The 72,089-nt window shown below is 41.5% G+C and overlaps 1 protein-coding gene across 1 annotated transcript; it reads left to right on the top strand.

The window, feature by feature from the left end:
* The first annotated feature begins 30,228 nt into the window (after positions 1-30,228).
* Positions 30,229-51,705, top strand: TRIB2 (tribbles pseudokinase 2). Its single transcript, XM_086745593.1, has 4 exons — positions 30,229-30,294; positions 31,176-31,605; positions 35,631-35,923; positions 49,339-51,705. The coding sequence occupies exons 2-4, from the start codon at positions 31,336-31,338 to the stop codon at positions 49,805-49,807; spliced, it is 1,032 nt and encodes a 343-aa protein (XP_086601719.1). The 5' UTR covers positions 30,229-30,294; positions 31,176-31,335; the 3' UTR covers positions 49,808-51,705.
* Positions 51,706-72,089: the final 20,384 nt, after the last annotated feature.

Below are 72,089 nucleotides of genomic sequence, written 5' to 3'. Positions count from 1 at the left end.
CTTGCACTTGGAATTGAAAAGGTGTCTTGGAAAGGATTTTGCTTTTGTTTTGAGATTATACTTGCCTTCTTCTGGGCTTCTTTAAGAACATCATGGTGAAAAAGTTGAAGTTTTTATTGTGTTTTTAGATCATATTTGATAGCTCTTTGCCTTCTTTTGTCTACAGGGAAGACTCTCCTGACTGTCTCACAGACAGAGCATTAACTCCCACAGTTTCACAGCTAAAGGCTCAACATACCCACTGACTTCCTTCCTCCAAAGTACTACTGAAATAAAATAGAGGTGAACAAGGGCACCAAAGGGTAAGGAAGCAAGAAATCTACTGGCTACCCTTTCTGTTCCTAAACGTGTCTGAAAGCACACCTCCCTTAAACAGTTTTTTCTTCTACCTCGTGTGAGCAAGTTAGGTGGAGTAAACATGTCTGTGCAGTGATAATACAAAGTGAGCCATGTATCGTTTCATCCTGAGGGAAGCAGCATCTGGTGCATCACAGATTTGTCAGGAATTAGGTTGGGAGTCATAGTACTATGTTTTTAAATCTTGTTTGACTTAAAACTGTGTTTTGTAATCAGTGTAATAGCAAGGCACCACTGAGACACAGGGATTAGCTGTAGAGAAGAAAAACAGTAGTACACACAGCTCTTTTATCTATTTGAATGAGAAAGTGCCACTTTAACAGCTCAGGGAGCTGCATATAAAATCTCGGCATAGTAATCACATTGTCCAGCACTTGAACTTCTTGCAAAGCATTGTCCAAATCAGACAGAAGCAAACCCTGAGCAATTTAGGAGTGCAACAAAGGATTCAGTATGTAATAAATCACAAGAAACATGGATTATATTGGGTGGCTACAGCTATCACTGATGTCAACCATGTGAGTGGAAAGGAGCATTTAGCAATGAAAATGAAATGTTTAATAGAAGACATTTAATGAAAGAATGCTTGTTCTTTAATTAGGAAGAGTGGAAAGGAATTGGGGCAAATACTACATATGACTTTAGACTTTGCTTTTGTGTGATTTTTTTTTGAATCCTGGCTTATGAACACAGAATGATCGTGGAGACCTTCCGTCTGTGGAACATGAACTGGGATTTATCACCCCAGAGGAACTGCCACTGTAGAAATGCCTGTTTCAACACTGTTAAAAGCTGAACATATTTGGCAGCAGAGTAAAGCATTAGGAATTCTTTAAAACCCATCTTTTGATCCAAACTTGTGTTGTAAATAACACAGCAGCAGCTGCAAAAGATTCTCAATTTCCACCATTAATTTGATAGGCAGAGACTTTTCTTTCCGTAAGTACATTTAAAATTTACTAAGTTGATTCCACAAAGCTTATACATATCCATAAGAGCAAATAATGCTTTTTATTATTATTATTTTAGAGCATATTCTCCTACACTATTACACTAGCAAATCCTTCTTAAATAACAGAAGAATTTGTGTTACGGAATCAAGACTAAGTGTACACTTATTGGTTCCTTTCTACTGAGAGTCAAGTTGCATGCCATCAGCATTCCATGCAAAAAAAAGAGAAAGTGTTTAATTTGGAATTTCACAAATTAAGTATAAGAAGAGAACATGGCCCAAAACTCTCACTTTGTGGCACAGAAGCTCTGAGATGCTCTGTCTGAGAAAATGGCTAACAAGGCTAATTTTAGAAAGCTGCTTTAGGCTGCACCAGAGAGAAAGATCCAGAAATTCAACTTAAGTGGAAAACCTAAGACTGTACTCCCTGAGGTACGAGCCAGTGATCAGTTTAGCTGTGGTCAGTTCTGTTTCTATCCATGCTCAGCTCTGTCTCATTCTTCCAGTGCTAAGCAACTCAATACCTGGTTCATGACTCAGTCTACAAAGATATACAATGCAGACAAACTCTTTGCTATCTCCTAGAGGATTGCTCTTTCTTTCTAGCAAAGGCAGAGCCTTCACTTTTCCTCAGTAGCTTAGAGTTCAACTGAACAAGCAGAGTTCCTTTGCCCACAAGAAAGAACCCACACCATTGCTCACTAAGAGAAGACTATCACCACCCAACTGTAGATTGCAGTAGTGTGGCTGCATCGCAGACACCTCTCTCCTCATCAGTTTGATACTCCAGTGGGCCTATATCCATTAAAAATAATTTAGTAAAGTTACTTGCAGTGTGAAGACATGAACTTAGTTCTTATTCTAAAAACATTAAATAAACTGGAACAAGGAGTATAACCCAGGCTGTCTCCATTCTCTCAGGAATCCAGGCTGTTGACCATAGACTTGGAGGAGATGATTCCACTGAACATGAGAAGGTAACTTCTTTTTTTCACCTAAGCTGTCTTCCGTCTTTTCTTTTTCATGGTCAGGTAATGATCAAGTTACTTCATGGTCTGTTGACACCTCTAGGAATTGACCATTTCAGACATTAAACTTGCTCCTTCCCCTTTTCACAAGCCAACAGTTTTGCTTATAACTCAAATCTTTTTAACTATCAGGAACGTCAAGTTACTTCTTAAAGCCCAAGGGTCTGGGTGGAATGCCTGCAGACACTCTTCTGGCAAGGCTAAGTGCTTCCCATGCCCAGTAATGAGGACAGCCAGGTACAATAATATGCTGAAATCATACAGTAAATGTAATTGCTGCTAAGAAAGGTTTACCCTACTCCTGGCAGCAATCAGGGGTGAAATAGACCCTTTTTGTTTCTGCAGAAATCCGAAAACTGCCTACACAGAGAGAATGATGAGTCTCAATAGAGAATTGATGGGAATTGTGAATCTAGAAAGATATATAAGGAGGAGTTTGATTTTCTTCTTTTCTGAGACTCAGGGAACAAAGTAATCAGCAAATATTTGTTATATTTAAGACAAGAAATAACAAGATGTCTTCTGTTTCCTTTGATCTGTCACAAAAAACCTTGCCCTTTTTAATATTTGTCAACACACATACCTTATTCTAATTTTAGCTTCTATGATTTTACCCTGAACTCTCACTACTCAATAAAGCCAACTTTCACCTGTTATGTGACTATTTTGTAGTACACATACCTTGCTAGCTGTATCCAGAGTAACATTAAGGTAGTCGGGGTGGATGGTTTGTTCGTCAGTAGAAAAGGATAATATGTCTCTAATGTTTCAGGTCCAGTTTAACCGTTTGAAAACTTACGTGGATCAAATAGGTGTCTATAATCTAGATCTCAATGAACAAGCTCCATGTAACAAAAATCCCTTTCTATCAGGAGTAGACATAATGCATCACCTGTTCTGATTGTCATCAGTGGACAGAGATGAAGCCTACCTTAAAGCAGACTTGTAGATCCAGTCAGAGAAGCTAGTGTTGGTTTACCAACAACATTACTGTTGACAACCTGACATTCAAGAGCACTATATACAGCTGGACAGAAAAGTAAATGCAAAGAATATCCTATAGCCTACTTAAACGTGAGATACCGGAACACTTATCTCTCAACCTTTCTGATTCTCAGCTGGAGATCAGAGAGGTCACCCTTCCTACTTCCATTTCTTTCAAGGTAAATTCAATGAAACTATGCCAGTTTTCACCTGATGGAGATTTGTCTCACTGAATATGAGACTAATGGCTTCAGAAAACACTTCAGCCTTGACAGCTATGATAGTAAACACAGTTTCATGTTAGTTATGTATACCTCACGCACTTAGCTCTAACTTACTGTAAATAGAATGAAGAGTGCCTTGTCGCTGGAATAATTTATTACACATTAAATATGGCCCAAGGCAATAGTTTACAAGTTCCACAAAGGCCTTATATATTTCCTGCTGTTATAATTATGTAAAGGAAATACTGACAGTCTGAATTATGAAATATAGATTATTCATTCAGTAACAGTTCAAAGATATATTATGTGTGAGAGTAGTGAGCAAAGATGGGGGATTTCAAACATTATGTGTACTCTTATGGTAGGTACAGCATCTGTTTAAGCACCTCCTTACTGTGTAGCAAAGTTGCAGAATGTGAAAACCTTTGGTTACCCCAAGAAATGGCATGGCTGACACTACCAACTCGTATCCGCTTTAGAAACACTTTTTTTTTTTTTCTCTTTGCTCTGTTTCCTAGTCTCACTTTATCCTTTTTTTTTTATGTTTCATGAGACATAAAAATACCTTTACTTCACTGGGCATCTTTCATCCAAGCAGCTCAAAGAATACCACGTTAAGGCTCACAACACCTCTCTGAGGAAGGCAAAAGGTACCCAGTGATTTTTTTCACCTACCATAAAGTGTGTCTATCTCTGAAGTGGAGAGTAGTAATGCTTCTGAGAAGCGATGTATCTTGATATTACTCTTAAACAGCATATTACATTGATCTAGTCCTGCAAGATGCTGCACAACAGATCCCCAAGTCAAGAAAAATGCTCAATACTCGTGCTTAAATTGGATCTGTAGATTTGTTGGAGCTACTAATTCTTAAAATGTTGGGTGATTGAAAGTTTCATTTCTACACTTCAAAGAACCAAACATTTTAGGAAATAAGGACCAATGGCTTCTGAAGTCTCAATGAGACCTGAAGAAAATACCAGTTAACATAGATAGGTTTTTAGCTATGTACAGATTTTAAGAAGGATACTTCGCAATTCTGCAATGACTTCCATCAGAGTTCAACATGCCTTATAAAATTTATGAAGCACATTATCTCTGTTCTACAAATGAGAAAGCTATGCACAAACAGATGATGTGATTTCCAAAGGCTGATAGCAAACTAGCATGGTAAGAACAGGAACATCTTGTTGGCTTCCTGGCCCCTACCTTTCACATGTGGTTGTACTTCCTCTCCTGTACTTTTTTAGAGAGATTTATATGCTCCCTTTTGAATTTAGGCAAAGCTATCCATTTATCTTAACACTGGAAACTGATCTGGGATTGTTTTTTTTTCTAGAAAAGCCATCAGGGGGAAAACAAATATACTTTTAAAATTATAAACATGTAGATTCAAATATATTTTTCTCTTGATTATTCAGGAGTGGGGAGGTTGTGTTTTTTGTGTTTCTTTGCTTTTAAAAACAGATATTTAATGGAAGGCTTTCACAAAACCCATACCTTTGGTAGGAAATTTGCTAACTTTTCCAGATCCTCCCAAAACATTCCTTGCCAAATGGAATTATGAAACTTTCCTATGGTACTTTTGAGTGATGTATCATGATATCTATAAAGATGACCCGGGCAACTACAGGCCGGTCAGCCTCACCTCTGTTCCTGGCAAAGTCATGGACCAAATTCTCCTGGAAACCATGCTAAGGCACATGGAGAGCAAGGAGGTGGTTGGTGACAGCCAACATGGCTTCACCAAGGGCAGATCATGCCTGACCAATTTGGTGGCCTTCTATGACGGGATGACGGCATTGGTGGACAAGGGACGAGCAACTGACATCATCTACCTGGACTTGTGCAAAGCTTTTGACACTGTCCCGCACGACATCCTTCTCTCTAAACTGGAGAGACATGGTTTTGATGGACGGACAACTCAGTGAATAAGGAGTTGCCTGGATGGCCACACTCAGAGAGTGGTGGTCAATGGCTTAATGTCCATGTGGAGACCGGTCACGAGTGGCATCCCTCAGGGGTCCGTGTTGGGCCTGGCCCTGTTCAACATCTTTGTCAGCGACATGGACAGTGGGATAGAGAGCACCCTCAGCAAGTTCACTGATGACACCAAGCTGTGTGGTGCCATTGACACGCTGGAAGGGAGGGATGCCATCCAGAGGGACCTTGAGAGGCTGCAGAGGTGGGCCCGTGCCAACCTCATGAAGTTCAACCAGCCCAAGTGCGAGATCCTGCACCTGGGTTGTGGCAACCCCAGGCACAAATACAGGCTGGGCGGAGAATGGATCGAGAGCAGCCCTGAGGAGAAGGACTTGGGAGTGCTGTTGGATGAGAAGCTCAACAGGAGCAGGCATGCACATTTGCAGCCCAGAAGGCCAACTGCATCCTGGGCTGCATCAAGAGGAGCATGGCCAGCAGGTTGAGGGAGGTAATGCTCTGCCCTGATGAGACCCCACCTGGAGTACTGTGTCCAGTTCTGGAGCCCCCAACATAAGAAGCACATGGACCAGCTGGAGAAGGTCCAGAGGAGGGCCACGAAGATGATCAGAGGGCTGGAGCACCTTTCCTATGAGGACAGGCTGAGAGAGTTGGGGCTGTTCAGCCTGGAGAAGAGAAGGCTCCGGGAAGACCTTACCGCAGCTTTCCAGTAGCTAAAGAGGGCTGATAAGAAACATGGGCAGAAATTCTTTAGCAGGGCCTGTTGTGATAGGATGAGGGGTAATGATTTTAAAATAGAAGGAGGAAGATTCAGACTTGATATATGGAAAAAAATGTTTTACAATGAGGTGGTGGAACACTGGAACAGGTTGCCTAGAGAGGTGGTGGATGCCCCATCCCTGGAAACATTCAAGGCCAGGTTGGATGGGGCTCTGAACAACCTGATCTAGTCGGGGATGTCCCTGCTCCTTGCAGGGGGGTTGGACTAGATGACCTTTGAAGGTCCCTTCCAACTCTAACCATTCTCTGATTCTATGATTCTATGATGCATCATAAGACTTCTGTATTTCAGAGTATGAAAAAGAAATGGTTTGACAATCAATGACATGCCAACATTTTAACACAAAAACTACTTGTGCTGAGTGACATTCATTATCCAAATGCCAGATCAAATGCACTTTGTTCTATATATGGCATACATATCCTTAGTCATGCAGTCATGGATCTTCACCCTCGCTGTAACACTGTGTGAAAGGAAAACAGACTGAGGAGGCAATTCCAGCTCTTATACTGAGGGTAGGTTCGATTAAGTTTGACTGAACCAGAAGGACACTGCAGTCACTGGAAGGGGAGAGTGAGAGAAGGCATTCATGGCACCTGCAAAAAATACCAAAACAAGTGTGATTTGACTAAATGGCAGATTTAGGGAAGGGGGCTTGATTTGCTCATATAGCCTCTCTGATCTGCCTTGTGCTTAAGCATTATGATTAAGTATTTAATTATATTGATCATGTACTATTTTTTTTCAATGCTGCAGAATCCCTGTCTCGTTTAGCGGGTGGTATTCAGTAAACAAGGCAGCTGTTCAATATTCCTTTTTATTCACTTTGTTCACTGTGTGTGGTCTCATGCCTTATTTAGTTCACACAATCCCAAATCGGCCTTAGGTTTGGAATTATTCACCAAATAGTATGTGATTATGCAATTAAAGACTGTACCAAAACACACAAAAGGGTAGAATTAGGATTGCACGCAGTTGAATTTAAGTTAGTTGAATTCCCTACATTTTGAGTGCTTGATTTTTCCACCTTAATAATCTTCTTTCGGTAGTTTTATTTTTCCTAACCTTCTGAGAAAAAGTCTGCAGCAGACCTTTGTAAGCCTCAGTTACTAGAACTGCAAAGTTGTGAATGGTTTGCTATGTGGAGCTGAAAAGCCTTAATTCTCAGCATATCCCCAGAAAAGCCTCAGGACTTTCTCTGCTGAGCCATTGCCTGATGCAGCAGTGTCATTCTTTCCTATGCCATTCTCTTAACGGAGCCTCCTGAGAAACAAGCTCACCTTTGCTGAAGGAGTAAAAAAGGCTCATTGTAGATCCTACCTAATATAACACTGTGCCTTACTCAAGGAAACCCACAAGGGTCTGGGGAGAGATGACGCATCCTGTTCAACACGCCGCAGCCAGATGGTGGTACCTCAGGTATGATGGCATCCCTGATCACAAACTACAGACTCTGCTTGTGGGTTTCTGGGGACATCCCTTCTTTCTCACTCAGCAAACAAAGGGTATAAGCTGACCTTCTATAATATTAGAGATAAAAGACCTATCCTGCCACCTACTTCGTTTCCCCTGTGGTTTTCACATGTTTTCACTTTGTTCCCGTATACAAGGGATCTCAGTGTTAGCAAGGCTGTTTTTTCATGCTGCTTTTTTTTTCTCCTTCATTTAATCCAAGTCTAATTATACCCAAGTATGTCTAATTATATCCCCTAATAGCAGGCTAAATAATTTCCAACCCTTCTTGGCATTTACCCTGTTCAAATATTTAAAACTAGGGCCAGAATCTCCTCTCATTTCTACCAGGCTATGTCAGAGAGTAAAATTTAGCTTAGACCCGTGGAGCTGCAGACTTACAGTAGTGGCAATGTGGTGTGAGAAGAGGGCAGCAGTGTCTCATACTCCAGGATAATCCTAGGATACAATCGCTTCGGTAATTCAGGCCTAAATTGATTCAATTTGGCAATTTTCCATAACCGAAATTTCTGAGGCTTTGTGGGGTCTGGGAGAGAGGATGTGGAAGAGAGCAGGAGAATTAACTCATCAAAGGACAAACTAATTGTTTTGGATTTCAAAGGTAGAGACTTTGGTAAATGAATGTACAGAGGGCTCCAAGCCCACACATAGAAAGACTGGGTTGCAGGCACTACAAAGGGCTAACTGTTAATTAATCCTTATCACATATGTGTGGATTGTTAAACCACAATTACTCTCACACTAGAGTACGGTTGGAAACGTCACCCTTCTTCTTGCTTTACATGACCTGGTGCAAGACACAGATGAACATTCATCTGACTTGTGTGAAGTAGCCTGTGCTGGCTGCTGCTCGCACTTTTTTTCCCCTTTATCTTGGCTGTCTTCCTACACGTATTGCAAAATCCAGTGTCCTTCACTTACCACCGCTGCCTCCTCTTCCTCCTATTCCACCTCAAGCTATGAATAAAGAAAGGCAGCTGGGTTTTCTGCCACTTTATGCATTTCACAACTAAGTATATTCACCTCAAACCCACCCACTCGAGACCACCTAAACAGTGGCCTGGACCTGTTCCCACAGAAGGAAACCTAAGTAATACTGTTGACCAGTATCCAATACCAAGTATCCCATACCAAAACTGAAAAGCTAAACTAATACTAAAGAAGCCTTTCTGTTGAATAGGAGATGAAGTCCTTTTTTGAAGTAAACACCTAAAGTTCTTGTTTCCTACAGTTTCAGGGGAGGGTTATCCCACACATTTAGTAGGAAATTATACCTTTGGAATAGGATGTTGAGGAAAAAATCTATAAAAATAGTTTTAGTCAATATTCAAAGATTTCTAGATCTATAACAGAAGTTCCTTTGGTGGTTTCATAAAGATTGGTCTTCAAGCACCAATATAACAGACTTGTTGAACAATATAGTATGAAAATAAATGAAAAATACAGCATTTCCACTTTTGTCTTTAGCTCACACAGAAATGCCTTACAATATACAAGTACATTAGTATATGTGTAAGCTTAAATTAATTTTCAAACACAGCCTTTAAAGAATTGTGGACTTTGTATCTTTCCTTTTTTTTAAGTAATCCTGTAAGTGGGATATGTAAGAAGAATATTTTTTTTTATATATATTTGTTTCTGAATGACTGTTCTCTGCACACCTGGAGTCAATTGTTCTTTCACAGAGAATAATTTCCTTCTTTCAAATTACCTCTTCAAATCTCACTGTCTTCCAGGGGAAGGAGATTGCAGAGTTGACACTAGCAAACATTATTCTTCAGAAAGGCTTTTTTCTTCATTCTCCTTATCTCCAATTTCTGAAAACAATGCACCTCTGAAAGATATGGGAGCCCAAGTATGTAAATATATAGAAGTACACAATTATGACATCTGAATGTCATGGAATTTGCTACATGAGGAAAAAAAAATCCAACACATTTTTTAAAATCAGTTGCATTTACATTGAGACTGCAAAGACTACTGCATTCTCATACTAAGCGTATTGCTATTTCTTTATGTCACCACAACACAAAGCCCAGGGTATGTGGGCACGCTGGCAGCTCTGACTTGATTAGATGTCTTTTATGTTAACCTCACCTCTTATTTTCAAATCTAAACATTGATTTTTGAACACTTGCTATTTGTTTGTATTTGTGTTTCTCCATGTGTACTGAACTTTTATCTAGCATCATGGAGATCCTATCTATAAAATCCCATTATTCTCTTTCACTACTTAACATGCACCTAACATACACTTTTCAAGAACAAAGTCTGGAGTGATTCTTTGCTTGAAGATTTGCTCATCGTTCTGCAGCAATTCCAAACTCTGCAAAGGCTAAACTAGATACTTCAGTCTTTGAGTGAAACTTCCACAGGTCTGCAAACTAAGTTAGTGACAGCTGATGAACTCCTGCTATAACCAGTAGGTTTATATATGGATCATGATAAATCTTCCAACAACAGAATACTGTGTTCCAAAACTTTGGACCTTACATTAACTTTGCACTATTTTATTTTCCAAACAACTTCTTGTATTCATTCTGCTCATAATTTTTACAGTTGGCATGGTAACTGCCTAAAAATGTGCTAGAGGCATTACAGCTCTAAGCTTTTCTTGTAGCCTATGGTGCTTAATCAAAAAGTTTGCAATACATCCCAGTACTGTAAGTGGTAAAGCTAAAAATATTGCTCTCTTCAGAGCATAAACAACTGCAATATGCTTTCAAAAAGAGTTTGTGCTTACAATGAAATGGAAAAACACCAACACTTATCCCTTTATCCATTTCTGTACTTTAGCAGTGTGCAGCAATCTTAGAAGTCTTGAATATCTGGTATTGAGCAAATTTTTCCTTTACAGCCCTATATACTTTTAAGATAGAGGTAAGTACGTAGGTTGAAGGATGGTACTGAAACTAAGGCTATCATAAGAACAAATTGTATGAAAATGGAACATTCCTTGCTAGTGAGGTTCCTTGTATGAATAAGGTGCACAAAAAAGTTCCAGCCTTTGCTCCAATACACAGGGTAAACATCTCCTGGTAGGGGCAAAAGACATCCCTCACATGGCTTGTTTATGCCTGTAACGCAGGTGAAAATTTTACCTACGGGGAATGCATTCCTTTTTGGTACTGTTATATACGGGTCTGTAAAACCAGGGATCACACATTAGTTTCTTTCTAGAAGATTATGATAGTTCACATTTATGCACCCTGAATTGGCACTCATGCTCTCAGTGTGAGGCCCGATGAACCCTCCTACTTAAGCTAACGTGTTTTTAGAAGGCATGTGCCTGGTTTCTAGGGTTATGGCCCAGTTGTGCATTCCCTAGAACAGAGCAAAAGGGATAGAGCTATTTGCAAGGTGTGTTACCTCTCCTAAGATGCTGGTGTTTCTGTTCTCTCTTCTTTTCTTGACGATTTCCAAACAGGTATATTATGTCTACTCATGTGTAAGAGGCATGACTAGCAGTGCATTTGTGGCAGCAATGGCAATGGTGGTGCCAGCAACCAAAGCTGACTCTGAAATTGTTGTTTAGATTTGCTGGAAAATCCTACACTGTAAAGCCTTACAATCTTAATATCTGGCAGTCTCAGTGTTTGGATGCGAGTCAGAGGTGCTGAAGCTTCTGAGGATCAGGTTTCTCAGTGAGGTGGCATGGATGACTTGGGTAATCTGTATTTGAAAACCTTGCTTTGAAAGGTTTGGCCTCAGCACTCACTGTTGTACTCTAATGAGAACAAGAAAGGCTTTTCGACTGTCATGTACAGCTCTAATGAGAGTATATGTAAATTTTTTTTTCTAGTCTCAAGAAACAAACAATAATTGCAACAGAGGAAGGTTGTTTTCATGGTTCCAAATTTTTGGATGCAGTTACAGTTTCCTTCTCTGTACATGACCAACTTCTTGCAATACCTTTGATAAGACCTTTAGATGACCTTTAAAGATCCCTTCCAACCCAAATCATTCTTTGATTCTATGAAGACAGGGGCAGAAAAAGGGCCAGATCCACAAGAGTAAATAAGTTCCATCTTCCATAAGCTGAAGTAAAGCTACATACATGAGAGTGATGGTCTTGTAGAATATAAACACAGAAGCACTAAAAACCTCCAGTATGTTGAATATGTTTACTTTTGTTAAGGAAACATTGGGTGCTTGTTTGCAAGATAAACCTTCATTCAAATACGTAAAAAGCAGTGATTGTACTGGTGTGAGTATAGTCTGTTTATATAGGATTGTAGGAATAGGCTCTTAAATAGCATCTTTTTCTTTTTTAAAATAAGTTTCTTTTAGGAACAACTTTAAGGTATTACTAAGTATTACACTTTCACAAAAAGGCATAACTCTGTTCTTCATTAATGCTATAAAGTTACTGAAAAAAATATTATTTATTATTTCATAACTTTTTTTAACTTTTTAATCTAGTTTTCTAAGGATGAGGGGCCAAAGTAACCATGATGCACTTACCTGTCCATCAGTCTCAGTATCATTCTGTCTGCCTGGCTTCACAAATAGATTTTGAACCTCCTGGACAATTTTAGAGAAATAGAAATATCAAAGTTATCATATTGATAAAAGTGTTTTGAAAATTTGGAACTGGGTAGGACAGAGATACGGTGTTAGCTGTCCCCAGTGAGTGTGAGGATACAATGTGAGTTCACTCCTGATTACACATCCGAGCATCCACCCAACAAAACAGAAGTGTCCCAATCATTAAAAAATTTCGCTGTGGGTTTGTGCCTTAGTTGATGCTGTTGTTGTGCCTTAGTTGATGATCTGTTTCTCAGTTACAGTGTCTCACTGGTGTGGTTTCACTGGGCTGCAGCAAGTGCTGAGCTGGTGCTGCAATTTTAGTGGAACTCAGCTGAAAATTGTGCCTCAATTTCCTGTTTATGGGCACAAAATGTCCAATAATTTTGTAAAGATGCTAATTTTAGGTCCATTTTGATTGTCTACAACTTTGTCTACACTACATTTCTATCCCATGAGTGTGGTGGACACTGTTTCAGGAATCTGGGGCTCTCCTGCAATTGCTCGTGCTAGCAAAACCTCAATCTTTTCAATACTCAGGTGGGCTGCCACCCAGCCCTAAGAGGGCACAGGCACCACTCCAGCTTTGAGCTCTATCCGGGTGAAGGGTACGGCTGAATAGAGACTTCAGTTGATAGTTCTGTGATCACCACAGCTTGTTTTAACACCATTCAGTGGAAACTATAAAAAAGGCACTTGAAACATGCTTTATAAATAGGTATTTTAAAATCCAAGAGAATCTCTATGGAGACCTTTTCATTACATTGAGCTTCTGCTCCTACTGGGAAAGACAATATTTCAGTTTGGAGAGAAGTGGGGACCAACTAGGAGTTGTGTTTTTCCAGATTTTGTCCAATTCACTTCAAAACCCTGAGCATACAGTGAGGTACTTTTGACTCTTAAGATGTAGGAAGTTTTGCTTTAATTACTGGTCAGATTTTACCAGACAACAATTTAAATTATTTCAAGCCAATATTAGAAATTCTAAGTGTTACAGAAAATTAATTATAAACTTAGAAGAAGTGGGAATTGATTCTCAGGCCTTATATTGTTTTTAGATATTTTACCATTCCTTGCTCTGTGCAGCTATTCTTTCCTGAAAATGAGACATACTTTGCAATTGAATTGCTCTTTAAGCAGAGGAAGTTCCCAGTAGCAGCGTGTCTAACACAGAGGTTGAATTCAAAGCGGTGGCTCCTCTGACCCAAACAAAACAAGGCAGGGACCCCTTCTCCCTCAGACTCTAAGTGACCAACCCAATCCTGAATAATGAGAGTCTTGGGATAACAACACCTTAAAACCACTGGCTTTCATTTACATACGCACTTAAAATACACCTAAAATAAAACAAAACCCCTGGGATTTTCTAGATATTTAATTACTATGCTTGTGAATACATATTTTCCATTTTAAATATAATTTTTATATGTAATACATGGAATACTTTGTCAAGGAGATTGCAGGGGTTATTTTAACTTCTTCCTTACTTTGCAACTCTTCCATGGCAATACTCAACTCAATTTATTTGGCTTTTTCAATGGTTAAGACTTTCAGGAGCATGACTTCCTGTTAAATGCTACCTGTGCCACGTTAGCCGGGAAAGCCTCTCTCCTTCCACGGCTCTGATTCCTGCAAGAGAATCCGAGACACAAACAGCTCCAGACCCTGCAGTCATGTAACCAGGTCTACCCTTCACAACATCAATGTGAAGTTACATATGTGAGTAAAATATGTGGATACAGGCCAGGGTAATATCAAGGGACGTTTGCCAGATTCTAATTGAGCAATAAGACAGGGTGTAGACTCTGATCCCATGCTTTGGTATGTTGCTAGGCAAAGGGCAACAGCCCCGCACTATCACTCAACAAGGTGTGCTGTCATTGCACAATAACTCCGTACTGTGTGCCGGGATGATTATAGAGTGCTATTTTTGGTGTATAGAAGATATTTTATTTAGGTATATTTTATTCTGCTGACATGCAGAGGAAATAACTGCTTGGTAAATGTCAAATTACAGTAAGTGCATAGTCTATTCTTAGCTAGACAATAACATGAAAGGTGCTGTTGTTTATAGGCCACTATAGGTGTGCATGGTCTTACACAAAAAGGCTGGATGAAAAACTTAAAAAAAAGATGATGCTGTGCTCCTGCAACGAGCCATGAGCGTGCAGAATCCTACCGATATGTGACAAGGAGGAGAGAGGAGTCCAGAGCCTTGCTTCCTCCAACGCTGAAAGTATACCTATAGCAAAAATTACTCAAGACATTTTGTGAGGAAATCTAGGATATGTAAAAAGATAACACTGCTCCTTGGAAAATAATTTCTCATAGGAAATAGCATGAAATTGTTTTCAGCTTCACAGTTATCTTGTTTGTTTTGCTAATCCTCACAAAGATTAATAAAGAAATGATGAGACAACAGCACACTGTAAGCACAGGAAGCGACTATTGCCTAAAGCATCTGGATATGATTATGTAAACACGATGTAATAAGAAAGCTGAGAGATTTAACTTTCAAAATCGCTTTTATTCTCTCCTAAAAAAACCCACCCTCTCAGAATATTTACCTTATTCCCCAAGTATCCTGCAAGTTGTTAAAGCACTGCAATTTTCACTGCAAGTTCCTTGCTATTATTGGTCAATTTGCCCTAGATTTGATCTTTCATCCAAACTTTTCCCAGCATGTATTCTGGTACCTGACCCTTTAATTTGAGAGAGAGAGGTAATTATAATTTGAAGGGGCCATTTTGTATCTAACTGCTACATGTACTATTTTCTCCTACCTGCTGGTAAACACAATCAATATTTTGAATATTTATTACATAGTACAGTTTCTTTGTCACTGAAACAGTGACCTCTTCTTTAAGAGCAAGAAGTTGAACATTGTTCACTGTAAGCCAGGCTAGTCACCCTAGTTGACAACTGTGCTACTCACCAAAATTCCCAAGAGATAAATCTTCTAAGAGTACTGTTTTATCATATATATATATTAGTAATTTTAATATTAGTTCTACTAGTTTTTAGCTTTTTCTTCCCTCAGCAATTCCATTTTGTACAGAATGCCAGCTGTACAGATTAATTTTTTTTAGCTCTTTTGTTCAAAGTAAGGACTCCAGTTTTATTAGCAAATCACCTTAAATCTGTACTTTGTATAAAATATACACTAATCACATTTTAACTTTTTTGTGGTTCTCTCCCCATAGATAATAATTACAGAGCTTATCTACATAAGGCTCCTGAGAGATTCTGCAATACTACTATCTGGCAACTGATGCAGGGACATTTAATAATGTCTAAGTTTGATCCTTTTCTCCAATCAAGTGATTCGGGTAAACAGAGGCAATAAGAAGAGTTTTGCATCTCCTAAAGCTGACCCAGAAAACACAACACGCTGAAGGAAGCTGTCCAGAGCAATCAAACAGGAACTCTCACCCACCCTCACTCTGGCGCGTGGTCACTGGAGCTAGAGGAACATCAGGTATGTCTGGGTAACTCAGTAAGCTTTACATCTTTCAGGCTTTACTTCAAACAAGTTCTTAGACAGCCATAGAAATGGTGCTATTCGTTATGGTTTCTGTAGCAGTCTACTGGTCTAGATGCATACTGGGGAAGCGGGGGACCTGCATTCAGTCTGAACACATGCAGACCCAAAGGCTCCACAGGGCAGGACAGGCCATGCCCAGGTCATACACAACACAGGCTCATCCTCGACTTTCTCTTGAAGCCAAGCCACCAGGAAACCCCGAATGCAAGAAAGGTTGAGAAATATGCAGAGGAAGACCAATGGCTCAGTAACTTCAGCGTTTCATTAAAGCAAGAGAAATATGCACCTATTCTGTCATTTTATACCCATCTAGTAATGTAGAATGACTGTAGAAGGGAGAAGGAGCTGGACTGGTTCCTGTCTGGCATTTCTATAGAATCCCTTGTAATGCACAAAAATTGCTGTTTAGCCTCAGTAGCCCTTGGCAGAACGTGGTCATTGTAGAGGCCTCTTCACTGAACTTAGGTCTCATCTCTACTAAGCATGCGCAAAAGGAGAATATTTTGGCAGAAGGAGGCTAATGATTTGACCAGGTAGGTTTTTTTCATGGGACCATCAAAAACACTTATCTGTCAGTAGGACAAAAAAATCCCCTCTCTTTTCCTCTAGCTTTTGCTGTTTAAGCACAGGGCTGAAAGAGCCTGCCAATGACACACATGAGGCCAAACACAGACTCCGTTGTTTTTTTAGTTGTTTTTTTTTTTTTTTTTTCCCAAAACACCATTTCAGATGAATTTTTCCAAAAGGAAACACATAAAAAGAGGCTGAGACAGATGTCTGGCAGGGGTATTTTCGATTCAGTTTATTGGAGTCTGATAAGGTTATAAACAACAAAAAACAACGTTCCTCTTGACTAACACAATTAGTCAACCTTAACAACAGTTAGTCAACTAACTTTGCTCGTAACTGTAATAAGGAACTACTGAATGCCAAACTATTGCAATTTTATCCATAATATTAAGTTGTAACAGATAATTACAGGTATCAAGATGGGCAGCTGTTTCTCTGAATTAATATTGTCCTTTCATTTTTTTTCACTTAGATAAGACACAAAAAATGTGAAAAAAGAGTAGTCATTCATTATATAAGGCAGCAGCTGAGCGGTAGGTGGAAAAATAGTTGTTTGTTCCTACTCCTAAGCAAACACACATATAGTTTCATTTTTAAAATTAATTTTATTGTGATGGCAAAAAAAAGTGATCTCTAATGACAAAGAGTTTTCATTGGTAAATCTTCATTGCAGTTTTTCCTGTTTAATCTCTGAAAGCTGATAGAGCTCATTCCAATTGCCCACAGCATCAGCTTTATTCTCTTGAAAGAACTTGCTCTCTTTTTAGTTTTCTCTTAATGTTTTGAGCCCTTAGCAGAAATACTAATCTTCTTAACGTGTTGGCAGAAGCCATAAAATTCACCAAAAAGCTCATGCCTAACCAAGTATTCCATTATCAGGACCACCTCAGAGATCTAGGTTTGTCACAGCCGTGGTATATTCCTTTATATGACTTTCTAGGATTAGAAAGGAAAGAGAATTTGGGTGTTGATTAGTCAGGTTAGAAAAAGGTTATGAAGATCACTCTACCTAAATAACACAGTCTTTTAGGTTTTTGGGGGCAAATACATTCAGTTCTATCTGTTTATTACCGCCAGTACGTTTATCAGAGTTATCTGATTTCACGGAGCCTTTCTGGTGCTGGGTCCCACCTTGCATTGAGGAACTTCCCTTGGTAATTTATGACCAGCCTTTGCCAGAACTCCCCTTTCTCTGCATGCTGGCACTGGATGCTACACAAGATCATGGAATCATAGAACAGTTAGGGTTCGAAGGGACCTTTAAAGGCCATCTAGTCCAACCCCCCTGCAAGGAGCAGGGACATCTTCAACCAGATCAGGTTGCTCAGAGCCCTGTCTAACCTGGCCTTGATGGAAATTCCATGGGAACTGCAAGGTGCTACTGCAACTCTCAGTTAAAAACTTTCCTTCTGACCACAGCTTTGCCAGTTGAAACCTCCATTACTGAGGCATGTTGCCCAAGCTGAGCCATGGAGGTGCATAGCTGTTACCCCACAGTGGGACGGGGAGCGTATTGCATTCCCCAAGAACTGGTCTAGGGATGGCTGATCTGTCCTGCAGCAAGAGCCTGAAAATCAGGTGTGAGCTTCAGCTTCACTGTTTATTTCTTTTTTTTTTTTTTAGGGAAGAGAAAGCCCAGAACGGGGATGGCTCTGGAAACTCTGAAGTATTTTGATTGTTTCAGCACAGGTTGGGAGTTGCCGCTGTAGCACCTATTGAAAAAACAGTAGTTTGCATCACAAGAGCAGGATGAGACATAGTGATACTTGAGCTAAGTCACCTCCGCTTCCCAGCACAGTTCAAGGTGATGACTAGTCCCAGGGTAGCTGGCATCCCGCTATAGGAAAGATCACTTCTTTCACTGTCTCGTACAATAGTGATTATAATCTGCCAGATCAATCTTTCCTTTCCTGGAGCTGAAATCTCTGTGACTGACAGAAGATCATATTTGGAGGCTCCACAGTTCTGAAATTGGCTTATTCTGGAAATCTGCCAGTGTCACAGCCTGGCAAAGTAGAGGGATCAGAATTACACTTGGCTACTCAGTCAGTCTTGAGAACTGTTGCATCACCGCTGCAGGATGTTACAAGCTTTTGAGTTTAAGGGACAGCTCTTTACTTCAGTCTTAGGATCGTTTCCATTAATTTTCACACACCTAAAACCTGGAAAAAAAAATACAATTCTCAATTCCATTGCACTCTGAAAACATAAAATTTCTCAGTTCAATATTCCTTTGTCCATCCTAGCTGAGGAAGCCAGGAAAATAAGTAACATGAAATGCCTGTAAGTAGCAGAGAGGGGACCCACATCGAAAGATTAGATGACAACAGTTATTCATTCATGCCTTGTGAGACTGAAATAAAATGACTTTATGTTCATTTCCTCCCCACACCTCCACCCTTTTCTAAGGTTAACAGAAAGGATTCCTGTAGTACACAAGTTATTTTAAGATCTTGAACAACTTGCAGATCTAACATCTTTTTCCATGTGTATAAATAACCACACCTGTTGCAGTATCATATATATGTGATCATTAAAATAGATGCAAGTAAAAAATAGTAGTATACTACATTTCAATCTAAAAATGATTCTAGGAACAAAGCATAGATATGAGACACAGGCTTTTTCCTATTTCAAAAAGATAAAGGGGATTCTCCAGACTGAGGTGGATTTTCCAGTATGAAAAACCTACTATACACTCATCAACATTTTAAAAGTTACTGAAAATTGAAAAACTGGAAGTTTTCCTTGGCCAAGCTGTTGAAGTTCACAGATAATACTGTGTCACTGTGCATAGCAGGGGTTGCCAAAGTGGTGCCAGGGATGCGTCGATTTTGTCTCAGTTTCACAAATCAATGTGTCCCCTTTTAACTGTTGCATCTGAAACAACCATGGTTCTCCAGAAGCAAATGAAGCGCGTTTTCCCCATTTTTCAATAGGGATCTGAGACATAAACTGAGAAAGGTCAAAGATATTTTGTGATAAAATAGGCACGAGACACAAGAAGACACAATATCTGCTCCACACTGTTTCCAGGCTGATCCTAACTGTACTCATAGAGCACGGCACGGTGGAACAGTCATACTTCAGATATGAAAGAGATCTGAGACCAAACTTCCTGCAAATTGTTCCCAGTGAACTAAAAAGCCATGGTATGAAGCTGGTTATTTTTACTGTGATATTTTGGCTTCTTTGTTTGGTGGTCATATCACATTTTCAGCACCTAGAAATCCTCTGCTTATGACAGTGTCTGAATGAAATGTTGTTACTGACGTAATAATTATCTCCTCACTCTGTAGCTTTCAAGTTATGACTTAATGTTGAGAAAACTGTGGGCTAAGTGAGTGAAATAACTTCAGTACCTTCAAAGGATGTGGTTAGAATAGTCTGTAGGGGTGGGAAGAGAGTTTTCCTTTGCAGTCGGTAGAGCGGCAACAACAGAGTGGCTTTTCAATCGCTTCTGTATTGCAGCTCAGGCCTTTTAGCCCCTGTCTGCTGCACCCACACACGATCTGGTGCAGTCACATAAAAAGCATATAGCAACCTCTCAGCTCAAGGACTCCTTTCAAAGCAAGCTTCAGTCACCCAGGGGGCCAGCAGTCTGGAGAGGCTGCTTTTTCTGTCCCTGAGATAGAGTATCACATCCGCTCTGCGGCACTGGGACCACCCTATGCACATGGTGGAGAAATAGGATTTGCTTTTCATTAATTCTGTTACTATAAAAAATTCCTGTAGGATATTCTGTAGCAAGAGCACTGAATCATTTCTGAAACTTCCTAGTCAAATATTTGTTTTATATGGCAATGGTATTAGTAATGTGCAAGTTTTATGCACTGCTATTTCCTCCCACACCCATTGAAAACTAACAAGAGCCAGCCTGTCAAAATAAGCATATGAATTATAGATCAGCTATAACATGCTTCAAATAGCCAGTGTTCCAGCCTAGGTGATACCGTATAACTCTGCTTCCCCTGTGCTTGTAAAATTGCAGAGTCTACAATTCACCAAAAAAAAAAGCCTACAAACCAAAGTCTGGATTTATCCCCCCTCACTGGAGATACTCAAATGGAACACTTAAGAAAGAAGAATTTTCTCCTATGGTTGACAGAAAGAGATAGAAAACTTCATTTTAGCTCACCTAGGATTTAACTTGTCCTTAGGAAGATACATTGATGGACACTGGAGTCTATTGTGACTCTGATTTCAACTTAGATGGCTCACTTACATGCTTCATTTTCAAGAAGAAAAGGAGCCAAGGCTATCTCTGAAGCTCCAAAAAGCTTGTAAGAAGGCTGAGGTCTCTCTTTCCAGTCTGGCCCCTTTTCACGGACTGCATCCATATGTTGCCTTGGAGGCTGGCTCTGGCATTACTCTGTGGTGCCAGCTGCTCTGGACACCAAACACCCAGTACAGACGTTGTCCTGTAGGCCACATTCAAAACAATCAGGAAATGGGAGCAGGTAATGCGTCTGCAATGTTTGCTCATGTGGAGTAATAAAAATGAAAGCTGACTCTGAGGAGCTGCAGAGGGGCCGTATGCCACAGAATGACTGGATAATAAAATGGCAGAGGAAATGCAATGTTGATAAATGCAAAGCAGTTCACAAAGGGGAAAAATAACCTTAACTGCATGACCCAGACATAGGCTCTGATCTGGTCTTAATCACTGAGGGGACACAGAAATCCTGGACTCATGAATACAGGCACAGTCACAGACTGTCACATTCAGCACAGCAATTAGCAATGGTCAAAAAAGCAAGTCAGTATCAACAACTATTAAAAGAAATACAGAAAAACCATAAGACAATAGTATGTCACTATTAATCCACACTGCTGCTATATCTTGAATATTGAGGGGGATTCTGGTTTCCCATCCCAAAGGATATAGCAGAAGCACAAAAGGAACAGTGAAATGAGATCTTTTATAAAAGAAATTATTAACTAGACTGAGACTCTTCAGCTGGGAAAAGAGATGGGATATAATACAGGGTCTATAAAATAATGAATGGCAGGGAGAAAGCAAGTACAGAATTATTGTTTGCTGTCTCCTCTAACACAGTAAAGGGAGGGTATCAAATGAAATTAGGAGGCTTGAATGACACAAGTTCAAACAAAGAGTTACTTTTTCATATATACAATTAAGTTATGGAATGCTTGGCCACAGGATGCTGCGGTTGCTAAGAGCGCATGAGGGCTCAAAAGCAAATCAGAAGAATTCGCTGAAGAAAAATCCGCTGATGGATATCAAATAGAAAGGCACTGCTGCTGGCTCAGTGAGCAAATAGTCTGCAAATCACAGGGAGAGAGGCCTGAGAGACTGCCATGAGGGTGTGTCATTGTACGCTTGCACTGTTCTTGTCCTCTCCCACAGACATTTGCTATTGCCCTGTGTCAGATGCACAAGATGGACCGCTGCCCTGACGTTGTATGGTCACTGTTATGTTTTTAGTGTACCTACAAAACTCCTGTGCTCGAAGAGGAGAAAGGATTTTTCCAAGTAAGATAATTTACCTTTTTGTCCGGTTGATGTCATCACTTAAGCAAATGGAGGGTAAAAAAATGCTCATGGAAATCCAAACAGGAAGCACTTTGCAAACAAAGAGGCACAGGCTGGTGCCTGCAGAGCTGCTGCTCTTCATGCTCCACGGGACCTGAAAGAGATCTCTGCTACCTGCAGCCAGAGCACAGATGCAGAAGGACAATGAAATGATCTGATTCTTTTTTTTCTTTTTTTTTTTTTTTCTCCAGATTACAGCAGATCTGACGCTTATAGTTTGAAAGCTAGGACACACCTGGGCAGTAGCAGCACAGTGCTGAGCCAGAATCATGACAGACGGTAACTCTCCCTGGCTAATACGGTCTGATGAAGTCCAGGCCAGTACTCAAGGAAAACTCTCCGGTTTTAGTGCTCTCACAGACTTCAGTCTTCAGCGCCAGCAGCGTGGTAACACAGTACAGCATGAAGTGTTCCAAACAACCCAGAGTTGGCTCATCTAACCAGCCTTACCTCTGCGTGTAGGGTGACCTTCTCAATTAGCCTTTTAAAAGCCTTTCACTATATATGGCACTTTCAGTCTTGGCAAGATAAATCTGAAGGGAGAGCAAAGGGATGTCTCATGATGCAAGTACTAAAGCATTCTTGGATTTTCAAGAAAAAACACACAAAACAACTTCCTGACTCAAAAAGAGCTGTGTCTGGCATGGGAAACTTCTACATTAGACCTCATCCTGACAGGGAAATATTAATCACAAATTTTAGAGTTTGCTTAGGTGGAAGTGATAATGATTTGGTTTTGTGTTTTATGTACTCTAAAAATGCATTTTACGTGTTTGACATGTAAGCAGGATATAGTCCCAACCAGTAAAATTTATACTTCTTGCCTTAAAAGATCCTGTTCCACAAAGTTGAAAAAAAAAAATGAAGAGATGTATCAGCCAGCCTGGAGGAGAAAATTTAAAACAACAAAAATGTGAATTTACAGCAACTCAGAAAAATGTCATTAGATTTTCAAAAAGCCATGCTTAAGAAAGATGTGCACACTGGCTAAACCCAACATCCTTCTGAGGAAGGACTGGAAAAAAGCTATATTTTGCCAATATTTCTGCAGACAAAATAGGGCAACCAGGTAATTACAGGCCTGTCAGTTTGATGTCTATTCCAGGCAGAGTGATGGAGTTGCTGATAGGAAAGTCAATTAATAAAGTATTAAAACAGTGCAATTTAATTAATGGCAATCAACACAGATTAATGGAAGAAAGATCTTATCAAATTAATGTGCTGTTTTTATAAGAGTACAAATTTGGTGGATAAAAGCAATTGCGGTAATATTTGTATACTTTGACTTTGGATGCATTTACCATACAGTATCACAGGAGATTCTGACAGAAATCAGAACTAATACAATGAACACACCTGGCCAACCAAAGTGCTTTACAGCTGGCTAGCACTAGATCTAACAGCCTAATGTAACACGGGGCTATCAGAGAGCAGGTTCTGCAGGGGCTGCTTATCAGACTTCTGCTTATTCATAACTTTATTGGCAATGCGGGAGAAAGTAGTGCCTTTGCTAATAAAATTTTTCAATAAGCCAAAATTTGGAAGTGGGTAGAAGTGGGCAATGCCTTCACAGCATTGTTTGAAGAGCAGGTGCAAAAGAAATATCAGGTGTTTCACATGTAACACAACATAGAGGATCTGGAACAACGGATTAAGAACAAATACCTTACACCTTACTCACATAACAAAGGTTCTCCTTCGGGAAGCTGAGACTGAAAAATGAAGTGGGGGTCCTGGCAAACAACTAGCTGAGCCCCAGAGCCCTCTGAAATCACGTTGCCAAAAGGGCTAATGCAACCTTTTTCTGTGCATGGAGGAAAACATCAAAGGGGATTTAAAAGGTTGTATTATTTCTGCATTTGACATTGGAAAAAGCTATTGGAATAACGTCAGTCCTGATGTCAGCAGCTCAAGAAGGATGTTGGCAAATTGGTGGTAGTTCAGAGAAGAACTGCAAGAATATGAATGCAAAAAAAAAAAAAGGCTGTAAAATTAAGTGACTTCACAGGGTAAGTCTTTTTAGATTTAGTGTTTTACAGTAAAAAGCTAAGGAATAACTTGGTTATGGTTTGTAAGTGCTTTCATGTGGAACAGACACTGTCCAGTAGGGGAGTTTTCACTCTGGTAGAAAAATATACAAGGAAATCTCATGGAAAGCTGAAGATGCATAACTTCAGTTATATTCAGGATAGGCAACTACTGCAATAATTTACCATTCATTGTGATAAAGCTGGATGTCTTTCTTGTCTAGTCCTTCTCAAGTTCTGTTCTTGTTCAACAGGAATCAATTCCAAGTAGGCTAATGACCCACACTGAAGAGTCAGAAATGGTCATAAGATGGTTTATGCCCTTAACATCTGTGAATGCAACTGGGTAAACTATATCAGCATACATTTTTAAGTAAATAAAGATGTTTCTGAGTGAAGAATGGGATCCAAGTTTAGCTAATGGGAGTTTCTTGTGTACATCAAGACACACTTTGTGAATGTGCTTTGTGAATTATGGGGGTGGTGTTTCTTTATAGCTCTTCTTTGGGAACCTGCTCATTTTTCAATGCTACCCAAAAAGCTGGCAACACAAGATTGCAATGAGTTTTTGGAGAACAACTCCTAGAAGCACATCCAGTTGTCATGTTTCCATCTCACTTTCGCCTCCACCGGCATCACACTGATGGGTGCAACTGAGGTAGCAGAACCTGCCTAAGAGGGATCTGGTTCAGGTTATGTAGTTGTCGGGAAAATAACTTCCCAAGGCAACTTATTCCTAAAGTGAAAAACGTATGTTATACCTCCCTAAATGAAAAGAGACCTTAATGGCAAGTGGCCTGAGTGTGTTCAATCCCAAAAGGTTAAGAATAACTAGTCATAATATTTCATAGTTTCTCTTGCATATATGGGTTTCCCTGGAATGTGCAAACATAGCACTTCTCTTCCTGATCTTATACCCATGGGTGTGCTCTACTTACCTGGTCCGTTACAAAAGAAATAAGCCCACCCTTTGGCTTCTCTTAGCAATACTAGTATAACTTAAAAGGCTGCAAATATAAAAGACATGCCACTTACATCTGACCAGTGAGAGAGTGCTTTTCCTCATATAATTTCATAAGGGTAAAAGAGGAGGCTGTTCAGAAGAGCATTCCACCACATAAGATTTATTCCAATTAGTGAGGGATAACATTGATATGGATATACATAACACAACCACTTTTTAGCTTCTGGGAATGGTGCCAGAATGAGAGCTAGTGGTAACAGAGAAATGTAAGGTCTGACTGGGGTAGCCAACAGCCCACAGTCTTGACAGTCTGATTTGGAGGGCAGTGTTGTGATTTAGAAGGTCAAGTTGCTTTTGCTCATGCTATCTGAGATCCATCAGCACCGCACCTGACACACAGATGAAGATTTCTAAACTACAAGGAATGGTTAGGCTGGGAACATACTGTGGTCATAGCCACAGCTAAAACTTGGGTATGTAATACTATCACTTTGAAAAATCTAATACATTACTGGGATCCAGAACCAGACACAAAGATCACTGACGACTGAGCCAAGGACTGCTTTGCCTCCTAGGCAAAACACTCTCCCATACGCAGAGATTTGTCCTGCAGACAATTAAGACACTTCCTAGGTCCCAGAAGAATAAACATATGATGCCAAACCTCACAACACTTCAGCTAACAGCTTTTTTTTCTTTACAGTTTCTGTACAATATAACATGAAGGCAGCTTGCAGAAACGTTGGACCTGCTTCTCTCTACCTCATTTAACTGGCTTCTGTACATAAATTACTTTGTGGAGTGGTGTTTTTTTTTTTTTATTGCACTGTAGTCAGCTGTAAATCTTGCACTGAGTTATTCAATAACATTTTTTTTTCATTGTTTGAGTGAAGAATGAAGCCTAAGGCTTGATTCTGACTATAGATATGGCACTTAGGTATTTACCCTTACACACTTTGTTGTATCCATATTGCACATGCATGTAAGGCCCACATGTGCAGTTCATGCAAATGGATACATTTCTTGTCAAGTTACCTCTTGACAGCAGCTCCTTTAATAAAAAATGGACTCACATACCAAAAGTCAAAATCACACTTATTTTAAAATAACAGATGCTTGTCTCCGTGTCTTTGAATTGCTCTTTTTGATGCATGGAGAAAAGACTTGTCCCTTTACAGTCCCATGACCTATCATTTTGCTTAGCCTTCCTTAGTAACATACTAAAGTTCTAGTGTAAATGATTAAAAAAAAAAAAAAAAGATTCTAAAAAGTAGAAAAACATATCCAAGTTGGCATGGGGATCCAGCCTTGACAACTGGTGGCGAGATACTTGCAAGCATATTTGGAGCTAGCTATTTGGATTAATTTTGCTGGAACGAGACTGTCCTCTCAATATGACAGTTCTCAACACTTAATAGTTGTTTAATGTTCCCAATAGGCTCAGCCCTGCCCTTTGTAAATCAGCAAAAAGTAAAACAAAGGTCTTTATTTTATCACTTCAAAAATTATTACCCTTTTTTGTTCTGGCTTGTGTTTGTATGCTGATAATATATTTTCTGCAAAGGGACAAGGAACAGTCTGACCTGGAAAAGGAAGTCTTTTTTATGTAGAACTGTCTTTGATCACTCACAAGACTTGTGCTCTGATCTCAGCTCATTGACATCAATGGAAGAAAGACTGCTATTGGCTTGGGGGGGAGGGTTGGCTCCTGTCCACACAGAGTCCATATACACAGAAGTAGATGCTAAAAGATAAAACATATTGAAAGTCAGAGTTACAGAAGAGATACTTTTCTTTGCATAAGGTTAGGTTTGTAATACAATTGGATGTCTTTTTATTTAATATTTTTTTTCTTAGTCCCTGACACAGAAAACTCCAATTTTGACATCTGTTATTGCTGTTTACCTGCAGATAAACCTTAGATACAGAAAAGGCAAGAGCTCGGCGGATACTTTCCAAAGCATGAAAATTGAAGGCCTTCTCCACAGACACTCCTGGGACACTGAAGAATGGGAAAAGGGAAAATAAGGCTCCAAGGAAACCACCCCCCCACTTGCATTTCCCGCAGGAAGAGCCATTCCAGAGAGGGAACTCAGCACTATAGTAATGGACACGGTCATCAAAGAGGTGGATAATTGCAGAGTCCACTTAAAAGATAAAGAAACTTCTAATGGGATTGTCTCTCTAGATGACAGTTTCCAGACAAAACAGATGAGGACAATGAAGTCCAGAGATGAAAAGACAGTCAGTAAACAATCCTAAAAGGAATCCTCCCCAGCTCACTTGGTGGAAAGAAGACAACCTTCATTCTGACATGTATCAGTATCTTCAGAAAGGTCATGGGGAGATCATGGTAGTTTTATCATATGCCAGTCTGCTGGGTACTTCTTTGGTACCATTGATTCAATAACTGGTTCATATTTCATATTCAGAAAATTTCTCTCACTCAATTGAACGAAAAAAATATAGTGAAATAATACCTGCCACTACTCACACAGTTTATTTCAAACAAGAGTCTCTGAGTACTGTGAACACGACATTTAGGCTTGGACCAGCCAACAGCATCCCTTTAGCTCAGACATTCTGGCCAATGTGTTTCAAGTCAAGCACCTCTTCTCATTTGGTCAATGCCTCCTACATAAAGACCCCAGCTATGCAACACAGGCAGCAGTTAGACAAAACTTTACTGCTGACTCCCTCTTCAGACTTTGATCTGACTTTTAGGACCTGATTCCTTTTAACATCTCACATGTTATATGCTGACCTTGCTCTGCAGTTTCAGCTGACTTACATCAGTAAAATCAGGCACAGATTATGTACACCTAACGTCTCTATGAGGCATACAAAGATTTGTTCATTCAGAGCTTATTCCTTTAACATTGGACTGAAATGGCAATAGTTTCATTGATGTATCTGAGAGCAGAAGCAGTGTTTACAAAGTGTTACGTTTGGGGAAAGATCCCATAGAAAAGGAAAGTAAAATTATTAAAATACACTGGAAGAGAGAAATTGATCCCATGGATAAATACCTCTGTCATCCCCAGTCATATGACATGTATCCCTCCATGTATTTTAGGGTAGAATTAAATCTAGAAAGTGAAATTTATAACCTTTTTATTCCAGACTTGAATATTTTTCTCTATGGCAGGTGTATCCCATTCCACTCTGAACCACTTCATCAGATTCTATTAAAAATCAAGAGTTTCCAACTAGAGGCTTAGAATGGACTAGATTTTTCACCCCTTCCTCCTTTCACTCCTTTCTCCTGTTGGGCTTGGAGGCTCTATGTAGCCTTTCCAGAGTTGCTAGGGACTGTGGCTGCAGCTGATGCTGGGTAACTAAGAAAGTTAAACAGAAAACATTGGTCTAGAGAACAAAGGTTGATGCAACAGCCTAGGTCTCTCATGCTTTGTCATAGTCAGAAGGAGTATGCAGGGGGAGAGGAAGGGAGAAATTGTGTAAAAAGCCATCTACTAAGAAAAGAATGTTTGATTTGGATCACAGGATGTGAGACTGGAGAACGTATTGCATAACTTTATGGCTTGTCCTTATTTGCAATGATTCAGTATCCGGCACTGCTCATCCCATTTCTAAAAATGGTATTGAAAAGTTACAGAGTATTCAGAGGTGATGGGAATAACTGAGGAAAGGAAGGAAAACACCTTTTCATTTTACGGTGGATAGCAAAGACTGGGTCTGCAGGTCATCCGACAGGTTGTGGCAGATCACTGGTTCTGTGTCCTTCCCTGCTACCCAAGGGACGTTCACTGGGTCAAATCCCAGCAGTCTCTGTTGCCAGAGGCTCATCTTCTCAATGCCAAACTTCAGATCACGACAATCCTTTCTCGGTGGTATTTATCTTACAGCTGCATAACGGGGCACGTAGAGCTCCTGGTGTGAAGGACAAGACACGAGGCAGGTGCAATGCTGTGGAGGAAGACCTACCCCTCACCACAGCTGTTTCTGAAGACTCCCTGGTCAAGACCAGCCCCTCACAGGAGAATCCCTATAGCCTCTTTGAAACTCTATACAGAGGCGTTTCTCTGTCCAGAGGCACCTCCGGGATAACCTTCTCTATCAGGGTCATTTCATTATTAGCATGCTCATTTCTCCCGACTCCTTGAAAACAAGTATCATCCAAACTCCCAGGTCCTCGCCCCAAAAACAACCCTTCTCCCATTTCTGACTCTGTCCTCTGCTGCTGTGGGTAAGGGGGAGGGAAGACACAGCCAGCCCCTTGGCATTGCCCTGCAGAAGCTACAGCTCCGGGACTGAGCCCTGCTTGCACTGTCCTCTGTTTATTGTTGGTTTATTTTGGGACTTTTGGGGTTTTTGTTTTGTTTTGAGTTTGGGTTTTTCTGGGGGGGCGGAGGGGGTGTTAGCGTTTTTTCTTCTTTTCTTTTTTTTTTTTTTTTTTTTGAGTAGGGGGGTGTCGTGTTTTTCGAAGGGATTCCCAAACAACACCCAGCCAAAATCTAGGGAGTAAAGGCCAGACTCCTTCGGAGTTCAGGAAGCTGCCCATCAAACTTCAGTATACATCCAAACTCTTGTTATTTAAACAATAAAAACGGAGCGGGTGAAAAAAAAACTGGCAGACCGCAGTGGTGCTGGGCGGGGACAGATCGACCTCATTCACGGCTTTCTCCGTGCAGCAGGAGTTTACGTTTTCCATCTGCCTTCCCCCATCGTTTTAATTTGGGGATGGATTAGGACAAGCTTGGCGTCGGGAGAATTCCTCCCATCCGACTGCACCGGGGAGCAACCGCTTTTGCTCCCGTAAATACGCGGAGACCCCACGCTGCCCGGAAAAACAAACAAACAAACAGACAAACAAAACCAAAAAAAAAAAAAACCCACCCCGATTTCTTCATTGAGAAAAAAATAAGCACGCCCGCCTTCAGCTTCGGCGCCAGCGCATGCAGCGCACCCGCGGCCGGGCGGTGGGGGCCGGACTCTTCTTTTGAGGCTACTTAGTCCGTTCTTATTATTTATTAATTTGTCATTATATTAAAATTAATTAGATAACATCTCGTCTCAAGCCGCAAGGGCAACCCTCCGGGAGGCAGGACCTGCGGGGGAGGGGGATGCCCAGCATCGCACTGGTACGTACTGGTGCGCACAGGGACCCCCAGCTGGCCGGGCTAGCCCCGCAGCCCCCCGGGCAGGACGGCGGGAAGCCGTCTCACCTTGTTTACCCCGAGCGCGGCCGGCAGCGGGGGGAGGCGGGGCGAGGCGGGGCGGGGCGGGGCGGGGGGCGGTGGGGCCGGGCCGGGCGGCGGCGGCGGGGCAGTCGGCCTGCGCGCTGGGCACCGTGCGGGCGTGCGGCGGCCGGCAGCGAGGCACGGAGGCAGCCAGCGTCCCCGCCACGTAAGTAGCTATTAATACACCGCGGGGAGACGATGCCTTGCTGAAGGGGATCGGCGCGGCCATCCCTTTGCTTCCCCCTTGTCCTACCCCCAGGGGAAAGAAAAAAAAAAAAAAAAGACTCAAACAAAATTTGCTCCCTGCAATTTTTTTTTTTTAAACTATTCCAATTTATTCTCCGCTCCCGGCCTTTCGCTTCCTGCCCCTCCAGCCCCAGGAAGTCAGCCCCTTTCTCGCCGTGTTGGTTTTATTTTTTTTTTTCTTTTCTTTGTGCGTGCGCTACATCACACCGCCGCGCAGGCAGCGAGCCCCCGAACAAAAATCCCGCTGTGCAGCGGGAACGTGACAGACGTTCCTTTTTCCTCCCCCGTGCTCGCACTTTTTGTTTTGCCGAGGCGGCGGCCCCAACGACAGCGCGTTGCTTTCCGCCGGCGCGGAGCGGTCCGCGCTGCTGCCCCGCGTCCCGCTGCCGCTCCGCCCGCCCCTGGCCGGCCGGTGCGCGGCCTCATCCTGCTGGGGCTGCTCCGCCGAGCCTCCTGCCGCCCCGAGCGCTCTTTCTGTCGGCCGGCTCCCAAGTTAAATGCTCCCTCGCTGTTTGGCGGGGCATTTTCGGAGCGGCGAGGCTCAGACGCCATCTACAGCCCGCCCGCCGCAGCGCGGATCGGCCTCGCCGTAGGAGGGAGAGCGGGCGATCCCCGCTGCGCGCACCGCGTTACCTCACCTTTTGTCTGCGCCCCGCGGGAGCGGTGTCCGCCGAGGCCGCTCCGCGCCGCCGCCCCCCCCGCACCGGGCGCCGCGGCTCCGCCGCCTCCATCTCCTCCGCGCCGCTCCGCGCCCGGCGGGAACAAAGGGCCGCGGTCTGAGCGCTCTCTCCCTGTGCCCAGGACGCGGCGCTGAGGCCGGTCGCCCGCCGCCGCCGCGCTCCCGCCCCCCCCGGCCCCCGCCGCCCCCCGCCACACAAAGGCAGCCGCAGCCGGACGGGCGAGGGACCGCGCTCCGCGCCAGGGCTCCGGTGCAGCGTCTCGGCTGGTCTTCTCCATACTCATGAACATACAAAGGTCAACCCCTATCACGATAGCACGGTATGGGAGACCGCGGAATAAAACCCAGGATTTTGAGGAGCTCTCGTCCATACGGTCCATCGAGCCAAGCCAGAGTTTTAGTCCGAATCTAGGCTCGCCGAGCCCGCCGGAGACCCCGAACTTGTCGCATTGCGTTTCTTGCATCGGGAAGTACTTATTGTTGGAGCCTCTCGAGGGAGACCACGTTTTCCGAGCCGTACATCTGCACAGCGGCGAGGAGCTGGTTTGCAAGGTAATGCCTCTCCTCCCTTCCCCCCCGCACCCCCCCCGGGCCAGCCCCGGCTGTCGCCCCTCGGCTTCTTGCAGGAGGGCCGAGCTCGGTTATTAAACGGTGGAGAAACAAAAGACAGGGCGAGAGGCGCATCCTGTAACTTTTTCTCCTCTCTCTAGACAATGGCCACCTCAGAGCGGTGGCCCGGAGCCAGTCCTGCCTCTTAGCCGGGGGGATATTGTTCTGGAAAGAGCCGCCCTTTAAGTAGGTCTTAACGTGAGTTCAGATCAGGAGAAATCCTCGTCTTCCCCGCTCTCACTTTTCAAAATGGAGTAGGGAATCCCCGGCTAATTTTAAGGTGTTGGGACCTGCTGCCTTCCTCGATTATTTTTCCTGTCCCTTGGTCTGTGAGTTGAGGTACAGAAGAGGATGGAGAAGCGCGTGGCGGGGTGGGGGGAGGTTGCCATCAGCTTTGTCTTAAAAAGTGATTTAAAAAAAATCCACATCGAATTAATCAGCCTGAGCTCTCTCACCGTGGAGGTTGTTTGCAAACAGCATCCTCCCCCATTGCACAACTGAGCAAGAATAAAACCTGCACACCTACGTTTTTTAGAAGAGCAGACAAAATAGCTATCCCACTCTTTGTAACCTGCCTGCTTTTCTCTGCCTCCTCCCAGTTTGCTCCTGCTATTCAAAGGTGAGCTGTGGGAAAAAGAAACCCATATGTGTGCACGCCTGTGGAGGGATGCTTTTCAGTTTTCGGGCTGAGTGAATATTTTCCTTTGTTCCTAAATTGCGATTCTCATTGTCTGTAGCGAGCCAGACGTATGCCCAGCAAACTGAGGCAGGACTCAATAGTAGTTTTTATAACTACGTAGCAAATTGCAACCTTGCAATGCTTACTGCAGTGTTTGTATTGTTCCCAAAATAAGAAATTGTGCCATTTGGCTATCTTGGGCAAATTCCTAGTGATGAACTAACTGCAAAACACTAAAGTAGACATTATAGCTTATTTGTATTCCACAGATTAATAATAGTATTGCTGACTGTTTCATACTTTCTCATACTTGATTCATAAGCAGTTACAGACTAGGCTGTAGCAGGGAAGTGAAAATAATTGCTCCTCCTTGCTATTTTTAAAGACTGGAGTTCAGAGGGCAATTTAAATATGCTTACTGATTGAGTTATAAAACCTGGTGTTAGGGCAGCCTAGGACTTTGTGTGATTATTTAGAGGGGAAAAAGGGCCCATGACTTTCCAAAGGACTAATATTGCCTGCTGAACTGAATGCTTTGTTACAAAACTGAAACAGAACATGAGCATTTCTAGAATGAAAGCCCTGCTCGGTGCAGTAGTACACAGTGCTGCACTCTAGGACATTGGCACCTTTTCATGAAATAAACAGATCCCACAAAGCTGCTGCTCTGCAGGAAATTATAGGTGAACTCGCATAGCAAGTAGTGAAGCGGGGGCTATGCTCTTCTTTGTTTCCTGTTTGGTTTGCAGGATTAAGGCACTGTTTTGATAACAGTATGAGCAGCATGACTGTAGCTCACAAAGAGTGGACTTTTTTTTTTCTTTTTTTTTTTTTTTTCCTTCCCTTTAAGCTGTATGTTTTCGAGCTGATCCTGACATTTGAAGAGTATCAGTTTTTCCATATGTGCGAGGCACTACTTCTAGCTGCGCTCCAAAAATATGGTCTTAGCCTGGATTGCTAGTTTGTGAATACGCAGTTGTCAGTCCTGAACTCAATTTAATGTGTGCTTTAAAATGCCTGCAGTACCATGACTACTGTTTGTCAAGTAGCCTTCCGGCTAAGTGACCTGCTATCTGGTATCTTATTGAAGACGCTCTTAGAGATTGCTTGCAGAAACATTGGTTTGGGTAACAGACACATACTGATGATTCTCAAGATTCATTTGGCTGCACCCACTGACTGTACAGATGCCGTTATTTGCTTCAAGGCTCTGTGGCATCCAAACAATGGTAACTTCTCACTTCCAATTCCCAGCAAGAACTAAATCAAACTGCAGCTTATTGGACATCTGCTGAATGGAGGCCAGGGATCCTAAAAGCTGGGATACAAAGAAGCCCTGTATAAAAAGTATTCTAGATTGTAGCAGTATGATAGCTCTTCCCATCTCCCCCCTTTCAAACGTAATACTGGTACATATCCAAACCTACTTATTTAACGTTGTCTGAGAACCACAAAATGTAGCTAGTTTATATCAGGGTAATGTGGTCAGGAGAGAATTCTGGAAAGGCTTTTTTTCACATGAAGGTTTGAGCTACAGGAATGTTCCTGCTTAAATTTGATTTTATAGCAGCTGCTTTATTGAAGAGCCATTCATTTACAATGTAGTAGTTACGAGTTTTGAGATCCAAATGTCAATGAATTCTCCTCTGGAATGAATTACACACCAGGGATTTTAGCAACACCCACCCCTCTCCCCCCGACCCCGTTCTGCTTCCCTGGCGCACCATGTCACCAGAATGCCTGAGTGCTGATCTACCTCCTGTAAAATGTGTTGGATCTGTTTGGCAGTCTGCCTTTAAGGTTGTTTTTGCCTGTGCGGGAGTATAGCAGCACAGGTGTGGGGTGGGGAGAAAGGGGTGTGTGAGGAGGGGGTGTCCCAGTTTCTTGGGGTTTGGGTCCTTTTCTGCAGAAGGAGTTTGTTAGGATTGCATTCTGAAGTGTTAAATGACTCAGGTTGTGAAGCCTCAGGTAAAATTTCATTGAACCCTGTCTCTCTCATTCAGTTTTGAAAGCTTTTTAAAGCTTCAAAGAAAAGAGAGATTTGCTTCTTGGAGAGGATGCAAGTACCTGCCATTGGAATACAAATACTAGAACACAAAAAGAAGAAAAACAGTTGCAGTTTAAACCAGCTGGTTAGGGACTTACACCAGTTCTTCCTTTTTGTGTTCAGTTAGAATGATATGTGACTACCTTAAATTCTTTTTACTAAAGTAACAAAACACCCAAGAGTAAGTTACATATTAATAGAATTTTTATGCTGGTAGAAATATTAATCCCTTGCTTTGTAGTACCTCTGGAGCAGGTATAGTTACAAATAAAAATCACTCCTATCAATACTTTGCTCATATTCTCTTTTTGCACACTGACTTCTGTTATTCTCAATGAAGTCTTTCTTCTTGTAATGCGGGCATTTCTCAATTGACTCAAATACTGATTCATTCGTCATCACTAGATTATAGTAACTTTTTATATTTGGGTTTCCCAGCAGCCTTTTTAATTCTTACAGCTCATTCATAATATCAGTGATAACATACTTACTAGTAAAGGGACACTTTGCTTCTAATGAAGCACTCAAATGAAATGCAGAGAGTTTGGGGTGGTTTTGTCTTTGCCTTTTGAAGGATGTTTGTCTGCCCTCCAACAGGCAGGGCTATTTCCCGGGTTGTCCTTCTGGTCTTTATAAACAGCCATTGTAAAACACAGACTTTGAAAGTGAAAGTGACTTTGCTGTTTGTCAGAGATGAAAGGCAGGCAGGAACTAAATATGAATAGCGCTAGATGATATTTTAAACCTGAAAATCCTTAAAGCTCTAATGGGTTAATAAAATGAGAGAGAGAGAGAGGCATGTGAGTCAGGGTGGATTTAATATGACAGCTTCTCTCAGGGCAAAGCTACTGGCCATATTCTCTACGAGATTTTTTTGGATGGAAAATAGAAGATAAACACATTGCCTTCTATGTACTGCTCTGTATGTCACTGCTCTTCAGAGCTGAATTCAGATTACATTCTAAATTTGATCAGCTATTAGCTAATGAAACTATTTTTGCTGCAAGTTTTGAAGACCAGCCTTTTCTGCCAAGGTCATGCCTGTGTTCTGTGTAGGGTTATGTCGTCTGTTTTGTCTTGTCCTCAGTGCCATGAGCTTGTGACATCCTGTTTACATCAGTGCAGCTTCAGCAGGCGGCGTAAATTGTACTTAGAGATGGTTCTGTTAACAGAATTTGATGTACCATAACTTCATTGTCCTTTGTGTTGCTAACCCCGGCTTTACTGTCGTTGTTCCTGCAGGTGTTTGATATTGGCTGCTACCAGGAGTTACTAGCACCATGTTTTTGTCTGCCTGCGCATAAAAATATCAACCAAATTACTGAAATAATTCTTGGGGAGACAAAAGCATATGTGTTCTTTGAAAGGAGCTATGGGGACATGCATTCGTTTGTTCGTACCTGCAAGAAGCTTAAAGAAGAGGAGGCAGCCAAACTCTTCTATCAAATAGCTTCTGCTGTTGCACACTGCCATGATGGTGGACTGGTACTGCGAGATCTCAAGCTGCGAAAGTTTATTTTCAAGGATGAGGAAAGGTAAGAGTCTCCCTTACTTTACAGGTGGGGGTGCCTGAGGTCAGATATTCAGAGTTACAGGATGCCGTGCCCCTCATTGTCACTGTACTGTTTGTTTGTGGTACACGAGGCGTTACATTTTCTTTATTTTCCTCTGCAACCTGATCATGGGATGGATATACCATTTCTTACCTTCCTACTTAGGCTTTGGAGCAAAGTAAGTATGGAGTGCCATTTGCACCTGTGCCTGGCCTCTCCATTTCTACCTGGAGAAGCACCCTCATTGCTAAGGAGGGGACATCTCCTGGAGGAAGGATCTGCATAGATGTCTGTAAGAGCTCTGCTGCCATAAATGCTGCTGATGTTAAAAGAGGGAAGGAGCAAAAGATCCAGCGTGTTCAAGAGGGCTGGGGGCTGAAATCACTAATTCCATTTAGGGGGGCGTGAAAAGGAAGAACAGCCAAGTGGTTAATGCTGACGTAGGTTGGAGGGAAGGGCCACCAGTGCTTTGAAGCACTGCTTCGAGGACAGCTTCTTGCTGCCTGTGCTGGGAAGGGTCTGGAGACTGCTTCTGAGAGTATTCTGTGTGGTCACTAATCGTACTAAGACTAAAGCTGCCTTGCTGCGTGGGTGCCTGTTTTTAGTGTCAGAGCTGTTGTGGTACTTGGGGAACTACCTCTTTCTTTTTTTTTTTTTTTGTTTGTTTGTTTGTTTTGTTTGGGTTGTTTTTGTTTTGTTCTGTTTTGTTTTCATTCTCCTCCCTGCACACTGTCCTCTAAATAATTGGGTGGTGAATGATTTGGGGAAGAAGTATGGGAAGACAGGGAAAAAAATAACGCTTGGTGCTCTAGATGCATTGTTTAGGTGTTATTTCTGATGCTGAGCCATAGCTGTACTGTTGTACCTGTGGAAACTTCATATCTCTTTCCTTGTGCTTACCAGTTTTCATTATATTGCATCATGTATTCACTTGCAACTTCCACATTGTGATGAATGCTGCCAGAGTAATGTCAGGCTTTTACAGAGGGATTCAATTGGAAGATGACCATTAGGAAAAAAATGAAACTAAATGAGAGCAAAGCCTGCTTTTGTGCTTCTTTATGCCTTAGAGGATGGGGAGATGTTTTTCCCTTTTAGTTAAATCCTATAGATGGTCTGAAAGCTTGTTCGATCTGTTGTGGGGTGAAATGGATGTTCTGGAAAGCTGCTTTGACATAACCAGTGCATATCAACTCTGGGGATGTCTGGGGAAGTTATAAGCAACAGCAGAGGCATGTAAGTTTTCTACAGGCTGAGTAAGTCCATGATCTGAAAATTACATAAAACTAATACACAACTCAGTCATGAAAGAGAAGTTCCTGGCCTTAAAATAAAAATGACAACCATCTATTCTGTTTAAATATTCTTTACTTAAATTTTATTACAAGCTGAGTTTTGCAAAATAAACTTCTCCTTTTAATTTCTTTACAAATGGAAAAATAAAAGATGTATTTTCACTTCTTAATTCAGTTCAGGCAATTCTTTGCAAAGCAAATAGCTATTCCTTATTTTTCTACCGCAGCCCTGATATATATGATTACTCTTTCCTCCTCTTCAAATAAAAAAGCCTGAAATGAAAGTAGCTTCATGTCCATTCAGAGAGAAATGCAAAGCAAATAGATGGAAACTGCACTTTCACAACTTTGAGTTTAATATTTAAACACCATTATAAGCACTTTTGATGCAGATAAGAAGGAAAGTTGTACAAAATAGTTGAGGGAGGGATTGTTTTCCATTGTAGGTGATAACATCCTAATGCTTAAATGGATTTTTTTTTTTTTTTTGTGGGGGTATATGTAAATTTGTGTGGCTTTTTGCGAAGGACAGGACTCAGAGAAGCCCTGGGGCTCACCCTAACTCTTCTCTCAGTGAGGGCAGCAGGAGCTCAGGGCAGTACAGTGGGAGCAGATGCGGGCTCGTGCTGAACACTTTTGAACTCCTACCCTGCCGCTTACTAGGAACTGAATGCAGCGCGAGGCACAGGGCCAAATCTTGCAGCCACCCAAGAAGAGTGGTGCGTACTATAATAGCACTGTTTGCTTTTATGAATGTTTTTAATGTAACTGCAGTCTGCAAAATCGCACAGTTACTCACTTTTGAACAGTGTCTTCTAATTATACAACAATTCACTTTAAAGGTCAAATTCGACTAGCTGGTTATTTTTAAGATAATCGCAATGCGGTTTTCTTCTGGATGTAATGTTGATTTGTAAGTAGAGAGGTATTGTAATCCTTTCTCTGCTAAATAAACAAAGATGAAATAATGTGAGATAGAAATAGAACCAAACAGTGACTGTCTTTTTTCACATGCTCTGATCATCAGACTGTAATCAGTCATCACTTTCAATCTGCTGCTATATTTAGGCCAAAAGATCTTCCTGGTCCTTCCGGGTTCAGGGAGGTGTTTGCGTGTTGCTTGCAGCCCTCCAAGCTTGTGTTTCCCTGGGGCTGCTGCTGAGGATGCCCGAGCGCTGAGCAGCCTGCCTTTCAGCAGCTGCTGCCGGCGGCAGTGTCTGGGAGAGGGATGTTGCACGATCCACTGCTCCTTGATACTGGTAATAAACCAAGGAGGGAGAAGAGGGGTGAAAATGATGTTTTAAGAAATGTGTGTGAAGTCTGCTGCTGCATGTTGCCTGTTCTTCAGTGGAGCTCTTTCTTAGTAGTTCTTCACCTGACTATTTCTTCAAGTCTATTTTTCTGCAGTTCACCTTTAGTACCTACTGCTTTGAAATTTTCTCTTCTTGAAGACTCTCAGAGCTTTTATTTTGGTAGAAGATGGGAAATCCATCATACAAGAAACGCATGAATGGAGAACTCGCCTCTTTTATTTTATTTTTAGTAAGATACTTGTCTACTCTTACCTGATTGCAGACTGGAGGAGCCAGAGAGAATATGAAGGATGTATGGAAGCAGTTCCATTTGTTTAAAAAAGAAAATCAATTAAAGTATTTCTTAGTACATACTCCTTCTATTGATCCTGGTAGTTTGGTATGAAATCAGAGCTCCTGGAGTTTTGCAGATGGGTGCATAGAGCATTGAAACTCTGTCCACCCCATTATCTAAATTACATCTGGAAATTGCAAAGATTCAGGCTCCTGATCTAGCAGTATCATGAGTGCTCTTTGCTCCCTACTGATGTCACTGCTAAGAGTGCATGTTATTTGGATATTGCAAATTGCAGTGCCTTGGGATGTCTGTAATGAACCGGGAGGCAGGAAGGTGGAAAAAAGTAATGTTGGAGGCTGGTAGTGCTGAGCATTTTGTAGGGGTCCTAATCTTACTGGTGACATTCTCTTGGTGTGCTAAATCAAAGGTAGACTGTGATGGTGTGTTATGTCTTAGTGCTGCATGTGTATAAATACATCACCACTCAAACTGAAATCCAAAATTCCACAATGTGGAAATAAACAAAAATATTTTGTCTGTGTTTTGAGGTACTTTATCTATAGCTTCTTTTAATCCTGAACTGCAGGAGATTGATAAAACTTGAAGATATGGTAAATTACATTCAACAAAAATGAAGTGTGCTGTTGCGAATCACCTTAGGCCTTCTATGGTGTTTTTTTTTGTTTCATATAAAACATTGGGGGGAGATGTGTCTCTGGTTCCATTTGCAAACTACAGGTGAAATAGGCAGTCTTGTAGCGTTGGAATTTTGAGAGTTAAGCTCCTTAAACCTGTAGCTGATCTTGATGAAGCAGAACTTCTAAGACATTTTACGCATGGCTGGAAATGTTTTGTAAGACTGGGTTAGCAAACAGCAGCACATCCATTAAATGAGGGCAGTGACTTTCATAGCACTGAAAATATGGAAAACAAGACTGACTTGACTTGCTGTGCTGGGTCTCACTGGACTTTCTGAAGTACCTATAAGATTCCTGAATACTTTAAAAATTGGGTGTTTAAACTTCTAAATAAAACTTGAATCCGAAACAGTGGAGATGAGCTAAGGTAAAACATATGGGTTTGTATGTTTTTTGCTTCCATCCATGCTGGTAATTTTTTCTTGTCCTGGAAATTAGGGCAGGTCAGTGTTGATGTTGTGAGGCTCTTGCTTTTGATTATTTTTGCTGTGTTCATGTCATGGTATTTACCGTTTTCCTTGTACAGCCTGTCCTCATGGTAGGCCCTTGGCCAGAGTGACTGTGCCCTTCTCCTAGCTGGTGTCCCATAATGATGTTGCAGAATGGGCAGGGCTTTTTGGGTTGTGCTAAAAATAGCACTCCACGCAGTATACAGCCAGTAAAGCAGTCCATCAGTCTGATATATAGCAGATGCTTTAAGAAAGAGCCACTTCAGAGATCTCTGAATTAAATCAAGCATTTCTGTGCTGGTTGTTCCAATGGTTTTCTTAACACAGAAACATTTCTGCTGTCAGGGAATTATTAATTTCTTTAGTGCGTTTTTGAGCTGTTAATTATATTAAAATATTAGCTGTCGTAATATTTGAAGCTTAAAGACCTTGTACATTCATCATACTTGTTGAAGGGAAAATTAAAATAATTTTGGTATTTAGATATTGTAATTTTCCTGTATTCTTTGAGTAAATATGAGGCAGGTGGGATTCAATAAAAATAAATATAATTTGACACATTTTACTCTATGCCAAGGGAATGCAGCCAGTACAATACACTAATTTAGAAAGCCTGTGTTAGCGTAACATTTATTTGGTGCTCTTAGAATTTTTTTTTCTTTTTTCCTCTAGAATGTCTCAGCTTTGAGTGGATGGTGCTTTAAGGTGACCTAGTTATGTTGTTTGCAATCCTAGTGATACAAACCCGATCCCACAAAAAAATACAGAATGCGTATACTGGCCTTTTTCCAAGCAGACCTTTCATTTTCTTACAGTTTGTAGTAAGTTTCCTCCCCAGCATTAGTCAAAGCGTAATGTGGTCAGCTGCTTTATCCCTGTGGGGTTAGAACTTGCTGTTTTACTTACAATTCTATGGAGAATAGGTAAGTTAACGCTTTCCCCGAGTCCTAGAAAGAGAGTGCTGAAGTGGAAGAAAATCAAACAAAATAGGAGTGCTCTTTAAATACCAGAAGATTTAGAAATAAAACCAGTCTTCGTCTGTTTTGTCATGTAAGCACTGAATGGGGCTACAGAAGCAAAGAGCATAACTTCTTCAATAGTGGAGAATCAGGTCAGTTTTCAACCCAGAAATTATTGTTCCTAAAATATGGGGAAGAAGGCAAATTTCTTCACAGACAGCCAATCTCTGCTATCAAAACCTGAAGCAGTTGCATAGCTTTTCCGTGGAAAGAGTTCATGCTCCCTTTTGCCTTCATCTGGTTTGGTTACTAAGCTTTTGTTTTCTCCAGGTGTTCCAGGGAGCGACACACTTTGGATTTGTTGGGTACGTGGTACCCTTCCCAGTGGGGCGCTGAGGCTCTCTGCAGATGTCAAACATCTCACCAGCCCTGTGAGGTGCTTAAATCTCCTCCTGAGGGCATAGGTAGTCGTAGAGGTTAAGTGCTGCGCCTACGGTCATAAATGAAAGCAAAAGCCAGGGAAAAGTTGGGCTGCTTGAAAACGGAAGCTCCAATGGACCTTGAGTCAGCAGCTCAAGGCCTTTCAGTGAGACGAGTGGTGAGAGCCTTAGCTGTAGTACCCAACTCTGGAGTTTGCAGAAAGTTTTACCCTTGGACTGTGCTATGTTTTTGGTATTTGGCTTGTAGTTGGACCTGTATCTTTTCTTCTTCACTCTTTCTTCAGTCTTTTGCCCTTTGCAGCCTCATGTTCTAGCTCCGCTGAAGGGTGATGTTGAGGTGCAGCCCCATGCCGTGCTTGGAGCGGGAGGGGAGCACTGCTTGGGGGCCTGCCTTTGGGCTAGGCTGTACTGCTGCGGGTTGTCCCTGTGTCCTGCCTGGCCTCCCCAGCCACACCATCTGACTTTCCAAGAGGTGCCTCTGGCTGAGCACTCTGTTGCATTTTGGCTCTAATGCCAGGCATGGTTGGGTGCCTGTCATGAGATGTCTGTCTCAGAATTAATCTCCCCTAAGATAGGTGCTTTGTAGTCCCTGAAAGTAGGGGAAACATCTTGCATTAAGAGTTCAACAGCTGGTCCTTTTGAAGACTTGAAAAGCTCCAGTGTACTGAGTTTCACAACTACTCCATGTTGACTTTTGGATGGAGACTGAGGACATCCGCAGATGTTTGCACTGGGGGTGAGGAGGGGAGGCAGGGTGCTCAGCTAGCAGCAGCTGCAGTAGACTGTCATGGTGAAATTCTGTTGCTGCTTTTTCTTTTAACTGTCCTTATTATCACATTGTGAGATTACGTCAGGCTTGGGAGGGAGAGGAAAGACAGAGGTTGTAAACAGGAGCCAACCTGGGGCATATTTAGTCTTGAGCACCTGCTTTTTGGAAGATGTATGTTGCTTGGAGATAGGTTTACAGACGTGTAAGCAAAAGGTTTCCAGTAGGGTTGTGAAATAATGGCTCTGCTTTGTCCTAGAGGTGTTGAGCACCTCTAGGTGCAGGCTCAGAAAGTGTAGGGCTTTTTTTCACAGCATGCAGTTGTGTTAACAAAATAAAATTTTAGCCTCCTTTCCCTGTGGACCTTCACCATGTGTTGTATGAAAAGACCTAGAAAAGATGGTGAACACAGCATACAGTTGACAGCAAAGCCTTTTAAAACTCTGACCTTCAATGTGATCTAAAAAGATAAAAGCGAGGTGAAATAGCTGCCCTGGGCCATCAAATAATGGACTCCTCCCATTATTGCAACCAAGCTCCTCGTGGAAGGGTCTGCATTGGATTTCAGAGCCTGCACCCTAACACACACAATGCTACCTACCTACCTACTTTTTGGGGAACATATTGTCTCCTTAGGCAATAAGGGCATGGAAGGAACTAAGTAGGTGGCATACAGGATAAGCTATTCCCAGCAGTCCCATTTAAGTGTTGTAAAGCTGAGGGTTTTTTTGGGCCCCAGCCCTTCCTGGAGGTGTGTGAGGGGGTGATCTCTGCATTTTTTAAGTGGAAGTCTGTGGAGAAAAAAAAAAGCCAGCTTAAAGCAAATTAAAAGCCTTAAGTTGCTGGGTCCTGTGTGTCAGCAGGGGAATGCAGGGCAGGGTTGAGTGTGCCGGTAGCATCCCTTCGGAGGAAGGGTGGGGAATATGTACTTTTTAGAGGCTTCCTCATTCTGCGGAAGTACCAGTGAGGGAATCTTCCTGTAGGAACAAGGTTCATCCTGTAAACCTGTGCTGCCTGCAAGTCCCAGTTCTCTTTCAAAACACATCCATCTTATTATGCAAGAGACTGTCTGACAGCTTTTGTGCAGGGTTTGTTGTTTTGATATTTTTTGTTTGGTTTTTTTTTGTTTGTTTGTTTTGTTTTTTTTTTCCCCTGAAGTTGTGTAGGATGTTGTGCGGTGAATTCCCAGGCTGTGTGCTATTACGTACTGGAAGGGATCTTACGGTAAAAGGAGCCGGATTTAAATTGATGGCATAACATTTCCCCTTTGATCCCGTGTGCCTTGCCGCCCCTGAAGGAGATCTGGTGGTTCTGAGTTCAGAATGAGTCTTTGCACCAAGCCGCAAATCATCTGTACCAGGTTTCGTTAGCTGCCTTTCCCATCTCCCTGTCTCCACGAGGGCAGCCTACTTGTGCATTATTTAGGAGAGATTCCCTTAGTTAAAAGAATCAATTAGCAAAAGATAAAAGTTTCCAATGTCGAGCTTCCCATATTTTTTCCCCTCCTTGTGACTCTAATGGCATAATTGCATTCATGCTTATCTCGTCTTTATGGTGGGGTGCTAGCAACTGACCTTGATTAAATGACCTGTAAATTATTGGCCACACGGGAGCAATCCCTGATCTACCGGGCAGTTGATGGCTTGAGTGCCTCTACCTAGGGAAAGGCTTTCCTGGCCTCAGTAGGAGTAATGTTGAAATATGGGATACCGTTGCTTGGGTGCCTTCATTTTTTATGTGTAGGGGGGAATATTTTGAGGCACCTCTTCCCTTTAGAAGTTGCTATTTTAAATTTATCTGCAGCCATATTAATAAAATGGCAATTCAGTTGGCAATTATGGTTGTTTTCTGATCTCTGGAGGCATGATGCTGCGATGTAGAATCTGTAAATTTGGATCATCTTAATTTTGACTGAATCCTAAATAGTAAGTGGATGGTGTACTTGGAGTGTCCATAGAAGGATGGCTCCTTCTATCTTCTCCCAGAGCTGCTGGTCTGACTGTCATCTGGGGGGTGATGCTATGTTAAACTTGTGGATCTGGTCTGCAGTTAGTGTTTCCAAAATGTTAACGGTGGCTCAGCTGTGGTTCAGGTTCCCATACAGATGGCTTCAGGGACAGACTAGAAGCAACTGCTTTCATTGATTCAGGCATGGGCCTCCTTTATGAGTGACTGCTCATTCACTGCAGTGGAGATATTTTCCTCTGAAACACTCAGACTTTCAGTCAGTATTTCTGCTTTAAATGTTCCAGATTTTTTTTTACTCCTGCCTTACGAGCTTAGAGCCCTCTGAATAATTCCACTGATTTTGGTATGGAAATTGTGTTTGCTTTTGGAGAGCAACTGTGAATGCCGGGTTCTTACAGCTCAGGCTTTGGTGTCAAAAGGCAGGATAGCAGTTTGCCAGTGGCCCCTGTGCTCTGCAGGGAGGAATCACGCAAGTCACTCTGAAAAAAGTGTAGATGTGCTACAGAGCCGTCTGCCAGGGACCAGTGCTAACTCAGGAGGTTGCATTGAAGAATCTTCTGGAAGACGTTTAATTGATTAGGTTTTGTTACATTACTGAAGAGCAAAGTCTGAATGCAGTCAAGTAATGAATGGCATATTGATAAGAAATTCAGAGTGGTATTGTGTTTCATGGGTTTCCCTGACGGTTTCTATGGGGACAAAGACGCATTTCCCGTCTGAGTGCTGCTGCTGCCCTCTGATTGCACTTCTGTGGTTTCATTCACCAGTAATGGGAAAGCATTCATAGGCAGAATAGCTTCCCCTTTTTAAATAGCCATGATTCAGGGTTGTATTTTTTTTAATGCATTAGACTAATGCAGTGTTTTATCAATGATCTGATAGATGCATAATGCTCCTTTTCCAAGTGCTTATTCAGGGTCTGCATTAAAACTTGAAATTATGTACTGTAATTACGTAAGCCTTGACAAAAGTCTTTGTTGCCCTACAGTATGTGTACAAAGTAATTCTCATCCGGCTTTGGCAGTAGCTTACATTTGAACTTTAGGGATTAATTTTGTTGCAGCCATTTGAATAATGAAACTCGCATGCTGATGCTTTTGGAAAACTTCTTTTCTCTTGTGGGGGTCCTTCAGTTGACCGATGTGAGTTAGTTAATTAGAGAATGAGAGTTTTTTAGAAATGTGACTTTTAAAAAGAGAACAATTTTTTTTGTTTGTCCTTTTTGTGCTCTGTGATGGGAGGCACTTCAAAGCTGATTGTGATTTCACGTCTCAGTGTTTGGTTTTGAGTCTGTCCCTTGCCTGCCAAGTGTCGAATTTAAGGCTGTGCAGTTACTCTGCAGTTGGATGCTCTCCCCACCCTTTGCTGTGGAGGTTCTGTGTTCTCAGAAACTACTTGCAATTTTGAGGGTCTGTTTGTTGTTGTTGGCTTTTATTCTTTTTCCTGGGTATTTGATTTCAGTCCTTCCTCTGAGAGAGAGTGTGGGGGGGGGAGAGAAAGATCACGTCTCATCCAGTGAGTCTCTGCATTTCTGTGTATTTAGACTCCCCTCTTTCCTGTTCTGCTCCACCCCCACCCCCCAAAGAAAAAGAAAAAGCTCTCTGGCTTGCAGAAAACAGAGCTGTTTTAGGCAATGCTGGAAATGTGGAGGAAGGGAAGGCCAGCCAGAGCTGGAAGCTATTTCTCACAGAGATGGGGTGCTGAGCAGCTCCTGAGGCAGGTTGCTCCTTTTTGATTGCCTGAAAAAACGTGAAATGACTGTAAAAAGGGGAGTGAGACTTGCTGTTTACACCTGCGTGCTACCCAATTGTAGTATGATTGCAGACCGTGTTCTGTATGCAAGGCTGAGGTATGTGAAGTCTCCTGTCCCTGGTGAAAGCAGGCTGAAGTGGGGTCTCCCCAGCCCCGGTGCTGGCTGGTGCTGAGGGGTGCCGGCAGAGCCGAACCAGGGCTCTGGGCCGCAAAAGCTCACCAGTGCATCTGCGCCAAGCAGGAGAGCCCTTCCCTTACTCCTGTAAGGACAGAAACCTTCTTGCATTGTCACCTTCTGCAAAGACAAATGAGAATGGGAACACCCGAATCGCTTCCAGTGGTAACTGGGAGGGGGAGAGAGTCACACTGAGGCCGTGTACCTGACAATACGTGCTCAAGGGATGCAGCTCCTGCGGTTTGTGAGGGAAAAGTGTACCTGCGTGGTACCTGGGGTACCAGGTGTGGTGTAAGGCCGCGCGTGGTGTGTCCAGTGCCGTACCTGGACGGGAGTACCACCTCATTGCAGAGGAGCCATCTCACTGCTTGTACCTTGTACATGAGGGTGTTACTGGTTGAAGGTTTAGGGGCTGGCGAGGAGGGAGGAGGACTGGAGGTTGTGTTTTTGTTTAATTTGAGATCTTTTGTTTCCTCAAAGCCTTGTCAACTCAGCAGGGTGAAAAACCTGGTTTGAGTGTTTGCTTCATTTGGCCGCGGCGTACGGAGGAGCAGGCAGATAAGGGCCAGCTGTTGTTCCATTTGCTTGCTTAAACAAAACCCGCTGTAGCATGCGCGGAGGGCTGCAGGCTGCAGCACCTTGCAAAAAAAAGCAAGACAGGGATAATGCTTTTGTATGCTGCTTCTGGTTTATGTTATCAAGAAATGATATCTCCTGTTGGAGAAAAAAAAAAGAATTATTTGACACACCTTGCAGTCTGTTCTCTGTGGTTTTGTACAGTCTCCGTTGCAGAAAATAAGATATTAGGGAATTCCAATAATTTTCTGTAATATAAAAGCTTCTCATTGAACTGTTTCTCTAATTTCTTTGTCAGCTCTCAGAAATGTAAAATAGGATGGAAAACAGCATTTCCATGCACTGTTGACAGTGGGATGGCAGGAGAGCATGTGTGTGGGGTGAATTCCCTCCTGTAAGTTGTGTATAAATAGCGTGCTCTGCCTCGTTCCCTGTGTGTATGTTCTGCTTCTGTTAGTGAGCAGGAGTGAGTCGATGCTTTCCTGTCTGGCAGTTCAGTTATTTAATGCATATTTGAGTAGCTGGCCTCACCGTTTTATTGCTACACATACTTTTCTGTGGAAAAACTGAGGTGGGCAATGCAAATGGAACCACAACTCATGTCCCTGCCTTCCCCTTCATTTCCTCTTCTCTGTTCTCTGCCCTCCTTGGCGTGTTGGTTTTTTTTTTTCTTTTTTTTTTTTTTTTTTTCCCCTCTGAGCGTTTCTCCTCGCTGCTCTTCCTGTGCTGTGCAGGTGCAGGAACATGTCGAAGCTGAGCATTGTGAAAGGGCTCTTCTCTAGTCACTCGCCTGTTTTGGACCCTCTGAGCTGTGTACAGAGGGAAATTGCTGTGGTCTTGATAATTGTAGTTGCGTTTCTCCTTGCAGCCAGCTTCCTGTGTAAGGTGTTGCTGCTGTAAAGCATTTTTTGCGTGCTAATGAGGGGGTTATCCATCGCCAGGAGAAGTGCTGTTAGGCTGGGGATGGGTAATTAATCAGGAAGCAGGTGTATTGTGCAAACCCCATCAGCATCCGCACTGGAGGAGAAAACAGTGGCCTATTTCAGGAGAGACGGAGCTGCCTTGGCACGCAGAGCTTGGGAGCCAGGTATTCCGAGTTCTGTATTTATGACTTCCTGATTCGAGGCATGTTGCCAAAGGGGCTTTCACCTCTGCTAGTAAACGTCTCTAGCTGTTGAAAAGGTCCAAGTGTCATTATGAGAGTTTATGGCACGGTTGCCTCTGGAGTACTCCATGGAGTAAAATGCTCTTCTGTTGGTTCAAAGCAGATAGTGCTGAGCTGCCCTGGAACCAAGTCTAAGCCAAAGCTGGCCCAGCTGTCTTTTGCAACTCAAGCCTGAGCAGTGCTGTCTTCAGTAAACATTGAAGAAACAGGGCTCTCCTTGTCTGTTTTAATGCCTGTTAAATGATGTGCTTTAGTCAAGAGATGTGAGTTCTGCTTTCTGGGATGAAGTTCAGTCCCTGCCTGTGAATGTCTCTGCTACAGGAACATGGCCATGACACAGGGGTAAGAGTGATTGTACAGACTGGTGAGATTAAGGGATGAGGACAGTCATACCCAAAATTGAGTTATGATCGCAAGTTGTTGAAAAGAAAGCCTGCACTACTGTTAGGTCACTCTTCCATCCAGATGCATTGGACAAGTCCTTTTGCATTGTAGTGATTCCGCTCTCCAAAGCAACCATTACTAGCAAATAGTCTAAAGGTAATTCTAAGTTGGTAATTCTTTTGGGTGCCTTTAACAGGGACAGATTTTTAAATACAACTACAGATACTAGCAGTGAGAATTAAAAGGCAAGAAAGGTTATGTTCATCTAGTGCCGTGACAAGCAACTCAGTATCATTTTTTCTGCTCCTGTGTTATACCCGTAAGGGAAGAAAATTCTCTTGCAGAGATAATTACTGCAGCACAATGATGAGTTCACAGTGCTTTGCAGGCAGAAAGGAGTTTGCAGTCTAGGTAAGGCATCCTTGTCATCTCTCGGCAAGCCCTTTGCTAGCCTCTTTGCTCATTCCAGAGCAAGGAGCTCCTCTGGTTTGGCTGGGTAGATAAGATCACTGTTAATCTTGGTGGCGTTCAGCTCATCTGATCTCCCTTTGCCCAAAGGTCTATTTAGGAAGAGTGAAATCTGTTAAAATTGCACTTCCTTAATGCTGGGATGAAGAAAAGTGTTGGTTGGTCAGAGGGATCATTAGGGTCAGAGTGACCATTTTGTTCCTGTTGAACCTTGTGGAATTACAGGTGCAAGTAGCTGCTCACCAGGGTAAAGGTGCCAAAAAAACCTTGTCCAGTTAGGGCTAGGCTGGTGTTTGTGCATGAGTCCTACACAGGTGCATTAGAGAGCAGCCAACACAGAAAAAATCTTGAGGGTTGTGTCTCCTTTTGGAAATCACGTCTGTGTAAACTGTACCACACACATGAATATGGCAATTACTTTTGTCTTTTTAAGACCTTACTAATGAGTTTACTGGACATAACTGCATTTGGAATCTTGTAGCTGTGTGTGTGGCAATATTCCTCATATGTCTCTAATATCTCTAACCGGTATGGAAGAGACAGTATGAATTACCTGTAACAAATGCTATGAGTGGGTTTTTAAACGGATGCACTTCCGCGGTTGTTGAATCTTGTAGTGTATTACTGTTATAACCATGTAATAGTAACAGCCAAGAATTTGTGTTTTCATGTTTGCTTACCTTGATGGTTTTGGGTTTTTTTTTGCCCACAGGACTAGAGTGAAATTGGAAAGCCTAGAAGATGCTTATATTTTAAGAGGAAATGATGACTCTCTTTCTGATAAGCATGGATGCCCAGCCTATGTGAGTCCAGAGATCTTGAACACAAATGGCAGCTACTCTGGCAAAGCAGCGGACGTATGGAGTCTAGGTGTCATGCTTTATACCATGCTAGTTGGACGCTATCCTTTCCATGACATTGAGCCTAGTTCCCTCTTCAGCAAGATCCGTCGTGGGCAGTTTAACATTCCAGAAACTCTATCCCCCAAGGCAAAATGCCTCATACGTAGCATACTGCGTCGGGAGCCATCAGAAAGGCTGACTTCACAGGAAATTCTGGACCATCCGTGGTTTTCTACAGATTTTAATGTATCGAATTCAGGATATGGTGCTAAGGAAGTATCAGATCAGCTGGTGCCTGATGTCAACATGGAAGAAGACTTGGACCCATTCTTTAACTGAGCACAAAGACTGGTGTTCAGAAGGTACACAGCCTGGAGATGGACACATGAAGGAGCCCTTCCTGACCGTGTTAAATCACATCCTGCATCAGCCTAGCTTGGTAGCAAAAGACACTCAGAGGTCCTCAGATTGAGAAGGAACCTCCACAAGGAGCTAATATAACAAATGTAGCATGGGGACAGATCGGGGGGGGGGCGGGGGGAGCTTGCTATCAGGTTAGATTGATTTGGAGGAGAAAAGTCAGCATGGAGCAATTGTAGCTTCTCACCTTTTTGGAGCCAAGGAGACTGCACATGCCAATTCTGGTGCAGCTGTATCACTCCTGTTTCTGTTCCATTAAAAATAGTGGTAACTCACAACAAATAGAAACTTTTTTGCCTCAGCTCACATCTTGGCATCGCACTGTTAGATATTTAACTTCAGCCATTATTCAGGGAAAGTACAATTGGCTAACATTTTTTTTAATCGGATGTCTAATAATTAATGGGATTAATTTAAGAAAAAAATTAGGTGCACAAAGACGGACATGAAAAGTGGGTGCTAAAAACAAACAAAATTTCAGTTCATGTCTCTTGATACCTATTTTCAACTCATTTCTTCTAAATAAACTACTTAATATTCTTGTCAGGAAATGACATTTTAATGCTTTGTTCCCTTAAGGGGAAGTAACTGTCATTTAACAAGCTGTTCTGTTTTGTGTCAAATGGTTTGTTGCAGGAAGCTATTATAAGTCGAACTTCCAGATGCATTACTGCTATAATAGGGGGAAGAAAAAAAGGAAGAAAACTGTATAATTTTTTTTTTTTTTTTAAAGATATGAGATACTGGCTTCCATATCTGCCATGCTGCACGTATATGACTAGAGAGGGCAGAAAGCCCTTAATCGTGTCTTTATCTGAGAACTGATCTCTTCTTTAACTGACTGGCCCACGTGTAAATAGAGGGCTCTTTATTATTGAAGAAGAGTATTGTGGGTTCTTTTTTTTCCTTTGAATTCCTCAACTTGGGAAAAGAATTGTTTGGGTTTGATTTTTGTTTATGTCCAGAATAAGAAATAAGAGGGTATTAATAAGCTGAACATTTATATTACAGATATTCCTCTTGAAACATACACAGTAATATGCACCTTTTGTATTGTCAAGACTTATTCTATTTATTGAAGAAAATGTCACAGTAGTGATGTATTAAGCCAGTACTTCAATTACGGGTTGACTTGGGATGACATGTTACATGCTGTAGTTAACACACTTCTTTTCTGTTCAGGTATTTCTGTCTCTAAATAACTTTTTATTTAGCTTCTTTTTCTAGATAGCTTTATTTGATTTAGACTGGCAAATGTTTTTATTACTGCTTTTATATTGCTGTATGATATTGAAATCTCTTGGCATAAATATTTGTGTTTCCAGTACCTCAGTTGTTCTGATATTACTGCCTGTATACGTTTTGTGAAGTGGTCATGTTTTTTGGGTAGGTACATGTGGACTCTGTAGTATGTAAATGTTACTTGAATTTGTGCTTAATTATAGTATGTGGCATGTGCGTACAGCTACTTGGCATTTGACGTATGGATGCTATTTGCCTGCCTTGCAGGAAAGTTATGGTCCCACTCTCAAGAGGATGTTTCACAGTTCTTTATCAAGAGACAAAGCTAGCTGCAGCTGACCTGCCTTGGTTCTATTTTGGTAACTAAGAATATAAAGGAGTAATGTTTTTACACTCTGAAGATGGTGCTGTGTCAAGAAGGACTTTTTTTTTTTTATTTTATAAGTACCTTATAGGAGGAAAGATTGGTGATCTGCATGGTGGGGTTTTACTGCCTCTGGTGCTTTGTCATGTATTTGGTTTAATGTTTTTGTCCTAATCTCTTCAATAAATAAAATTGTGCATATTTAACTAAACTTCAGCGGTGAACGATGTTCTTACTGAATGTCTGAGGTGCTGCAGGAGCTGGCTCCATTAGGATCGTTTAGCTGGTATTTTTTGTGCTGCTAACAAGCTCATGCCAGACCTGTGAGCTGAGAAAGCTTAGCACTTATATTTACAAGGTAACACTGTAAGCCTTTTCATAAAAAAATTTACCGTTCACTATGAATGAAACTGGCTTTTATTTAGTTTATTTTCGTTGGGCTTGTCCCTACCACTTACCAAGTATTTACCTTTTTCAAGGAGGATATTGAAATGCAATGAGAACTATGTCTTTTTGGTGATGGGAGGCTTTTTGGCTGATGAAGAGAGATACCAAAATGGAGCAAGCTGGCGCTTGCACTTTCCAGTGTCCTGGAGAAATGTGCATCTTGCATTTGCACCTCAATTCCAGAAAGGATGGATCTGAAATAGCACCCTCAAATTTACTGTCTTTTATTTAAGGCCAGAATCTGTTTCTGTCATTCATCTTGAAGAACAATTAATAGATGCAGGTAGTGAGATCCCATAGAAGTGTGCGTGGAGTAATAAGCTACTTTGTGGACATGAGGCAGGACAGATGAACCCTGGTCCATTAAGGAAAGACCATTTGAATTGGGCTTTGATTTGATGCAGTCTGCTTTCAGCAGTTTTATGGTTTGAAAAAGCTGTAGGTGGCTTATAACCCCTAAAGAAACTGTCCCTGCCCCAAACCTCTCCAAAATAAGAGTATTACACCAAAACTGCTAGCATGAGGATTACTGTCAGGCTGGCTAACTTTGTTACTACATTATTTCATCCCAGGTAATTCCTGGCATGTGTTGAATATTTCAGTTGGTAGGCTGAGAATTAAAACCATTGATTATAGCACCAACCAAAAATGTTATTAACATGTAGAAACACTGGAAGATCAGATATTAAATGATTTGTATGCATGCAGCCAAAGTTTAAATTACTTGAAACTCTTTCAAATCGAACTCCCACAATAAATGTGCTTTACAGAAAAAAAGCAGATTGTAATCAGTCATAGAGAGAAGGGGAGGGGGGAGTGCTGAGGATTTCCCTCTCCTCCACTAAAACTTATGTGAACAGCTTCTGTTCTGTTTGGGTGGAAGAAGTTAGACCTTATTTTACAGCAACCTGCATGCTTGCTTTTTCACTGCCAGTAATTATAAGAAAAATGTGGCTGACTAATGATTGCTCGTTTGCAGTGAATTTTTCATTCAAGGCAAAAGCTTCCTTGGTGTTGCTGCGGAGGCATCCTTTGGCAGCTGAAGTCAGCTTTATAAAATGCTGAAGGGATGCCTTGTTTTTGGAGCTTCCATGTCCCTAAAGAGAAACCTGAGAGGGAGATCTGTGATTCAAACAGCTGATTTCTGGCTATTTTTTAATTCCTGTTTTATGGGCACTATTAGTGGAGTATGGGTGTAGCAAGCACTGCTTGCTGCAGAAATGCCCCAGCAGCTTTCGTAGCACTGCTCAACCCTCAATTTGGGTAGCAGCTGCAGTGGGATGCAGGATTTTGCTGAGTAGAGGCTGACAGACTGGCTTAGCTGCCTCTCAATCCTGGGGAAAGGGATTGATCTTCTCACAACTGCTGTGCTGGGTGAAAAGCTATGTCTGCAAACAAAACCATTTCACAGAATGTGGCAGACTTTGGGAGCAGAGGTCCTCCAGCCCCTCTGGCTCCTCTGCCTCCCCCCAATTAAAAAAAAAAAAAGGAAAAAAGATATTTATAAAAATTGTTATTTACTACAACATTTATTTTGTCATTGCAGCACTGTGTGTGATTTCAAGCTACAGGCTTTTTTTTCTTCAGGACTGCACAAACAAGTGACAATTATTCCTTTGGCACCATGATGTCATATAACCTGATCTCTCAGCCTTACTGAGGTGTGTGTGTGTTACGGGGATAAACAAGTCAATTAAAAATGCATTCTCTTAGACATGAAATAGCCTTGGTAAACCTGTGTTTCTGAAAAGAAAAAATTTTAAAAAGAGCCCAACCCAAGCCCCCGAAACCCCAAACTGCACTTTCCTGGCAGTCAGAGAGGAAGGCTATGAAATGTGATGCCAAGGAAAAATTATTGGGAAGGGGAAAAAATAATACTTCTCATCCTGAAATAATTATGTTGAAATTTGGAAATGCATGAGTGAGCTCTGTGACTAATAGCATAATGAATACCAAAAGAATTAGTAATGATCAGTTCTTTATTCTAAAATTTTGTTTAAGGTTTCTATGAAAAACTTGCTAATTCAATAAATGACAGTATAGCTAACAACTTAACTAGCTTGTAACTTTCCTACTCTTTCAGTAGAAGCAAATGTTGAAAATTGGTAACACAATGAGACAAATTGAAATCAAAGTGTATGTAAAGTGGGATATAAATGACCTGTAATATGGTGTAATTCCACTGGAACATGAAAAATGACTGAGGAAAATTCATTTCAAAAAAAAGAAAACAAGTTTGAAACTCTAGGCTACATTTGGCTTAGAAAGTTTTAAGTATATTGGTGAGTGTACGTACATGTGAGGAAAATGTATTTACAGTGATCGTAGCGTAAATCCTGAGGAATTCATTTGACATTATTTGCACTGATGTAAATGAGTGGAATCCATTTCTTAAGGGCCTAAATGAGCCTGACTTGTGAGCTGAGAAGTGTCATTTATTCTACCTATTATTCAATTTAAATTCATTTAGACTCCTCACCAAAAATGGCTCAGTACAGGAGCGGATCGCGTGGCTCTCCTGCCTCCTTCACACAACATCCATAGCCTGCAGGGGGAAAATAAAATAATCTTGGTGTAGCAGATTGTGGAAAGGAATAGGTTAGCTGCTGCATTTCTTTCTGCTCAAGAGATTAACGCATAGTTGCAAAGCTGGTGCTGACATCATTCCAAGCACACAAAAAGCTGACGTCAGTTATACGGTATGTTGCAAGGTGTTTATCTTCATCTGATTAGGTTGGCAAAATGCATACTGCAAAGGCAGCACACAAGGAAGGAAACTGCGTGTTTGTCCCTGCTTCCCACTCGCCCTCTGATACTGGAGTCGGTCCTGGAAAGACTGAAACCGTTTGTGCTCGGTAAGGCCCCTGTAGAAATCTGTGGAGCTATCGTGGGGCTTGTTTTTTTCCCATGTTAATCTCAAACATCGGTGTTAAGCAGATGGCTTGTTTGAGGTGGGCGTTGGGCAGCCCACCCTCACAGGCAAGTCCAGATCTGAACATTTGTCCTCCACAAAGCCAATCAAAGTGACCAAGTGAAGAGGGATGTTGTGACACAGCAGCACGAACAGTAATCTTCTGTGTGCCCATCTAAGCACGTCAGCAAAGGAAGGCAGGGGAGCTGCTGGCCCTGCCTGCTGCCGCCGAGGCCCGAGTTACACTGCCTCCACTTCCCCCATCTGCAGGAGCGTGCTGGAGATGTGGAGGTCAGCAACAGAAAACACATCCCTTCTTCCCTTCAGTGGTAATGGAATGTACCCTTAAAACCAGACAGTTCCAGGTATAGCTACATACCTGCGCGAAGAGGACAGCTAGGAATAGCCTGCTCTATGGGTCAAGCCAAGTTCTTCAAGGTGTGGGGCAGAGGTGGACATGATTTCTGCTCATACTGAGACCTGACTCAATGACTCACACGTGTTGTGCTATACAAAGATGTTGTTAAGTATACACTTATGTTCCATCCTTACCCTTTTAGGACAGTTTTGGTGTTTCCTCTGAGTACCTGGCTTGGACAGTTGTGTGTGCTTCTGCAAGAGGAGTCTTGTATCTCCATCAGGACCACTGGTCCCAACTAGTGACCACTCGTCTGATACAATTCACTCTTTATTTCAGTTTTCTTTTTTTTTTCCTTCCAGGTTAGTTAGTTCCTTGTTTCTCTCATAACAGCATGGTTAAAATCTGATCTAATTCAGCCACTGGAAATGAAAATGAAATTTAGGTACGCATTTCACTCAGAATTAGAATATCATGGGTTGAAAAAGAAGTTCCATTCCATGCAGTTGTGGTTTAATGGTAAAAACTTGATACCAGCCTGCCAGAAGAGGGGAGTTCATGCTTACTGGTCACTGATGGGCATTTTATTACTTCATAGTTTGTTGTTGTCTACTCCCTCCTATGTGTAATCACCATAACTGCAGATTATTTGTATTTTCTAAGTGTTTGTAATTTCTAATTAAGAGTGTTACTTTTCTCATTAACAAGAAATGTGCCTGGTCCATGTGAACAGCCGTTAGAGCAGCTGTAAGATGGAGTGTATCTGTGTGTAAAAACTGCAGCTCTTCTGGGTACTGAGTTTCTGAGAGGGGTCCAGCTGCATTAGGGTAAAAAGATTGTACTACATACAAACTTTTATCAGAATAAACCTTGCTTCAAAAATTACATAACATGCTTGCTCTCCTTGGTAGCTCAAATCAAGGCCAATCAAATCAACATGCTCAAGATGAGTGAGTGCATGCATATTTTACCAGTTGTTACTTTTTACAAACTCAGTAATTCCGTCAAAGGAAAATATCCTGGAAGAGCAATAGCATGATTGCAACAGAGACTTTATGGCAGAGAAATAAAAAACATCTTTTTTTTTTCTTTTCAACATGATGAGAAACGTCGACAAATCCCTTTTCTACTGTGTAGACTGTTGAGTCTTTGCTCTGTCTGAGGAGCTGCTAACATGAATAACCAGTGATCTCATGTAACCTCAGGACAGCAGCGAGATTTGTCAGAAAGTTAGCAATGTGCTGTCTTTAATTTAAAAAAGGAACATCAGGCAGCATGAAATGCATGATTCAGAGAAATCCACTGACATTTTGCTATTGACTGCAGCTGATAAAACTAGAGTAGTCAGAATCCTCTGATTTTATCCCTACTGATTGATCAGGCCATGAGTATAACCCACGTTTCATTGCAGGATGAAATTTTTCCAGGATAAATTTAGCTGTGTGTAGGAAGCCAGGACAAGGTCAAGGTTGCATTTATATCCTCAGAGCACAAGAGGTAGAGAGTGATTGTGCCCTTCCTCTCTTCTTTTACTTTCCAGGTAGTCTGTCAGCACAGGTAAAGGTAAGGAAGATAATGCCCTTTGCCCCTCATGTAGAAGAAACATTGCTGACCTCTGCCAGAATAACTCTGCATGCTGACCTGCCAAGGGCTAACTGGTATTTTGAGTTCTACTTATTTACTATCTGAGCAAGGGGAGGTCTGTGCCTTATTTTTTTTCCATCAAGTAAGGTGGGATTGTAGTACTGATTTTGCAAAATGCTTTGAAATCTATTGATAACATACCCCCATGTTTTAACAAGTATGTCATTCTGCCCCTTCTCCTACAGTTCTCCTCCTACATCATCACCATTTTCTGTAGTTAGTAATACTTAGAGAAATCAAGGTTTTAGGGTTTGGATAGTCTTGCCTATAAATAAGTCACAGAGATAACAGATGCAGCAGATACAGCGTATTTTATGCAAGCAATTGCTGACTTTTGGTAATCTGTTTTCCTAAATTGCAGAACAAAGACTGAAATCCCTTGGTCATTGTGTTTGAACAGTTTTATGTTCTGACTTTTTCTGCTCTGCCAATACACTTTGCTCTTGTTTAGGACAGCTGCAATTGCGTGTGATGCTTGCTACCTTGGGGTTTGTGCTGCTAGGTCACTCAGAGTGCATTCGGAGGCCACCATGGTGAACACACAGTAAAATTAAGGGAGAAATGCATGGTTTATACCCAAAGGCTATCTATCTCAGAAGCACCAGACTTTTCTAAAGGGTAGAAGACTTCTCATCTTCTTTCTAATGACAGGTGGGATTAAAAGACTCTGAATATTGCTGCTGCCATCGGTAAGTAATGTTTCTAATACTGTAGCTGTTGGTTGCCAATTGTTCAGTGAATTGGAAAAAAGTGTCTAAACCACATCTTTAAATATTTATTTGCAACTTCTGGACACCATCAATTTGCCATGAGTTCCAGTTAGCTGAATCAATAACATATATAATCTCTAGAGACCTAGGAAAGTCCTTCTTTCAGGAGGTTAGTAGATAGGCTGTAGGCATCTTTGTCTGGGGTGCAATCATGGTGCTTTTGCTGCAGAACTAGACTGAAGACTAGTGATATTTAGGGCAATTTCAAAGCTTGTTCCAAGATTGTTTTCACAACAAAAGGTTACCCTGTCGGAGCACAGCGGGGGAGGCTGACTGCACTTCTGGAGTCAGTATAGACAAGCCCAAGCTTTGTTCTGCCTCTCATCTCTTAAATCAAGTTCGTTGCAGAAAGACAGAGAAACCCACTGCCAGCTTTGCACGTAGAGGGAGGACAAGGACAAGATTCAGACCATCTAATGCTATTGAAGCTGGGAGTTAAGGCTTACACAAGTGGAATTTAGGGGTGGGATTTATGTGGCTAAATGTTGACAACTATATTTCTCTCTACTGACTATAAAAGGAGCTCAGTGTGACTACCTCAGGCATAGATGTCTAAAGTTAGATGGGATTAATTCTCCCTGCTTCCCAGAGCTCCAATTCATTTGCATACACAGAAATGTCTTGTTCCTTTTGAGATATACCAGGTATCCAAGACATCTACACAAGGCTTGCAAGTGCGACACAGGAGCTAGTAAAGAAGGACCTCTTGTGAAGAGACACTAGAGATGTGGTGGGCTGCCCTCGAGCATCTCAGACAGCAGTAAGTGTGCACTTCTATACAGGCATCTGTATAAGGTGGTCCAGAAGATCTTAAATTTTGAAAACCTAATGTTCAGAGCACTATTCTCTTATTAGCTTGAGAGTTTCCTGGGTGTCAGCCCTCGGGTACTTTTAAAAATGTAAATACATGTGTAATTTATATGGGAAAATGCTCTCCTTACCTCTTCAAAAACGGCCACTTGTGAAACAAGCCTGCAAACGTTGTTGACCCAGAAGGGTTTCAGGCCAAAGGAGGCCCGACCCTTATGTAATATGTGAGTAAGCACTCAGCCATGGGCACACGTGGGCTGCTGTAAGCCTTTTACATCCAGCAGTTGTTGGACAAAACCCAGAGACAGCATAAATCATCATAATAAAAAAAAAAGTAATGATGAATGTTGATATATCAAGATATACTGGGAGTCTGAATAAAAGATGAAGAGCAAATGCATTTAGTTACTTTTTATAGCATATCACTATTTTATTTTCCTCTTGTTACACCTTCCTGTAGGACATGCACCTAGTGAAATAAAAAACTACAACCTGCTAAGTAGAAAAATTTAATACTTTAGAAAAGCATTTCCCATTTCTTTCCTCTACTGTCCACCAGAGAATGTGCTCCCTGGCGCCAGAAGCAGCTGGTGTAGCTCAAACAGCTCATTAAAGGTGCCTTGTGATCCTCTCTGTTGTGTACATGGCACTTCAACCTGTTTGCTCTTAGACTTTCTCTCCCCTACAACTTCCCACAAAAACAAGTCGCTTTTTATTTGGGAGAGAGATGTGCATGTTGTCAGAGAGGAAGATTCAAATCAGGCACAGCACAGTAAACACACTGCTTGCAGATCTCTCCGGTTTTAGGCAGTATGAAAATGAGTTCCTAGCATTTGCTAATACTTCTCCAGACAAGTGTGTTCATTAAACAATGTTAATGTTTTTCTTCTCTTAAAAGCCAAGCTATGGTATGAGGCAGCCTTGTGTTTAGCAGTTGCTCACTGAGTAAAAATCCTATGGCAACCAATAAATGGAAGCCAAAAAATGTTGCAATATTATTTTAGAGGACTCATCTGCTTATTTTTACAGTTAGCCTTGCATAACCTTCTGCATTTTTGGACTGTGCCTTATGTAGAATATTTCTTAAATTTTCCATTTATTTCAATTGTACACTGCACATTAGGAAAACTCACTTAAAAATGAGTCACAAATACTTTCCCTTTATGATGTTATTCTGCCCTTCTATAACCTATTTATGTATTGCCCTTACATAATATTTATTTTGTGTTATAGTTTTGCTGAGGATCTAACACTAATTTTTCAGTCTGCAAAGCAAAGATTAAAATAGTATCATGATGGTAGCTTAAAATGTGTCCGCTTCCTGGGATTTAAACACACGGACACGAAAAATGACGAGTGTAGCTCCCAGCTGATGACCAGAGCTGGGTTTGCAGCTTAAGCCATCCCATATTTATTACAAGAGTGTGGGGGGTTTGCGATGGGTCTTTGTTTTTTTTTTCCTTCTGTGTTGTTGTGGAAATTCATGTTTATAAACACTGAAATAAAGTCTAATAGTAGATTTTAAATTATATATAATAAATCCATTTAGTGTCAGTGCAGCTCAGGTGTCCAGTGCATGCCCATCTCTGTATTACCCTGCCACAGCTAGCAGTTGTCAGTTTGGCCTTGACACAGATATGATGTCCAAGCAATGATATATTTCACTCTCTCCTTCCACAAAAATAGCAACAAAATCCTGGCAATCTGTTCATCTTCAGTCACCAGTATTACAGGGCATGAATTGCTTCATGACAGCTCTCTATAGATTGGCTAGTTCATGCCTGGTGTTGCAACCCCATCACCCATGACGAATTACACATGTAATTGTTGCAAAATTGTATCCTGAATAAATAAAGGCTTGGAACTTTTTCCTCTGTCTTTCTTCAGCTAACAGGATCTTACGTAAAAGTGGAGATGGATGAGTGTGCGTGCCTGCACGTGTGCGTAAGGATGTGCGTGCACACACATAAATGAACAATCCCAAATTAGAGAGGGGGTGGGGATGGTGCCATTCTGCTTCTCATACATCTCTGCATCAAGCTGGATAAGAAGCTGAAATAGGAAATAGTGACGTATTCCCCAGTTGCATCAAAGCATCACAGCTTATTTCTTCGGGAGCTGAGGAAAGGTTTGGCACTTCTGTAGGATGGAGGTTTGCAAGCTGCTGTGGCTGCTGTTTGAGAGGGAGGCTGATGGGAGGTGGCAGGACCCTTTCCTTCACCTTTTCAGAAAATCCTGCCCAAGCAAATATGCCAGTGTCATAATTGAAAATTTGTGTAACCTTGTGTATATATATAAAAATAACAAGGGAATCAACCAATTCAGTCCTTGGACCTTAAATACCTTGGGTGGGTTTCATCCCCCTGAGCTTTAGGTTTCTGTAGGAAGGATCTCTCAGTTCCTGCACATGTTCAGGGAGACCCAATCAGAACAGCCTGTGGAGCCTTAAAAGCAATTAATCTCATCCGAAAGTAGACAATGATATTTGGTCAGATGAGTGGCACCCTACGCCCACTGCCTGGGAGCTCTGTTATTTTTTTTTTTTAAACAGGGGCCAAAACATGTAGCTCATATAGATGGCAACCTTATAGACACCAGAAATCGGGAGAGCTGTATCCTAAATCTAGTCTGACAGAAAGTTTAAGAAAATCAGTGTAATAATTCCATTCTCATTGGTTCAATTCCATGAGCCTTGAAGAAGAACATTAAGCACAGGAAATAAAAGAAGTATGTGTACAAGCAGGTATTTTTATACATAAAAGTATGCATTTATAGATAACAAGGTAGAATACAACTATCCATATGCTAATCCTATTAAAACATACACTTAGATTGCAAGTTCTTTGGGACAAGGACAGCTTTTTGCTCTATGTTTGTGTATAGCAGCACAGTAAAGTCTGGATATGCCTAGGACTGGAGGTCCTTCTGACAATTGAAGTAAAACTAATATATTAGAATTGTTGAATAGTTTTAGGATCAAGTACAATATGTCCTGTCTTATGAGATCAGCAGCCTCAGACTTGTCTTCAGACAAGGCATCTGCTCTGTTCTAATTGAATTCTTTGGGGATTTTTTGTACAAAGGGAACAAATTTTATGTATGAACTTTAGCTGCAACTGACCTAATATTGCAAAACCCATTTCTCACAGAACCTAAGCAGGTTTTAACCCAGCTTTTGAAAGGAAAGCAAAATATAATAATCTACTTCAGCAACTGTACTCAGAAGATAATCTATTAAGGGTAAATGAAAACAATGGAATAATTTTCTTTCTACGGTCTTGCTCTGAAAAAAGGTCACATAAAAATCTCATAAGCTGAGGTACTGTTTGTCATTTTAGATGCTTCCAGTATGCCTTGGAATATCAGTCCAAGAGAAACCATCTTGTATATTTTCTGAAGGTTTTTTTTTAAAAAGCAATAGTATTTTTAGTTATATCCAACACTGTATTACATTACATATTATATTACTATGCTTAAGAGCACGATCACCTTCTTCAGATTTATGAGAAAAAAGAAATAGCATAAGATTTTTGAAAAGTTTAAATTGACTGGTTTGATAAACATGGCTTACTGGTTTATAAAACCAAATAAGATATGATAGTGTCAACAACAATCCTTCCTGATCTACACTGATGTTTTCTGGAGTTCTTTTGGGTTTATGGCTATTGTTCATTTTGTGAATTTGTTTATTTATGTTCAGTCCTGACTAGCAGTGGAAATGCTGCCAGGAACAAGGCTTTTGTCATGATAGTCATACTCACAAAGCTCTGGCTGCAAGGTGCCAGTGCCTAATGAGCTGCCCACATTAATTCACGTCCAATGTTTGGACCCAGTTTCAAATACTCCAGAACAAAAATTGTCCATGAGTGTCCTGCAGGCAGCCTGCAAAACCCCTCCCTGGGATCTCAAAGCGTCTTCTCACCTGTGGCCAGCACTGGCGGACATGGGGGGGCATCAGCCTGGAGCTGCCACCAGGGTCTCCACAGCCGCACTGGAACTGTGGCAGCAGCCAGGGTGTCAGGGTGTGCAGAGGTGTGTCTCCCTGTGTGTCTCCCTGTGTGCACCTGCAGCACAGCTCAGTTTTGCTACACACATCCCACCTAACCTTTAGGTAGTTCCATGCAAGGCCAAACTCATTGTCTTCGTAAGCCGAAGGTATGTGGTCCTTTCACTTATCAGTGTGGTGTTTCTCACAGTAGGAAATGCTCTTGTAAAGGGAGATTGTTGCAAATTGCCTGTACTTAGAGCTTGCTGGAGGCTACTGCAATACACATTTACCAATTTACTAGTTATGGTCGGTTAATTATAAGAAATCCCCCTTCTTTCTGGGGTTTCTTTCACTTCATATTTCTACTCGAAATGAACAGCCTTCATGACAAGGAGGTTGTGAATTAAGGTGGGATGAGTAGAGGTTGCTTTTTTTAAAAAAAAATTATTTAATTTTTATTTTAAATCAAAACGTGAAATTAGACACAGAGGAATGCACAACATTCTCTCCTCCCCTGACAGCTGGATACATTCCACAGTCCCTTTTTTAGTTGCTACTGTGCCACTTTTCCCACCACCCATAGCAATGCAGAATTCCCAGGCAGTAATCAACACACGCAAGTATTTCATAGATTCACAGATGACATCTTTCCAGCTTGTATTGTAGTGCTGTCTCCAACAAAATTTTTTATAGTTTTAGTATTTTTCTTAAGACCTTATCTTCTGGAGTTTTTTTTTTCTTCTGTCCCTGGTTTAAACTTTGTATTTATTTCTCTTATGATTGTACAGTGAAGCTAGAACAACAGAAATGCATAAAGTATCTTTAGATGTGTTATTTTTTTTAAAGTTCCTAGTGTTTAAACAATCTGTGTGTGTTTTGGAGGCCTGACTTGTTTGTTATTTTTAGCGCTGAAGCTGAACTAAACTGCAGAAGCCAAGAAGTGGTGTAAGCACAACTCTAACTACTGTGTTGTACCCTTATTTCATTCAACTGCTGAGGCTTATATGACCACTAAAAGGAATGCAGCCTTGGCTGGGTACTTTTCCTGTGAAAAAATGTTAATTTTGTTCCATGGTATGACCCTTTTTTTAGGTATCTAGGTCCAAGGCCAACTTTCACTGGTCACTCCAGGTGAGATACAGAAGGACAGAACAGGAGACCGCTCCTCTGTAATTTCTAGTCCTCTCAGAAATTATATCCTTTAAGAGCAATGGCTTTAGAAAAAAAAAGTGGTTTAGTGCTTTTAATAATATACATTATTGCTTTGCAACTCAGTATTCCTCTGCAAAGTATCCCAAACACCAGAAATAAAAGATAATAAAAATAATACACATTATCGGGGCAATTTGAAAAACACTTAGATGGCCATTTGACACCAGGAACCTTTAGGAGTAATGGTGTTTCACTCCCCGGAACTTGTGATCCCTTTTGTGGTCTGTGGTATGTTGAACATAGCTATCTGTCAAATTCCAAATCTTTATTTGGAAATAACTATGCCTGATGCTGAGTTTTGCTTTGATTTGGGCCATAGTACTGACCAATTAACTACATCATTATTTAATATTTAATTTCATTTGTAATTATTTTGTATTACTGTTAATATGTATAAATAATGTACTATTAAAATATATTACAACTATGTAAATATTGCATATAATTAATAGCATAATTTTAATATAGTATAAACTGTATTAAAAAGTATATGTTTATATGGGTGTAATTTGAAATTATTTATGTATTCATTTAAATGTATTTAAATGTAGACAAAACCACAGTCCATTCTGTGGTCTCTTCTGTTCAGCTAGGTGAAGAACAAGTTGTTCTTATGCTGCATGACACAGAGCTATTTCATCAGCCTGCTCTGTGTAGTTCCCTTCATATAAACAGGGCTAAGTGGAGTCACTGGTGAGAAAGGAGGAGATTGCAAATGCCTCATTGCACAGATTTTCCTTTCACACTGAGGAGCTTCTGGGGTAGAATGACTCAGGTATTAAAGCCATCAGGAAAAAAAGATAAAAATTTGGATGGAAGGAATGCAGGAAACTGATAGAAAGAACTTCAATCTCCACAGTCATTCAGCATCTTCTTGATCTGAATTTACTACTTTTGCCCTTCCCTTCCCTTCCCTTCCCTTCCCTTCCCTTCCCTTCCCTTCCCTTCCCTTCCCTTCCCTTCCCTTCCCTTCCCTTCCCTTCCCTTCCCTTCCCTTCCCTTCCCTTCCCTTCCCGCACCTTCTCTTCCCTTCCCTTCCCTTCCCTTCCCTTCCCTTCCCTTCCCTTCCCTTCCCTTCCCTTCCCTTCCCTTCCCTTCCCTTCCCTTCCCTTCCCTTCCCTTCCCTTCCCTTCCCTTCCCTTCCCTTCCCTTCCCTTCCCTTCCCTTCCCTTCCCTTCCCTTCCCTTCCCTTCCCTTCCCGCACCTTCCCTTCCCGCACCTTCCCTTCCCTTCCCTTCCCTTCCCTTCCCGCACCTTCCCTTCCCTTCCCTTCCCTTCCCGCACCTTCCCTTCCCGCACCTTCCCTTCCCGCACCTTCCCTTCCCGCACCTTCCCTTCCCGCACCTTCCCTTCGTGCTCCCTGCTGTCCTGTGACTCCTGAATCACAAAACGAGTGCAGTGATCTGAGAAAGCAAGTTGTCGCTACAGGAAAGATGCTATTGCACAGTTTCTCCCCTTCAAAATTCACGATCTGAAAGGGATGTATCCACCCCCTTCTATTTCCCACATGTCTGGAGAGTCACACAGCAATTGAAAACAGAGGGCAATTTTTAATTTTTGTAATTGCCTCCAGACAGTTGAGGCTTTATGCTATAGCACAACCAGTGTCCCCAGCTCTTACTACATTCCATCAAACTGGAATGCACTGTAGCAGACTTTCGTTTAGATTTTGTAAGATTTGGCCTTTTGAAATCAGCTTAAATTATAATGTTCCAGTCAACAGTTTGTCCAGCAGACGGCAAGTCACTTGATTTCGCTTTAGTGCGTCTCAATCTGGCAAACAATAAGTCTTTTCTTTGCTGAAGTAGGACTGATGGGCATGCAGTAAGAAAAGCTGATGCTAACAGTTTGGCTTTGCTTTTATGTTCTGTATAGCGATAGTTTGAAAATGCACTGTATTAAAGCATGTTTGGTAGCAGCACGTGAGCCAGGCTGATGAAGAATTGACCCAAACTACTCAACCTCAATCTAATAAGATTAAAACACATCAGGGAGTTTTTGCTTTTTTTTTTTTTTTTTTGTATCTTATTGTTTCACAGCTGTTTAGTTTTTGTTTCAAAGAACATCTAAAAGCAGAACTGTGAACTGCTATATGACAGGGAATTCTTATGATATTTTGCTACCTGAGCACAAGCCACGAAGCTCACAAGAAAGATTGTTTTCATCTTTCCTGGCCAACACAGTTCAGTACTAACTTCTTTATGTGGTCATCTGAATAGGATGTTGCTAATTACTCACCATCAGAATATGGATTAAATGTGAAGATGTACGTATCCAAGACACTTTTCAGGTGGAGGGATAGGTTTGCTGACACTAATCTTTTGTATCTTGATTTTCTTGGTCTTGTTTCTCTTCAAGATATTGCAGATCAGATTCTGTAAGAGAACATACACTTTAAAGGAGAAACTGTCTTTGGCATGATGCTCCTTCTTAAACCAGCATCAGGATATCTCAAATTAAAATCAGGCTGATTCCTCTATTTTTAGGAGTATTCTCCATGACACACAATTTTGTGTTTTACTTAAAGTGCTACGGCAATCACAAAAATCAATTTACTAAAATAAACCATAGGCATATGTTCTGCTTCTTACTCGTAGTTAATCAGTTACGTATTTTCTGAGAACTAAAGACCTTTTTTTGGTTGAATATCATATAGGAATTAGCCAAATATTTGCTAATATTGAAAAAAAAATAAGGCCGAATCTGTCATCTAGTTTCTACATGGATTTTTGAAAAGTTCCGTGGTGGAAATCTTGGGCCTACTGAAGAGAACAAAAGCCTAATCATTGACCTCACTGGGACCAGAATTCCATTTTACATGTTCTGTAGGTCCACTGAATGACTTTTCTTTCCAATTCTTAAATGAAGATCTAAAGATTTTTGAAAACTTTAAAACTACTTACTGTTCATCAAAAGTAACAACCATCTGCTCTCTCAGAATTTGGTTCCTTATTGAACAAAATGATTGGAATGAATCTTTTAGGTGTTTTTTTTTTCAGGAAAAGTATAAAAAAAGAAGACAACTATAATTATTTTTCCTTATTGTCTTTCTATGTGCCTGTCATATCTCATTTCCTTTGAATATTGTGGTCTGCATTCACATGAGTGTGTTCCAGTACTCACGATGCTGTTCTCTTTAGTATCAGTGGATACTGGGATGAGATACTTCATATTCAGCTTAAGTCTTGCTTTTATTTAGAGTCATCCCATGCTCTTAATTATGCTCCTTTGGCAGAAGCTGAATCTCTGCAAACCAGGACCTTGGGACTGGAGTTTCTGTGGTCTGTATCTGTGTAGTTTTTGTGGATTTTTTTTTAGAGGAGAAGAATGGATGAAAGAATGGTCCTGTTTTTCCCTCTTATTTCTGAAGGGAAATGAAATAACATGGCTCTACATTATGGCCTTCCTTTCTGCCTTGCTTTAATTTTAGACATCTTTTGGTGGTTCCTGTTGTACTTAGTTCCTGAACTTTCAGTACAATAAATGCTATTGTTCATGGGGAGAATGAGTTGTATAAATGTCAAGTCATCAACAATCAGCTGGCCAACTGCCTGCAGCCTTTTTTGTTTTCTTCCTGGGCCATAACTGCAAGTACTTATTCGTGTGAATGAGTCTTACACACCTAAGTAGTCCTATTGACAGTAGCGGTGACATGAATAAAAAAAAACCAAACAAAAATGCTTGTGTAACAATGTCTTTTAATCCTAGGATTGAAGTTCCAGTTGTCACAAATCTTTAGCTGAGGGTAAAATTCACTTGCTTCTGACAACATATACGCCTCTATACCATTTTTACCTTTTAAAAAGGCGGATAGAAGAAATCAAACTCAGAAGTAGAAAATTGTTATGGAAGTACTTTTAAAAGCAAGAAATGGTGTGGTTAAGGCAAACGTAGAAGTGTTTAGTAAAAATATAAAATTGGATCGGTCTCATTCTATTAGCATCATCATTCTATTCACATTCAGTGATGATTTCTTCGAAAGAATATACCAGTGTATAGAAATTGTTATCTTTACACACTAAACCCCAGGTTCAAGACTATGGAAGACAGACACCACAAAGCTGACAATGTTCACACCATATAAAAATGAGGAAGGAAGCTGAAAAGTAAAAACTAGTCCTTACAGAGCAATATAATGAAAGCGAATATTATACTTCTTGCAGTAGCAGGAGTAGACATTAGTATAGAATATATTTGTTCAATAATGATAAATAAAACTACTAGTAATAAATATATTTACAATATTTTTCAAGCAAACATTCTAGGAGTCTCAAAATAAATTCAAACTAAAAAGGCGTAGATCCACTTTGAAATTGCTTAAACTGGAAATTTTAGGTAATAATTATTTATTTTCCTAATGCAACAAGATTACAGCTGGGGAATTATCAGCATGAAATGACTGGAACTCTCATGTACTGACTCCGGAATTTACTATCATCTCGAAGGATCAGCCCCTTCCATAGCTGTCATTACATGGGATGCTTCCCTGTCTTGTTTGATATGGCGTGTTTCCTTTCTCCTCAGTAATATGAGTGCCTCTTGGCTGCAAGTTCCCTTTCTGGAGCCACTGAGCAACATCCTCACCCAAGGTGGGATTCAGGTACTTAAACATAGGTGTCTGGCACTGTTTGCGGCACCTTGGGCTAGCCTGCCTAGCCCACAGCTCATTGAGAAAATGCAGGTCTTCTGTAAGTCTGTCATGTTTGTCACACCAGTGCATCTGGTGCACCTCATATATCATAAGACACTTGCTTAGGTCACTGACAGTGTAGGTGTTTACATCTGAGCTAGGTGTCTAGGCTGTGGAGTCCAAATTGTCACTCATCTTGTCCTAGCCACCTCCACATGGCCTCATGAAATGCCTCACAAACTCTACTGACATCTTCAGCTTTACTTCCCATAAGCATGTAACACCTCACTTCAGTGCTATGTACTTACTTGCCTCCAGACTACCTGCTCCTTGGCTCAGCAGCCAGCACCCATCCATCTACCCACCAGTATCCTACAGGGACAGACCAGTGCAATCTGAGTGCAGTATGTTCTACAGAGAGGGGTCTTTTTTTTTCTGGCTAGGTGTTCACTAATAGCTTGGTAACGGTCAATGGCAGACCCTCCAGCTCATTGTGGAAGGAAGAAAGTCCTTTGTTGAAAAGAAGCTGATCTTTCTGTTTCAGCCCACCAAAATCTGTACAGATGACATCACAGCAGATGGATGAGGAAATCATGCAGGAATTTTGAAATACCATGAGATTCGTTTCTCTTTTCTAATATCAGTTCAATAATTCCGCCTTTCTGATGTAATGTTGGAATCTCTCATCTCCATTTTGAGTCAATTTTATTAGGGACACTTTAAGAGGTCTGTGCAGTGACTGGAACTATGTGAACTTTGAACAGAGGGCTTGTTTCCCAAAAGTTAACTTGACATTTCCTCATCTTGTCATCTTGCTGTTCAGCTTTGGTGTCTTATAATAATGTATTTCTTCTTTTCTCTTCTTCTAGCAGCTGAAACTGGTAGCTACTTCTCATAGAGGGGATTTTTCCCCCTGTATATCCTCTTTCAAGGTGAATTTTAATATCTTATATGATACAAACAATTTGTCTCAGTAATTTTAGTATTTTGTAAAATATCCTTGCTTTTTTTACATTTTTTTAAAAAACCCAACCTGTCAGGAAAACCATATTCAGTATTTTCCACAGTGGAAACTGTGAATTATTTATAACAGTAGTTTGATTATATTAAAAAGCACAATTCCAAGTCTGCAGTACATTACTGGCTCCATTCCTTGCCTAAAACAGGCGTGTTTATATTTTTCCTCAGTAAATATGTGATAATTAAATGCAAATAGACCATATTTTTCAAACGAATTCCCAACCCTGGAAACTTGGATGATGATAATCTTGCCTAATAAATGCACAACTGCAAGTGAAATCAAAGTTTACTGAAGCAGAACATTCTTAGCAGTCAGTAGCAGCCATCACTCAGTGAAAAAAAAACCCCAGGATTAATATAGACACGTCATTGAAAAATGGACAGCCCTAAGGTATTTTATAATCATGGTATATACCTAAGTATTTATTGAAAACACTGTGCACTTTTTATGGGATGTTCTCAACTAATCCATTCCTGTAAATTATTAGGCTATATTGAAGTCATGCCTAAGGCTGTCATCAGTTCTCTTGCATGTTCCCCATTGTGTGTGTTATCCCCTGTTTCTAGGTCAGATTTTCAGCCTTTTTCTTTCCCCTTGTGAAAGAAAGCAATCTCTTTCTTACATATTTCCTTTATGAAGAGAGATACTCGTGCTCCTTGGTTGGCAATACCTGGTCTTCTCCCACTTCTGTACTGTCTGAGGTCCTGAGTCTCCCTTGGGGATAATGGAAGGGCTTTCATATCACTCTGCTAGTTGCATCTGAATGAGTGGCTCTGTTTTAACCTCTTTTTTGATGGATTTAGTCTCTGCTTTCTCTCTCCCAATCTGCTGTACTAAAGATGAGGGAATATTGAAATCCAGAGAAGAGAGTACTAAAGAATTTAGGATGAAAGGAAATAGCCTCAAGTTGCAACAGGGAAGATTTAGATTGGGTATTAGGAAAAATGTCTTTACTAAAAGAGTAGTCAGACACTGGAACAGGCTGCCCAAGGAAGTGGTGGAGTCGCCACTTTGTATTACCTTGCTGATCGCCCTCCCTGTCCCAAATAACTTGGTTTTCCTTGCTGGGATTCCTGTAGCTGCACCCTGAAGATGGTATTCCTGAGATATTTGGAGAGAGGCCTGAGATATTTGGAGAGTGCTGGTGGATGAGAAGCTCAACATGAGATGGCAATGCGCCCTTGCAGCCCAGAAGGCCAACCACATCCTGGGCTGCATCAAGAGAAGCGTGGCCAGCAGGTCAAGGGAGGGGATTCTGCCCCTCTACTCTGCCCTGGTGAGACCCCACCTGGAGTACTGTGTCCAGCTCTGGAGCCCCCAACATAAGAAGGACATGGACCAGCTGGAGAAGGTCCAGAGGAGGGCCACAAAGCTGATCAGAGGGCTGGAGCACCTTTCCTCTGAGGACAGGCTGAGAGAGTGGGGCCATTCAACCTGGAGAAGAGGAGGCTCCAGGGAGACCTTACAGCGGTCTTCCAGTACCTCAAGGGGGCCTACAAGAAAGATGGGGAGAGGCTGTTCAGTAGGGCCTGTTGCGATAGGACGAGGGGTAACGGTTTTAAAATACAGGGGGGTAGATTTAGATTGGATATTAGGAAAAGATTTTTTACAATGCGAGTTGTAGAACACTGGAACAGGTTGCCCAGAGAGGTGGTGGATGCCCCGTCCCTGGAAACATTCAAGGCCAGGCTGGATGAGGCTCTGAGCCACCTGATCTAGTCAGGGATGTCCCTGCTCCTTGCAGAGGGGTTGGACTAGATGACCTTTGAAGGTCTCTTCCAACTCTAACCATTCTATGATTCTATGATCTCCCCTTCTTTCCTTATGACTTCCTCATATGAAAGTAGTTTTTTCCTCTTTGTCTTGTTCTTACCAGCTAAAGAGAGAGCTGGTAAGAAACCAGCTAAAGGCTGCGTTTCATTCACCCACTCTTCATGACCTTATGAATGGGGAAGAATATTATATGGCCCATAGGAAGCTTGGATTTAAGGTCTGATGACTATTCCTTCTGTAGCTCTATCCCTTTCATGCGTCACTGTTTTCTTGTCTGAACCTGGAGAAAGAGAGCAGTTGCGGGGGAGGAAAAGGCAGGTTCCTGGAAGAAGGAGTAGCTGTCAGGATGTTGCTTTTGTTGGACAAGATCCGTCCTGTTGACAACAGGGAGGACCCAATAAGACTGAGAGTTAGCTACCAACCAAGCAGCAAGCTGCCAATCAGAGTTCGGAGGCCAAACTTTCATTCTTCCTGCCAAGAAAAGGCATTTAAATAGGGACTGAAGCATGATTTCAATTTTGCTCCAGTTTAATGCAGACAGCAGAAAAACACGGTGACTCACCATACATTCTTGCCCCTACAATAAATAAAAATTCCTCTCAGAAGCCTGCAATTTTGAATCAGGAGAGAGTCATGGTGAACACTTGGTCCTAGGATGTACATAATATACCAGCTGGCTTTTCACTCTAGGAAAGGCCAAGAAAGGAACACGTTGGAAGTTTGAGAGCAAGGCCACAATTCACATTATTGTTCTGTTTCCTTCGCAGATGCAGAAATGTCTGCCTTCAAAAAAAGTTAAAGCTGATACTATTCCCACAACTATAAATCTTAAAACAACCAACCTATGCCCCAAAGCAGCCACCTTCTTATCCTCGCATCTTGTAATTCTACCCATGATGTGTAGTGAGGGGAGGGAGGTAAGGGGGATAGCTGAAGGATATATTGCCACAGACAAGGCTGTAAAGTTGCTGTGTAAAATAAAAATTTACTCCACAGTGTTGCTGCACTGAACAGTGATGTTAGGGCAATCT

Source organism: Chlamydotis macqueenii, chromosome 3 (genome assembly GCF_036417535.1).
Source record: "Chlamydotis macqueenii isolate bChlMac1 chromosome 3, bChlMac1.mat, whole genome shotgun sequence".
Classification (NCBI taxonomy): Eukaryota; Metazoa; Chordata; class Aves; order Otidiformes; family Otididae; genus Chlamydotis; species Chlamydotis macqueenii.
Note: the sequence above shows the minus strand (reverse complement) of the source record. Positions and strands in the feature narration are given on the sequence as shown.

Coding starts and splice junctions, on each gene's coding strand:
- TRIB2 (XM_086745593.1), top strand. CDS start 31,336: ATGAACATACAAAGGTCAACCCCTATCACGATAGCACGGTATGGGAGA. Junction 31,606..35,630: donor GCGAGGAGCTGGTTTGCAAG/GTAATGCCTCTC, acceptor TTGTTCCTGCAG/GTGTTTGATATTGGCTGCTA. Junction 35,924..49,338: donor ATTTTCAAGGATGAGGAAAG/GTAAGAGTCTCC, acceptor TTTTGCCCACAG/GACTAGAGTGAAATTGGAAA.